Consider the following 70,008-nt stretch of genomic DNA (forward strand, 5'->3'; position numbering starts at 1 on the left):
TCAGGATTTAAAGATTTTACACCAGCTGTTTGAAGATGTTGCTAGCAGGCTTATCCTGCTAATTTACTAACTGTACTTATGTACATCATCTAGTTGAGTTAAATATTAATGTTTGCATGTTAACCTCCTCAAACTGCATTTACAACCAAGCAAAGCTCATACCTAGTCTGTGGGATTTTGATGAGGTCAATGTTTACCATCTTAGTTTAGCATACAACCATTTGCTAAATAGTTATTTCCAAGTTATTTTTTTATTCTTCAACTTCAGCCTTAAGTAGCTGCTTGTGAGAGGTCCCTTTTGATGGATCACTCCATTTCAAAAAATAGCTTCACTTGACCGTAATATATTCTGTGTAATACACTTGAATGTTGTTGCGCTATGACTTTGAGCAGCACAAGAGCTAAAATACACAGTGGGAGCTTCACATACACACACAGTGCTGTTCAGAGTGATCCCATCTCTTATTCTGTGTTGTCTCTGTTACTGTAGATGCCAGCACAGCAGTAGGACGACTGGGCTCCTCGTCTACTTGGCATTCATAATGTAAGGTGAGATGTTCCAGGTGTGAAAGTATCAATATTAAGTGGCAATATGAGAAGGACTTATGATAGATCCTCCAGGGAAATATTCTGACATTTTATCTTATAGTATGGGGTTCTCACTCCATGAGATATCCACATATCTCTCTGATACGTGACTGAGTGAATATGAAAATAAAACAAATTGACATTTACTTGGTGACAGTCATAATACTCGTGATTTACAACTGGTTTTGAGTGGGAGGGAACCTCTGAGCTGAGAAAGGAGCATTGAGTCTCTTTATTCTTGGATGATCAATCAGTTCAAATCTTTTCAAATGAATGCCATCTTCTCTGCCTTTGAGAGCTCTAAAACTACCAACAAGAAATGAATGTGAAACTACTCAGGGAATAAGTCTCGGCTTGTCATGATGACATCAAAGGTCACCTGTAACACACTCTGTGTACTTAATCTGTCAGTCAGTCAATCTTTGTTGTTGATTGGCTCCCTCAGCTGCCTGCTAACCACTGGATTGGATGGTAATCAGCTGGGTTTGGGGAATGTGTGATATGACATTTCAACTTTGTCCCCTGCAGAGACAGACAACACACTGAGTCATTCCTCCTAGACGACAAAGCCACAGAGAGGACTATATTGATCTGGTCTTGTTTTTTTTAAATTCTTGCTGGAGAGTTTCACCATAATTTCATCAGCTGCTTTAATGTTGGAGTTATGACACTGACTACAGACAAGGTGAGACACATTTGTAGTTGAATCACTGGGTCCAATTTGTATGTACGGAATGCTTCAAAACAGGAGATAGTCAAAGTGGAGTGTCTTAATTGAAGAGTGGTTGTGGGATTTAGCAACCTTGGCTCAAAGTATCGGGGTATTGGCCATATTCGTTCATTAAAATAGCACACAGCCTGGAACAACATGCTTTTTCCTCTAAGGAGCCTCTAAGCTTGAAACTTGTCAGTCAGAGCAGCTCTTCATTTCAGGTGCATGCTGGTATGGATCTCACTGACTTGCTCCTCAGAAACATAGATGAAACTGCAAGTTGCCCCAGCAACCATCCTTGGAGTATCACCATTGATAATGTAAGTACAGTGGCCAGTCTTCACAGTTTGCTCCAAAGTGGAGTTACAAATTAATTAAATCTCATGATAAGCATGTCTGCGTGATCTATATTCTTGGTAAGGATCATACCCCGACACCTACGTAGTAGGGGCTCATTTACGGTTTCATTGTATTCCTCTGTGGGGTTCTATCTTTGACTGACAGCCACAAGGTCATGAAATTGAGCTGGAGCAATTGAATAGCTGATGAATTTATGTTTTTGTCCATGCTTGTAAGTGGGAATATGATTATCTGATTGAATTGGTAATTCAAGCTGTAGGAGTGTTGTTGTCAGTATAGTGTATACATAACCTTCCTCCTTCACTTCCTTAGACACTGAGCTCTGAGGTGTCCACTGCAGACGACTTCCTGGATGCCCTGCTGGGTGGTAGCGAGTGTTCCTCAGCTGCAGGGTCCCCCCTGTGGTCACCCTGCACCACAGACAGCGGCATCAACGATGACCCCCCAACAGACCCCATGGAAAGCCTCCAGCCACCCTCCTGTGTGGCTTTTCCAGCCTTTGACACACTGTCCTTCCCTCAGCCTTTACCTCTGGAGAACCAGCCAGCTTCAAATGATACAAAGCCTCATGTTTCCATAGACCTGGGTAAGAAAAAAAAAGAGGATATTTATTATGTCAAAGGTACATCAAAAAAGACTCACTGAGAAAAAGTAGAGGAACAGAGTAGAGGTGTGAATAATTTGATTTTACAAATTCCGAGTAACTGTAAGGATGAAAGGTAATTGTTTGTTCGCCATTCATCATCTGAGTCTTTTTAGGGCAGCTTTTGTTGAATGGTCCCTTTTCACATTGTTGTTGATGATTGACGCCCTGAGTGCTTAAAATACTTTAAAATTGTAAATCTTTACTGTTGCAACAACACAGAGGTAAGTGTGCCATGGTCTCTGAATAGTATTTTGTATGGAATAGAGGGCTCCAGCAAAGAACCGATTGTGAAGACACTGGCAGAAATCTAAACATTTTGAGTGTTTATTTAAATGGAGCATGGAGGCAATTTGCTAATCATTGCCTGCTGTTTCTCTGGTACAATCTGCAGGCTGGGAGACTGATGACCTCCAGGAGCAGTTTGGCATTGCACACTACCTCACGTCGAACCATAGGTCCCCACTGTTGCCTGCTCAAACTCTCACAGTGAAGGACCTGCTGCTGTCCAACCTGGGACAGAACGTAAGAAACATTGTATTCCTATGAAAGACTGAAATTTTGTGAAGCTTTTTCACCCAAGAACTGTATTCAGTAAGGCATTATATATATATATATATATATATATATATATATATATATATATATATATATATATATTCTTGTTAAAACTTTTTTAAATGTACATTGGAAAGACCTAAATATAAATCCAATTGTTTTACATGACATAGATTTTTGTTTTATTTCATATTGAATTTTGAATTCCTTTTTTAATGAACTGATGTTGATAAATTAACACAAGACTCCTCTTCTGTTACATGCTGCCCAGATTTTTAGGCTGTTTTTAGCTGGTTTGGAAGGCATATATTGCCTAAAATGTGAAATCGTCCAATTTAATTTTAAATGTTGAATTCACCTATTAAGCCAAGCAAAGATGTTTCATACTGAAAAAATACTCCTAACATTTCTTTTTTAGATTTTTGAACTTTAAAAAGGGTCAATTTGACCCCCAACACAACAGGAGGGTTAAACAAGAATGTTGTTGAAAACTAATATAACCATTTATGTTAGTAACAGGATACAATAGGATAGGCATAAATGTACTATTATTGCCAATGTGATAGCTTCAAATTAAGTTCCTATACCAGCACAATGTTATTATCAATTTTACTTTCTACCAACATTGCTTCTTATGTAATCAACTGAAAAAAAAGAACATTGAAGATCCTGAAGAGATGGCCATTTTTTAGGTTGTAACAATATTCAATAACTTGTTGTCTTTTCAGACATAAGAGTCTTAGCATTCTGGCACTTACTTGCTTAAGCTAGGTCGAAAGTTAATATCACTCTCAGGCTGTGACATAATGCAGTAAGAGAGGGGAAAATTATTTTTTCCATCAAATGCATAAGCAAGGAATTACTGTTAAACATTTGTCATTACAAAAGTTCACCTGAATTTGATATTCTGTTGGCCGTTAGCTAGGAGCTAAGTGCTGACTCATTTTGGGGATAAGCTATCTGGCAAGACGCCAGAGTTATTTTTAGGAGTGTTACATGATACAATAGGACATGTCTAAGACATGTCTAAACTAGCTTTCTTTAGCAGTACGTTAGCTTGGTATTTAATTCTTCCAAGCATAAGGATATGGTAAAATGCAGATAGCTAACACATTATCAAATATTAAGTTTTACTTTGAACAAAGGCTTGGTGCCATCTTGATTTCACTATGGATTGTTTTTTCAGTTGCCCATTAATTCAAATGGGGTTTGATAATTATTATTTGTCATGAATCCCTCATAATCAATAGTACATAAAACTTGAAACACTGTAGTAAGACATTGTAACAGCTTTTGAACTTTCCATCCTGAGCTGAGGAAAATGACAGCCATGTGAACACTGTGAGAGTGATTCAGCACAGATATCAGCCAAAAGCCGCTAGTATGCTGCCAGGATTACATTTAAAAAACTCTACGAACTGATGACATATTGACAATGTAAATTAACAGTATGTTTACCAACAAAACCAACCAACAATCAGCTGGTTTAGATACAGGCTGATGAAAGGCTAGTGCTCTAGTTTGAACAGACAGCTTCACCAGAAATGCTTTAATGATGTTTAGTTCTCAGGAGTTAACTAACGCTTTGCAGCCAGAGGCAAGTATTCACCCCAACTATTATATGAATGTAAATATTTATCTTTCATTGCTCTGAATAAACTGGATTTGAGAGCTTTTGACAGTGAGACTACTTGAGGAACAGATAGCAACCACTGCAGCAAATAAATATGATCTTATGAACTGCTTCTCAGGCTGAACTGCCCACAAAATCACATCAAGTGAAATATTCTGTCCATCTGGTTCACAGGCGCAGCAGAGCCCCCAGAATTCCCTGCAGGAGCTTGTACTTAATGAAGATGAGAAGATGCTTCTGGCTAAAGAAGGGGTGAATCTACCCAACAAACTGCCCCTGTCCAAGGTACATGGGCAGGACACAGTAACATGTATATAGGGCAGATGTCTTCCCTCACCATGCACATTCAGGGCCCCCCTCCCTCTTTCAAACACACACATGCATCCAAATCTAAATCTAAAACCACAGTTACACATCTACTGCCAGCTCCCCCCACCCCTCCCCAACAATCTCCCGCCAAAAACCCAGTTTCCTCTCACTAACCCCTTTTTTCTTTCTTCTTTCTCTTCCTTTCTTGCCATGTGTTTCATCTCCCTGCAAAGTTTGAAGAGAGGGTTTTGAAGAAGATCCGCCGGAAAATCCGAAACAAGCACTCAGCCCAAGAGAGTCGGAAGAAAAAGAGGGAATATGTAGACAGTCTGGAGGGAAGGTAGGAGCCGGCTGTGCGCAGCATCCTCACTCAGCATGACATCTCTGAACAAAGTTAGAAAATGAAACCTGTAGTCATTTATTGTGTTAGGCAGTACTGTATAATGAGCATTTTGGTCTTAGACTGAATTGTTCTTGACAAAGGATGGATTCAGATCATTGGATTTAAATAATTACTTGTTCTTTTGCTCTTTTAATTCATGGTTTATAGAAAAGACAACAGGGAAACTTTTTAATTAGCAGATACCTGGTGATTTTCACCTGAAAAAGCTCTTCAGGCTCAAAGAAAAAGTGGACAAAAAAAATCCTTTGCAGCACCTCTCATGTCTGACAAACTAAAGAAAAACAGATTTGAACAAAGACTCAAAACTTTTTAAAAGTCTTCTCAGAGGGGGACAAAAAGTGGGCTGATATGAGGAGAATTCAGTGACAAAAACGAAACAGAAGGTCCCTGAAGAGTTTTTGCTCCTCCAGATATGGTTAACATTTTGAAAGAACATTTCTGCTTGACTCAGCTCTGTATAATTACGTTTACAGTGAGCTGTTCACAGAAGATGCTGTATCCTGTGACAGACAGCAGCACAGTCATAGTCTCGTTCCACTCCCTTGCTTCCAGGCTTTGCAGGATGAGAACATCATACTGCCCATCCAGCTTTTGTCATAGAAATCATTAACTGTCAGCCTCCTACATCAGCTTTGTTGCAGCTGGGGCTCAGTGGTAGAGTCAGTCATCTCTCAATCAGCAGATCTTGTTGTCCTGTCCTTGGGCAAGAAAGATTCATATCTGGATTCATTTATAGTGATGGGCTCTTTACATGGCAGCCCATTATATACAGTCTGATGGCAGCCCATATTCATATCATGTCTGAATGTGGTGTGAGGGTGAAAGTGACATGTGATGCAGAGGAGCTTAAAGTGGTAAAAAGACTAGAGAAAGCACTATATAAACACAGTCCATTTAGTATTTACCATTTGTTCTCCTATCACACCTACACAAACCATACAATGGAATAGCTCCTGGATTCATTTATTATTTGTTTACAGATTCCACATAATAGGACAGAAAAATAATTTTTGATAACTCTGCTTAACTTACTTCTTAACCTGACTGATGCTTGGCTCCAGATGAGTCATGTAGCACCAACACTGAAAGCTCTTAAACTTGCCATTGTTGGAAAGGGAAAGTGGAAGTGCCAGGACCAAAGGTTGAATCTGAAATCAGAACGAAAGGGAAGAGCAAAGCAAGAAAAGAATGTTACCTCCTGTAGTGTTCTGTTGTAGGGGAGGAATCAAAAGAGAAAATGTAGCAAACACTAACAAAAGAGTCATTGAACTGTCCAAAACCATAGGTGTCACGAAAAAAAACACATAACCTTGGCTTTATGAGCATTTAGCCGCAGTCTGAGGTGGGGCAACTGAATAATGACAAATGCTGCAAATGAATACCAGCAACAGTGCTTGCAGAACAATAAATAACAATATCATCTGCATAGAGATGTACAGATGCATTTATATTTTGACCAACATTATTGACACTAATAGCAAAGAGTATGGGTCCTAAGACTGCACCTTGTGGCACACCTTTAGAAATGTTAAGAAAACTGGAGGAGAGGCCATTGAGCTGCACACATTGCCTTTGTGTGTTGTGCAAATTTTACTGAAGTGTGTGCTCTGCTGTCGGTTGACAAAGAAAGTTTCCTGTTGGGCTGAGATTATCAGATGAGAATGGAGTCAGCTTGTTTTTTTGGTAATCAAGTATGCTCAATCAGAGGATATCAACAGAACATCATAATTAGTCGTGGATTGGCTCAGTCAGAGGGCGATAAATGGCGGATGTGATGGAAAAACAATGAAAAAACGAGAGCTGGGATGGGGTTACAGAATTGCGTGCAAACTAACACACAGCAGAAATGTATTAGCAGAGAATAAAGGAAGAAATCAAGGGGAAAATTAAGTGCAACATCATTACTTTGTTATTTGAAACATCTCTTTCTTAATTTTATAATAATCCTGCTTGTTTTTTTCCTTTAGGATGTCAGCATGCAACGCTTACAACCTAGAGCTACAAAGGAAGATCCAGAAACTGGAGGATACCAACCAGTGAGTTTACAGTCCACAAAGCTATATTCTTTAGGAGTGTAACGGTACAAAGAAGCTCTGTTTCGTATGATTGTCAGTTTTTAAGTCCTGGTACGGTACATTTTTAGCGCCACTAGAGAAAAAAAACGCAACCCATGAAATGAGTTTCCTTTATTAGGTACTTAAAGAACATTTACAGCATGATCTAAAGTGCATCATTATAAAGCATTACGCCTTTCATGTGCATTTATATTTGTAATTTCAGCTTAATCGTTGATTTGTTGTATGTGGGGCTAGATTACTTCAGTGATTCATGCCCTGTTCTGTATTTTGTTTGTCTTTGTTTCTTTATAGATTTTGTCTTTCAATGTTTTATCGATTCTTTCCTTCATTCATTCCTCCTTCTGTTAATGACAGGGTTAGGAAAACATGCTACTTGTTGAAAATAAAGAGTTAGGGGAATACAAAGAGCACAAAGCCTATTCAATTTTAAAACCTCACACAGGGGCATCTGAATTACCCTCCTCTTCATCCTCTCATCTCATTATTCAGCTTTCTTCCTCACTGTGGTGGGGCAGCTACAGGGAATTGTAGTAACATGTGGAAAGAGGATGCACACATACTTTCTCCGTGTGCCGCTCTAATTCCGTTCATGTAGTTTCCAGTTGTCACACACACATCGTAAAAGGGCGAGCCAGCCGTCTGTGATGTGAAATCTTCCCACAATCTCTTTGACATTTCTGTCTTTATTTGTGTCGCAGCGCTCTGCTGGAGCAGCTTAGCCGGCTTCAGGCTCTCCTTCCCAACAGCTCCAGCAAAACAACACACAGAGGGACCTGCATCCTGGTGAGAAATATAACAAGTTAAAATAATTTATACCACAGAGGATTATCTCAGACTGCATAATGTGCCTCATGTGAATGATGGATATAGGTCAGTGCCAGAGTATGTCATTAAAACCACTGCCTGAGATGACTGCAGCTTCGTTTCCCGCTCAGAAGTTAATGTAGTCAGATGTTTGAATAACATAAGTGCCGATCTTTTGTGGAAAACAGTATGTAGGTTAAGTCTAATAACCTCTCTCTCTTTTTCTTCCACGTGCTTTCTGCCATTTCCTTTCCTGACCTGCCTCTGTCATCTGCCCTTGGTCTGTTATTATCCTACTGTCTGTATTTCTATCCAGGTTCTGCTCCTCTCCTTCTCCCTCATCATTTCAACAAACCTGCAGCCGGAGCCATACAGCCACCGCAGCCGAGGAGAGTACGTGCTGACCCAAGGTTTGGACACAAATACACACTAACACTTTCTTGTTCCAAAAAATAAAAAACCCAAACACATGCTCAAAATCCTCTGTCCTCCTCAGTGCCGTCACGCGCCCTACAGTCAGTGGATGAAGCACAGGATATCCCTCTGCTGCCTTATAAAGAAGCCCTGACCCTTGAGAGGTCCCCCTACAGTAAAGCTCCCATCCTCTCACCTCCAAGATGACAGGAGGTGAGAATCTCTGATCTCATTGGGGACCCTCAGGAGGGAAGATGCAGCAAAAGAGTGCAGGCCTGTTTGCAAACACAGCATTGAAATGAGCACTTTGGTTGGTTTGCAGCAGCTGCATATTAATTCAGAGACTGAGTGAGGTGTGTTTTCCATTAACAGACACACAAACACCTACTTGAATATTTTTCAAGCTGAACTTCACTCAGTTCGATGGACAGACTTGGACTGTGGGTGAAGTATTACTGATGTTTGATTTGTAAAATGACCTGTTAATATTTTCACTGCTGTATGTTTTTGTTAATGTTTAATGACTATGTCTAAAAACTTTATTAACTATGATTTGAGTTACATTCTGTAACAGCTCAGTGCTGGCAGAAAAACAAGAATAAAAGATGAAGGTTTGGAAACATCTGGAGTGTCTCATTTTATTAAATTAATTCTGTGCACACAGAAAGTTAATAGAAACATTCATCCCAATCGTAATGAGTTCATATTGACAGAGGAATTCATATATTTACTGCCTAGAATTTAGGTAAATTATAAGTTGGGAATAACCTGGATGAAGTGTTATCGCACCTAAACAGGGGCGTCAAACTCAGTTCAGGGGCCACATACAGCCCAAGTTGATCTGAAGTGGGCCAGACCAGTAAAATCATAACATTATAACCTATAAATAACGACAACTCTACATTTGTTTTAGCGCAAAAGAAGTACAAGTACATTCTGAAATTGTTCACATTTAATGAACTATATTTCTACAAAAACAGCTGTTGTATTTTTTGCCATGCTGAGTCTCATAGTGGGCCGAATATTTTACCCTTTAAGCCCTGAAACCTGCTGCCAACACACAAAACACACAGGTTACCCATTCACCTGACACAGAGTATAGTGTTTACTGCAAAAGAACAGATAGATTATGATGATGAAGAAGGTAAAGCTGATTATGTTGGACCCCTCAGCTCCAGCATGAACAGCAGCAGGGGTGTAGTGCTAGCGTTAGTAGTTAGTGGATCATCTTATAGTGCTCTAAAAAGTCTTTATGAATCTCAACCGGATTATGCAAACAGCAAGTCATCTGTTTTCTCACTTTGAAAAAAAAGTCCCGGAAAAAAGCGCCGGTCAGGTGCGCTAAGGCAACACTATGATTTTATGCGACCCCCAGAGGACAAATCTGAAATAGTAGTTACTTTTATTTAAAAATTGCAGTTAATGTCATCTCTGTAATTTTTTCACTATGCAAAGTTGTTCCACGGGCTGGACTGGAACCTCTGGCGGGCCGGTTTGACACCCCTGATCTAAAACTTGTCACTTGTAACCTTAAATGCCAGCTGTCACAATAGTAATGTCTGGTTTCTGTTTTTAAAAAATGGGAGGACCTTTATTCAATTTTAGACTATAATCAACTATCTAAAAAATATACACTGATGCCTCAAATAAAAAGACTAACAGAGTAGGTTTTCATTCAGTATCCTAGATACAGACAATACTGTCAAACAAAAGACTTAATAATGATCTCTCAGTATTCACAGGGGAACTGTTGGCCAGACAGAAAACACCAAACCAAATTAAGTTTTAATAGAATCGATTCAAGTAGTGCAGAAACCAGTATCAAGAAGGTAACCTCAGTAGCTTTACAAGACAAGTTTTAGATGTTGCAGGTACAGTCTTCAAAATCAGTAAAGCCAGATTAACCATACAGTTTGTTTGGGTTCTAGCCCACGCAGGGATTTGTGGAAATTAAGTAGCTAACAGATTTGCAAAAGAAGTAACAAAAACAGCAGATGTGGATATGACTATAAATTATAGTCAGGATGAAGTCAAAAGTGAACCTAAATATAAATGTGGAAGAAGTGACAAAAGGAATGACACAGGTAAAGTAAAGGTATGCATTACTTCAGAACAAAAGTAAACAGGAGAAATGAGAAAAACAAGCAGACATAAAAAGAAAGAAGAAATCATTTTGGACCCACAGGACTCAACAGTATCCTGAAGATCATTGGCAAACACACAATGGGCATGTGTGAGCATTGTGGTACACAGGAGATTATTGAATATGACATTATTCATTCTCAACAATCTGCAGTCTGTAACAGTGGCTTGTCTGCTTTGTTTGAGGTAGTACATACTGTTCTGTGCAGAAAATAACATCCACTGTTCTTTTACAGGATGTGCTGTAAGGCTACCACAGAATTTACATGAAAGAAAAAAAGAACAAACCTACAATAGCTAGCCTTATCTCTTCACAAAGTGAAGAGTTATTATTTTTGATGACTACCAGGAAAAAGAAAAGTGGACGTGTGTTTAAACTGCTTATTGTCCATGCTGTCTTTCGTCAACGTTGTCTGACAAGCTACTGTGTGCATTCTGTATGTTAACGTTTCACACGGCACAGTGAGCACACAGAGCTGTAGCTAACAACAAGGAAATGAATGCACTGCATGAGGGAGCAAACATTTTGTGAGCTTTCTTTAGCATTTCAAAAAGATTTGAATTTGACATCAGCATGCTAACATGCTCACAATAATAATGCTAAAACCAAGCGGCAACCTCTGGTCTAAAAATATGAGCCCAATGCAGAAGTGCTAAAAACTGCAGTTCATCGAGGATCCGCTTGAGGCTGGCTCCGGAAGTACCGGAAGTCACATACGCACCAATTTAAAAAAAAAACGATCTTTACAGCAGAAATAAACATGTTTACAGCCTGGTACAAAAGGCGAGTGTTTTTGTCTAACGCGGCAATTTCGAAGATATTGAGATTACGAGTCTTCCAATGAGAGGCACAGCTGACTTGATGGACAGGCGGGAACACTGTAGCTGTTGGCTAGGAGGCTCAAAGCCCGCCTCTTTACGTCACAATCGCTCGACAGCAGCAATATGGCTGTTGCCGGTGAATGGCCTCAAAACAGCACTTCAGAAACAGATGGGTGACGTCCCGGATACTACGTCCATATTTTATACAGTCTATGGCTAAAACGTGGTACTTGGTAAAAAGACTCCAAGACGTGTCACCGCTCCTCCGAAAGGCTAGTTTAGTTCTGAGCCATGACCTGAATGACTGAGAACCTTCACAAACATCATGTTCACCATGCTAATGCTGCATTATCTAAGTCAAGCATTGGAGATTTGTGGGCATGATAAAACATTTGCCAACAAGCACTTTACATAAGTTGCAGTGGAGGCTGATGGGAATCTCATTAGTTTTTCATACTGTATATTTGGTCAAATATCAGTATGAGCCAAATGATGATGGTTATGGATGTGAAATCTACTCCAAAGTAATGTTGTGAATGCAATATGGATTTCTGAAACATCCATTCATGTTAATATATCCAAAAGTTTTCACTAAGTAAGTCGGAAGATCACTGAATTCAGATGTTTTTATTCTCTGGGGAACAGGATTGTATTAATGCCCCTTTTGTTTATATATTAGGTTATCAATCTGGACCAAAACTATGCATAAAATCAGTTATTTTAATAATGTCAGTTTAACACTTTTGTATGAAGAATTCAGCAGAGGCTTGCCAAACATTGCTCTGATAGGTCAGTTAGGGCTTACGTGATCACAGTATTCCTAAAATGATTGATGTAGCTTTGTTAGAGCAGGTGCTAAACTAAGCTGCAGCTTTAACTTCAAAAAACCTGAAACAAAAGTAGCCTATAATGTCCTCACACTGGGGATGAGACATGAAGAAATATTTGGACTGAATTCATAGTGAGCCCTGGTGGTGTGAGAAAAAGTTAGAACTGTAGAAACTTAGAATATTGATCCAAAGCTTGATCCGTAAGGCAACTGGACTGGTAGAAATTCTTGAAGATGTTTCACCTCTCTTCAGTGGGTGAAATGCCTTCAAGACTTTCTACCAGTCCAGTTGCCTTCCGGATCAAGTTTTGGATTACCATGACCTGGATGACTGAGAACCTTCACAGACACTTAGAATATTGATCCTCTCTGAACTGAACAAGAAGAACCAGCTCACCAGGTTGAATTGGATTTTTGGTTTGGCCTGTGTTATTTTTCTGTATATCTGAGCAAAGGAGCAGAAGACAGAAATCTCTGAAACCACTAGTCAAAATGTGTCATCTTCAATGATGACAATCTTTTGGAGGACACCCAAAATTCCTTCTCTCTCCGGTTGTATAAATGTGAGCACAATTTGTCACAGATTTACTGATTGGGAGCTTCATTTAGGGGCCACTTCAGACATTTAATGATTGTTTCTTTAGATTTTGAACTACATTTCATTCCTTATAGTGTTTGTTTCCAGATTACTACTTGTATGAAGAGCTTCATTGCACTGCTTCTCTGTTTTGTTCATTGCAGTGATACAGGGGAGCATTTCATTGTGTGAATTTGAGTCAGTGATTCTGTTAGATCTTCTCATGAGATCGATGTCTGCGTCTTCCCAATCCTTTAGATTTTTAAGGGCCTTGGATAACAAAGCCAGAGTGATGAAAATTAAATTAGACATCTGTAGAGTCTGATAAAGCGTTGAATACTAATGAGTGACATCACAGACAGCTTCACAGTCGCACTCCAAACGTATCAGCATGTTCCTTCCTCTCAATATCAGTAAAACAAAGCAAACAGTGTCAACAAATTAGAGCTGTTTTCAGGTGTAGTTGTTCCAGACAGCATTTGAAGCCTGACAAAGGAGCAGACACTGAAGTTGAATTGCAATGTGTTGACTGGACTTTGAAACAAATCCCCAAACAACTTTAAAATTGTTATCCTCTTTGAAGCAGGTAAAAATTGGTGCACATTGTTCAATATAAACCTCAGGCTGTCCAAGCAAGACTGGTCTAGACTGTTGACCCATGCTTCAGAAAATAACTCTCCTTTTGTATTCAATCTAATACATACACTGCTGGAAATAAAGCTACACACTGAGAATAACAACAGTAACCTGTAATGAATGCAAATCCAAATCAAATCCTAACACACAAACATACACACCTACTCACACACACATCTCTATATCTTTCTTTAGCATGGCTCCCTCAGAAAGACAGGAAGCTGTTTGAAATCTAATGCACTTCTCTGATGTACATAATTTCCCATGCACGCAAGCACATCCTAAGTAAAAAAAATATCCCTTCATGTGTAATTCACCTTGACAGTATGCAGGAGCGTTCGTGGTGACACTTTGACATGACACCCGATTAAATCAGATGAGCCGGCTTCATCAAAGAGGGGGGAACGGAAATAACGGCAACATTTCATGAATGAGTGACGATCATAGACTGTATATAAAATGGACAGCGTTGCTCTGCCTTTTCCCGTTGTACGGTTTTGAAGCCAAAAAAAACCCGTTCCAATGCGCAGCCATTGTGCAAAGTCCCAAATAAACCAACCTGGACTGTGGTGGAGTAGAAAGCATGAGGTAGTGTAGCCACCAGCGACACCATCCATATAGCCAAACTGGCCCATTTGGCTTGAACGTTTGCAATCCTCGGGTCGTCCATCTTCAAAGAGGTCACCAGGGAACGGTACCGGGTCACGCTCATGGCAGTGAGGAAGAAGACCGCTTGAGACTGGCTCCGGAAGTACCGGAAACCACATACACACCAATTCAAAAAGAGGCACAGCTGACTTGATTGACAGGCGGGAACACTGTAGATATTGGCTAGGAGGCTCAAAGCCCGCCTCTTTACATCCCAATAGCTCGACAGCAGCAATATGGCCGCCGCTGTCTTTTGGCCTCAAAACAGCGCTTCAGAAACAGATGGGTGACGTCACGGATACTACTTCCATATTTTATACAGTCTATGGTTCAAACTGAAGTTTTTTTTGTTTTATTTAAAATAGTCTAAAAATGAATTCAACTTAAAGCAAAAACATCTGAAACAGTGCATCTCATCTTACTGCAAATTAAAACGGAGATTCCCATCAATGGCATCCACCTGTTTGTTTTTCATCTGGGAAAAAATAACCCAATTGTTAAATTCATCTGATAGGAATTTTGACATAAAAGGAAGTTGTCGGAATGGATGAGATGTTTAACATTTTTATGAATGGAGCTTTAAGCCTGCCGAGTGTATGGGAGCATGTGCTGTGAGGCAGTACGCCCTCTAGCGTTAGAGAAAAGTCTCCTCGGGTATAAAAGCCTCAGTTTCAGGACCCTGTGCGCATCACTGAAGGTGGAGAGCCGGCTGCATCATTACTGACTCCAGCTTTAACGCGTCAGAGCGTGCTGATGCGACTTTATTATCTGTAATGTTCCCTTTCGTTGGTTAAAACTGCAACATGCGTTTGTTTAAGTCTTTAAATCTCTCGGATGAAATAAGCAACAATGATCTATCGAGACTTTGAAGATTAAAAAGCAGGAAAATGTGGATTTTTGCATACACACCGTGGAAGTTTACCCGAAAGACAGAAGTGGCAAACCGGAGGAAGTTGGTGAAATAAAGAGACAGAAACTCGCCTTTCCCTCTGCAGGATCATGCAGAGTAACAGCAGCATCTCTGGAGCTCTGGCCGCGCTCAGTGTGTGCGGAGGAGAGGACGATGAGCGAGACATCTTCAAACTTGTCAGTCCTTTAGAAGCTGCTTCCAACATCGCAGCTTATAACCTGTCCCTCAACTGCTGGCTGCACATTCTCTCCAAGGAGTCCATAATGGATCTGCACGGAGATAGCGCAAACCTGGCAGTAAGTTTATTTTGTTACAAATACAGGGATGAGATGAAAACAGGGGCGGAACCAGACTTTTTTGACTGGGGTGGTAGTATGCAGGGTGGCACAAAGCATGTGTGCAGCACCAGTGGTGGACAAAGCACAGTTTCATTACTTAAGTCAAAGTGTAGATCCTCCTGGTCAAATATTACTCCAATACAAGAGAAAGTTTCTCTGTCAGATTATTACTTGAGTTAAAGTACTGGAGTACTTGCTTTTAAAAACACTTAAGTATTCAAAGTACTTCTTAAAAAATCTCAAAACGTTGTATTTTCACAATACATAAATGCAGTTAAGAATACATAGAAGTACATTCTGTTACATTATGTTTATTTAGAAACCATTACTTGAAATCTCTAAAAACTATACCATGGAATAAAAACAGAAACTAAGTTACTCCAAGCACAGACAACTTAGTTTGAAATGTTCATCTGGAATGAAACAAATGTTACGTAGCTCAACACGCTTTCTCAGGTTGGACAGTGAATTTTAGTATGTTTGGGCAGAGTGGGAAACAAGGAGAACATTTCAAACGATACGTATCATTCTTCATTTCAAAAACCTCTAACACGTTCTAATGATATATCCATCATTACCACCTCTAAATGAACGGCCTGATCTGAGTGAAATCTGCTCTGTGTTTGCTCCACGTTCAACTGTGGAGGCGCACGATATACAGGTACAACTAAACCACTGAGACAAACAGAACTACACAAACACATTTTACTGTCTTAGGGATCAGATTTCAGAAAAGAGAAGGAAATTCATGAGCTGACCTCAAAGCAAAAGTAGTGAGTAACTAGAGCATTGATTGAAATGTAGTGGAGTAAAAAGTACAATAATAGTATTCTGAATATTGTGGAGTAACAGTAATAAGTTGCCCCCAAAAAATAATACTCAAATACAGTACAGATATTCAAAAAATGTACTTAAGGACTGTACTCAAGTAAATTTGCTCTGTTACTGTCCACCACTACTAATTGATAGCATTCATTTACCCTCAGTCTTCTCCCTGAAGATATCTATTTTGGCTACTAGCATTAAAGTATCATGCAGATGTTACAATCATGTGTATGTTTTTTACTTTAAAAAGTAGCACAAAGTGTGAGTGGTGCTCTGTGTAAAGCTTTTACTGTGTGATACCTAACAGGTGCGAGTTGTCATTGCCCTGGTCTACCTGGTGGTCTGTGTCTTGGGGCTTGTGGGTAACTTCCTGGCCCTCTTCCTGCTCCACTCCCGCCGTAGGGGTCACCACCACTCCTCCATCGACTGCTTTGTCATGAGCCTGGCGCTGACCGACCTCCAGTTTGTCCTCACCCTGCCTTTCTGGGCTGTGGACACGGTGCTAGACTTCCGCTGGCCCTTTGGCAGGGTTATGTGCAAAATCGTGAGCTCAGTCACGACCATGAATATGTACGCTAGCGTCTTCTTCCTCACTGCCATGAGCGTGACCCGGTACCGTTCCCTGGTGACCTCTTTGAAGATGGACGACCCAAGGATTGCCAACGTTCAAGCCAAATGGGCCAGTTTGGGTATATGGATGGTGTCGCTGGTGGCTACACTACCTCATGCTTTCTACTCCACCACAGTCCAGGTTGGTTTATTTGGGACCCGTCTAAAAAAAAGCTACATTTCCTTTTTAAGTTTTCTCCCTCTAAAGCAGATGTGTGTGTGTTTGTGTTCACAGGTGTCCTCAGACGACGAGCTGTGCTTAGTGCGGTTCTCTGACTCTGATTCAAGCCACTGGGATCCTCAGGTCCTGCTTGGACTCTATCAGACACAGAAAGTGCTCCTGGGGTTTGTAATCCCCCTGATCATCATCACAGTTTGCTACCTTCTCCTTCTGAGGTTCATCCTGAGCCGGCGCTTCGTTGGCAGCATCATCAGTGGAAGCATCACAGAGAAGTCGGAGTGTGAGAGAGGGCGCCTCCGTCGACGCTCCAAAGTCACACGCTCCGTCACCATTGTAGTCTTGTCCTTTTTCATCTGCTGGCTTCCCAACCAGGCTCTGACCTTGTGGGGGGTGCTGATCAAATTTGACTTGGTGCCCTTCAGCAAAGCTTTCTACAACGCCCAGGCTTACGCTTTCCCCCTGTCTGTGTGTTTGGCTCACGCTAACAGCTGTCTCAACCCGGTGCTGTACTGTCTGATCCGCAGAGAGCACAGAGCTGGACTGAAGGAACTCTTGCTGAGGGTGTCTCGCTCAGCCCGTGCTGTCATTACTCTAGCTCTGAGAGGGAGAAAGGTGGAGGAAGCACCACCGAGCATAGTTGTGGTTCATGAAGACATCAATATGTGATTCACTCAGAGAGAGGAACATTTTGACGTTGAGGAAATTTCATTCATTGTCTCTCTTGTGAAGAGATAAATTACCTGACCCTGGTGTTTGTATACTAATCATGAAGCTATGACCAGGGGTCCAGCTCGCTCGGCTGCCACAAAAACTGCTCCCCCTAGTGGCTGGCTGCAGTATAGGTCAAAAACTCTGTCTCCCCCATTCATTTGAATGGGACTCGGTCAAACTTTAAAAAATAAATACACGTCGTACGAATGTTTCTCACATCCGTATTCTGTGGTGATATGTAGTTATTATTTGACTTTTTTGTGTTCAAGGCCTCTTTTTTCTGAAAAGTTTTTTTTTTTATTAGTTATTAGAGGTTAAAAAACAGGGTTTTACTTTCGGATTCACTTTGATTGACAGCTGCTGTAGAGAGAAACTCCATAGGATCTCGTGACGATACGCTGTAGGGCGGAGCTCTTTTGGCTGTTTTTGGCTTCAAAACAATATAATGGGAAAAGGAGGAGCAACGCTGTCCATTTTTTTTTTACAGTCTGTGGCTATGACCAACAGCAGGTTCGCTTAGCTTGGGTCAATGTCTGGAAACAGTGGGGACAACTGTCCTGGCTATTCCAAAAGTACTTCAATGTGCCCAACAGTAGCTCTAAGCTGAGAGTAACTTTAAGTAAATGGTCGAGGCTGGAATCGAGGCTGCGACCTCTGCGACGAGGGGCTAAAGCCTCTGTATATGGGGTGCACACTTAGACCGCTAGGCCAACGGAGCCCCCAAAAATGAAATGATTCTAAATCCTGTTTCCACAAAGGGCTTTGTGTGAGATGATAGCCTGTTAACAATAACCCAACATCCTGGAATCTTAGTTGATGGCCAATTATTCTGGTTTTATATGGATTAAAACAATGAGATACAAGGTGTTATTAAACAGGCAAAGCTTCAGAGTAAGCTCCCAGTTTACTGCTCTCCTGTGCTTCGCTAGGTTAGCCTGCTAGCTGTATCTTCATAATTAACTTTTGGTGAAAAAGCCCATAGGAACAAATGTGAATAAATCTTGTTATACTGAAGAGAATACTCTTTAATGAGTCACCTTTATGTGCCATCTTTTTAATCCCATATTTAATCCCAACAAACAATCAGTTTTTTGACTCTTAAAAAGCAGAAAGTTTTAAATGAGGTCATTTTGTGCTTCATTGACTCTCTCAATTACCATAATATAAAGTTTAGAGGAATATATGGACTCACTTGCACTTTTCCTTAATCGCTCACCCATTCTTTTTCCACCTTGATATTTTTTATAAGTACCAAATTTATCTCTCAGCTGTTCAACTAGAGATTGTTGACAGTTTGTTTATCTGATATGTAAACATGTCTTTAAATTTGACTTGAGGAGAATATTTTCAAACGATAAACGCTTACTTTCAAAAGAGTTTACCTTAAAACACAAAGTATGCAAGTATACAGCATCTGCCTCTTTTAATAGTGATGACACTTGCACTGTCTGTGGCTCTTTAAAATGCTCTTTATCTTGCACATGCTCTATAAATAAAGATTATTATTATTATTATTATTATTATTATTATAAATATTGAATACATCTCTCTAATTTATGGAGGAATGTATTACTTATTCTACATAAGCTGCTTCTTATTCATTATGTCCTCTAGCATTTTGATGTTGAATGCTTCAACTTGTAAAGTGATTATTTTTGTTTGAATCTCAAAAACACACACACACAGGAAAACATTGCAGACGGTAAGATTGTTACATTTTTAGTGAAATTAATGTGTTAAATAACTTTTGACTTTGAAATCTCTGCACTCCCCCCTTAATACACAGAAAAACGTAATTCAGTGTAAGCAGCAATGAGACTGTTGACCATCTTCATGTCTGTCTGTATCTGCTGTGACATGTTTTGTGAATACATCTCTGTACTGTGACATTAAATAAAAACAAAAGGACAAAAGAGCTCTTTGACATCAGGAACTGTAATCTTGTCTGCAGCCACAGAAACGGAGGGAAATGAGTCAAAAGCGTTAAAGTTGATCTATGTTTTTGCCCTTTTGTAACCTTTTACATCTGAATGTGGACAAGCATCATCAGCTGAACGCAGATATGGGTTGACATGTAAATACCCCCCCCACACACACACACACACCACAACACAGTCTCCATTGTGTGCCACCTTGGAGGTAATTACTTCCCCAATCAGAGTCCTTGATTCATTCAACTTGTCTGTGAGGCCCTGATGGCGCTATGAAGTCAGCGTGTCACAAATGGAAGCTGTGATTTAAAATCTTTTTTTAAATGTTACTTTTCACTGAAATTTGGTCCAGTTGTCTTGTTCATGTTCTTGCCCAAAACTTTTACAGTTGACTGACTTCTCCAAAAAAAATCCCTCTCTTAAGGACTTCTCTTACTGTTTTCTTCTTTTGTTCTCTGTCTATTCTTTCTGATCTATCCTTTGACAATGTCCTCGAACAATTCAACAGTTTTCTGATCAAGCTCTTAACAATAAGCGAACAGCCTCAAGACTCCTACATAGATGGCCCTTGTCTAGATGATGGAAACCACTTCAAAAAATGAATGTCTGAGTGTCATCCCTATATGTCCAGGTATGGCTGATATGGTTCACTACAGCAATTACAGGCTCATGATGGCTATTTTTTCAAGTGGTTTCAGGTGATGATCATGAATAATACACAGCTAATGAAGGTATAGAAATGGGATTTGTGGAGCTCAAATAGGGGCTAAGAGCCTCAGCATTGATGTGATTTCCAGAAGCAAGACGAGTTTGCATTAAACAAGCTGTAAATGATGTGAAGGTGGGTTCATTAGCTGAGTTTAAATCTATAAAAAACAGATAAAGAAGTGAAAGTGTTTACATATTCTCCTCCCCGGTTATGTTTCAGCCACTTCTTAAAATCCTACCCATAAAAACATCACTGGGTCAAACATAATTTACAACACACTACAGTAAGCTTGCCTTTTTTGCGAGACAGCTTTTCAAATTAATTGTCAGACTCGTCCCAATCCCTATCTCAACTTTCAGATCAGAGTTGATTTGGGCATTTTAGAACGAATCAGGGATCCACAATAGGAGCCGATCATCCCACCCGGATCCTTTAAGTCAGCTGTCATAAACTGAGCACAATTTGCAGCAGAATGCAAGCAAGCCAGTCACTTAGCAATATCAACCCAGTGGCTAAAATGTCAGCAGTGTGAAAATGTTTCAAACTAGAAAGTGAAAACAGACCAATAGCCATTTGCAGTAACCGCAATATGACTGTTTTGTAAGGCGGTGATGGTTACAGACTTCACTAAAGCGACAGAGGTCAAATGTGGGCACAGTTTCAGATGGTGAGGTTAAAATATATTGGAGTAATTTCAAGATGCTCTGAAAGTTCAGCTTGTTCAAAAAAAAGTAATGTGGGAATTAAACGAGAGGGACACGAGACTGGCTCAATTTGTGACATCATTGATTGGAGAATCTCCCTAAAAGAGCACAATAAAAGTAACACCAAACAGAAATGTCTTTCTTGTTGAGTTAGGTTCTCAATAAAGACGCCAGTTGAGCTTTGTATACAGTTCTCTTTTCAAACTTTCTAGGTCAGATTTGAGGTATAAAACATGTGGTCATATTTCAAAATTTGTCATTTCAAATAAAGAAACACAAATTAATTCAAGGTAGGTAAGGACACCAGTCTGAGATAATAAAGAGTTTGTTGAGCTGTAAATTGTGTAAAGCTACCACAGAGGTATCAGAGTGGAAATAAAAGTCTTAAAAAGAGCATAAAACCCTTCCGTTAAATTGTTCATTTCAATGAACTAGGATTTTTGTTTTTATGTCAGAGCCCTCCTCGAACAATAACCCAATATTGAGCAATCTACCTTCTTTGTTTTTAGTATCATGTGAAAGCCATTGCTGCTTTGCACTGTTAAATATTAAAACCTGAGAAAAGATGATTGTACTACAAATCTTAATTTGGAAACAGGAAAATGAAATGTCCTTGTATATAATCATGAACGCTGCTCGTGGACGTGGTCTACGAGCAGTTTGAGGTAAATGTCCTAGTGTTAATGCTGTTTGCACATTGTGTTGTAGTACATGCAGAAATACAGGCTCATGAAAACTAAAACTAAAATAAAAAGCTCCTCCAACAGAATAATTTCAATGAAGAACTGTGGTGATGAATATGGATGCAGTAATTAAAGCCATTTCAGAGCTGGACAGACCCTTGACTCACTCTACTACTGGGGGGAAAGTGTATTTGAGGAATCCAACATTTCCATGGGATCATTTTTAAAATGATTGACACGTCATTAAATGATTCCCATAAGAAGAGAGGAAGGTTAATCCACTGTTAACAGGCTGCTGCCAATCCCAATATATCATCAAAAGGGACACAGAAGAAGCTGGTGGCAGAATCTGCTCCACTTGGCAGCTCCATTTGCTCTTTCCCTTACATTCATGAGTTATTTGTAGGTAGATTTAAGCTAATCTCTTTTTCTGCACACAGCTGTTGTGACAAGAATTTAGGGTTCCACCAAAAGGAGTTCAAGTTTTGCTTAAATCTCATGTAGCTATGCTGAGGTCACATATTTTTTCTTACACTGCCTCCAATTAATTTCAAGTCAAGTAATATTTTGTAAAACGATCTGCTGCCTCTATCTCAAGGAAGGCTCGTCTTTTCTTTTTGGAGAGAGAGAGGGATGAATGAGTGATTCATTTAGGGCGGATGATGTGAAATAGAAACTGCAAGACTTCTTATCTTATATGTAGAGAAAATGTTCACTTAATAACTTTCACACTCAGACCTCCATCATGGCTGAATGATGCTCCAGCCTTATGTGTTTTTCAAATCTGCAATCACAACTGAAATGTAAAGCTCCTGAGAGGAGTTGGAGCTTGTTCAGAAAACAGATTGTGAATCTGCACCACAAACATTTCACACCTTATGTGGAGGATTTGGTCTTCTTGTCTGCAGCTGGTTCACATCACTCAATTTGCAGCTGTTGTGGACCTCCCAGTGAACTTTTGAAAAGTGGGTTATTAATGTGGTGATGGAAAATATAGCAGAACCAAGCAAAAGAGGAAAAAAGTCAAATTGTGTCAAAAGTCAAATTCGAAGCAAAGATGTGCTCTCTAAGCATCAGATCATGGCTTGAAGAGAGGGTCAGTGCACACAAGTTTCTAAGTATTTTCAGAAACTTGATCAGTTGTATCCAAAGCACACCAAAAATGACAACTCTTAAAGCTGATCAATATATCAAGCTTAGTTTCCTGGGAGAGATAGAAAAGCCATTTCATCACAGTAACAGAATTTGTAGAATAAATAACATGGACTTCAATCTGCAAAAGTGCTGCCTGTAGGAGTCTGTCAAAGAGAGGTGAGTTTCTAACTTACTTCAAAGGTGGGGAAACAAGGTGAGACATTGCAGGATGGGCTGTCTTTCAAATCCACACAGAATGATAACATTGCTGTAAAGTCTGGGGCAACTGCAATATACTCAGCACAACCTGAAATAGAGAAGTGTTACTTCTTCTTCTGAGACATGCTGTACCTGCCCGTTTGTATCTTTGAAGAGAGAGCATCACTGCAGCAAGATTCATCTTCAAGTACAGCAAAAGCTTCTTTAGGACTGAAGATGACAAAATGACTACATAGATTGTTTTTTCTCTGTCACCTGACTTCATCCCCACTGAACATTAACAGGGTCTCTTTGGGACTTAGAAGGCAAAGTGTGGTCAGAACAGAGTTGAGGAGTCCATTCAGCTCTGTTTCATGATGTCATTTAAGCAAACAGGGGACATCCAAAATACAAAAAGCACTTTCAAGTTCATTTTAATTTTTCAGATTCAGTTTTTCACTCAGATTGTTTCACTGGTTGTGTAGTTTGTTCAGAAAGAGTAGAATTAAATACAGCAGACAGGTTAGTAGATGTTTGCTTAAACTGAAAAAAATATTATAACAGTTATTAAAAAAACCTCTGCTTCCAAAGTGGCCTCAATGTGAAATGTGATGTGACTGAAAGAATGAGATCACAGATCTAAGTGGCCGAAATGAATTTCCACTGAAGGGTGGCTAGATTGAGCCTTAGAGGTAGAGTCAGGAGCTCAGACATCTGGAGAGAGCTCAGTGTAGAGCTGCTACTCCTTCTCATTGAAAAGAGTTAGTGTAGCTTGTTGGGGAATCTTGCTGAGATGCCTCTTGGAAACCTACTTTGAGAGGTTTTTCGGCTTACAGAGGAGACACCAGGGAAGACCAAGAGCTTGCTTGCTGAAGGGATTATATCTGGAATGCCTCAGGAGGGGCTGAAAAATGTTGCTGGATGGAGGGAGACCGGAAAAGCAGACTTACCCCTATTACTACGTTTCATTTACAAAAAAAGGCCAATACTGATTAATTCACCCTTTACAGAGGTAATGACTGCTGGCATATAAGGTAGACTTAACCCAGGTTTCAAGTAATAAAACCAAAGACTGTATAAAATATGGACGTATTATCGTGATGTCACCTATCTGTTCCTGAGTGCTGTTTTAAAGCCAATCGACGGCGGCAGCCATATTGGATATGCGGAACTCAACCAGGCAGAGTGTGACAGAGGGGTGGAGTCTGAGCCTCCTAGCCAACAGCTATGTGTTCCTGTCCGGCAGTCAAGTCACTCATGTCTTTATTTGGGCAAAAACTGGTAATCTTAATATATTCTGATCCGTCACGTAAGAAAAAATTTCACCCCCTGCACAGTGTGTGCCGATAGAGACATTACCGACTTAGAGCCAAGCCGTTTTTAACCAGGCTGTAAACATGTTTATTAATGCTGCAAAGATCGTCTTTTTTGAATTGGTGTGTATGTGGTTTCCGGTGTTTCCACAGCCAGCCTCAAGCAGATTCTTGATGAATTGCAGTTTAAAAAACACTTCCGCATGGACTTCATCGTTTGAGACCGGAGGTTGCTGCTTGAATAAAACCTGTCACCCCAGTCATCATATTAGCACTCTGTGCTCAGGCAGGTTCAGAGTGAGTCTGACTTATCTTCCATCCTTCACTCTCGGTACAAGCCTTTAATGCAAACTGGACTGTTTTAAAAAAAAATGTCATTTGTGGCTGCTTAAGTCAAAATCTAAATGATTATTCTTATTTTTTTTTAAGTTATATTTTTTGGGACTTTTTGCCTTTATTTGATAGGACAGCTGAAGAGAGACAGGAAATGTGGGGAGTAGAGAGCGGGGGAAGACATGCAGGAAATGGTCGACCGACCGGGAATCAAACCGGCGACGAGGACTGTAGCCTCTGTATGTGGGGCGCTTAGACCGCTAGGCCACCAGCGACCCAAAATCTAACAGATTTTTAATAGGGATGTGCACAGCTGTATGGTATTGTACCACATTGTTGCATGGTATCGTATAAAGAGAGATTGAGAAAGTTCTCATTTATAGAGGGGAAAATATTGTGCTTCAAATTTTGAGGTTTTTGTTAGGGATGGACTATTCAGATAGATTATAGCCTTGTTCTTCTCTTTTCCTCCCAGCCTTGGACAGTAAGTTCCATTCCTAAGACATGCACATGCTCACTTGAGCTATAATGGGAGCATTTGCTAACAACGCAGCAGATTTCTCTCATGAGATACAGTATGTCTTCACACACTGTTTCCCGACTCACTCTGTGAATTCTTTGCATGCTTTGGTGTTAAATCCACTTTGATTTGTATTCTCATCTCAGTTTGCGATGTCTTTGTGTGGTAGGCTGATCTGACTGCTGTAAGCTCCATTCATTATCATTCTTACGAAAGAGTCTTGGGGAATTCTGGTAAGACAGTCTTACACAGCATGATGCTGCCACCCCTGGATTCCCAGCATGCATCGGGTTAAATGCTTAATGAGCTGCTCCTGCTTTCCTCCGACGGTAACACTTTGAATTACAGCTGAGGAGTGTGATTCTGGCTTCATCATGACAAAATCTTTGATGCAGACTTCAGCTCTTTTTTGTACCAACTCCAGGGATGCTGTCACTGACTGGCTCCAGATGGTTGCTCTGACATGTAATTCAGACTTCTGATGTCCTTCCAGAGAGATATGCCTTCACAGCCGTCTGTGAACAAGGTCCTTCTTGATGAGTTTGGGACAATGACCAGCTGCAGGAGGAGTCTGCCTACTTCTATGTAATTTTTATAATTCATAAACTTAAAGCCTTCAAAATTAGTACCTTGAAATGGTTTGATGCTGTTCTTCAGCTGCATCTTACATCATCCCTATTCAGTCTCACAGTGTAACACAGCATCTTAACTGCACTGTCATTCTTTAGACTTTCACTTTCTATTGATTTATCTGATTAGATGGACTTACATTGCGTGTGAGGGGCTGTATGTGAACTCTGTGGCCACTATATGAGGAAAATGTTCTAATACAGCTCTGAAAATGAAGCCTACATTCTCTATGGCATGGATTTCACATGATAAAGGAATCAATATCTGGGTATTTTGGCCCCATTCAGACATTACTGCATCTAACAGCTGCTGCATACTTGTCAGCAAATATGCATTCATGCTGCACGTCAGGTTCCATCGCAACACAAATGTGCTCTTTAGGCATGACCCTTTATGACTGTGCTCATCACATGGACCCCACATAAAAGATGGGTTGTATTTCATTGAACTGAAATAAATTATGTCACACTAAATAATGAAATAAAAGGTTAAAACCTAAAGGTGCATTTCGACCAAGAGTTCTGGGGTCTTTTAGCCCCCAGAACTAAAAGGGGGGGGGGGGGGGGGTTCTTTGCTGTTAGTCTTTACTGTATTATATTTATATATCTATGTTCTTAAAAAAACAATAAATAGACATTCAGAAAAAAAGTAAACCTTGTCTGAGCCTCTTGCCAACCATGCCTATGCATAATGTGATGACCAGTCTATAGACCCGGAGAAACATGGACCAAAATCTTCTCACTTTCATAGTTGTTTTCAAGTTAAAGGTCCGTCTCTTTTACCCAGTCTATAAAATATTTACATATATTTATAGAAGTTACTTTTCTGGGCATTTTTGCATTTGTTAGATAGGACAGCTGAAAAGAGACAGAAAAAGTGGGGAGTAGGGGTGGAAGGCATGCAGTGAAGGGAACCTGCAAATACTGTGATGAGGACTGTGGCCTAACGACTAAGCCAAAGTAGTAGCCTACCCCCAAGAAATATGTCTTTCCCCCATTATTCTTGCCTAGGGTTGCAAAATTCCGGGAATTTTCAAAGTTGGAAACTTTCCATGGGAATTAACGGGAATAAATCAGGAATTTACGAAATTGAAGGTTGGCTCTTAATAGGGAACTTAAATATAGTTGGGGAAAATATATTTTATCATAACCCTGACAAAAACAACCAGATTTCATGCAAGTGCATTTGAATAGCTATGCTATTCCTCAATCACATGCACATAGCACACTGCTTACTGCAGGGCTATAGAGACCACACCCCTTACATGCACTGTGCATTCCTCCATCACATGCACAGATGATTTCTAGAATCCTGGACCACACTTTAGAGCCCAGAGCACAAGACTATTGAAGCCACACATTTGAGCCTGTGGACTACACAAAGTGAAGTAAGTTTTGGTAATATTATGTGGTAATATATTTAACAAATTTGATGTATGGTAAAAAACTAATATTTATGCTTGGATATGATACCTTTCCATTAAATGAATTCCCAATTTATTCCCATAAATTCCCATGGGAAGTTTCCAATTTGGAATATTTCCCAAATTCCCCAGCTTAACTTCCCATGGATATTTACCAGAAACTTATTGGAAGTTTACCCAAAATTTTCCACCCCTTTCCTGCCCCTCATGAAGAAAGGCTTGTGATGAAGTCAGCCTTGCATAGTCCATTAGCCTGGAGCAAGCAGGCCTTTGAACACTAGGAGACTGTGGCTAAAACAGGAGGGGAATCAGAGGCTTACCATATAACACAATATACCACGATATCACATGACCTTTGAATAACACACAGCACTTAAATATGAGGGCGGCATACATTCACAGGTAAAAGTGAGAGCATTAAAGCCAATAGTAATAGGGAAGACATAATTACAAACATTATAATGTATGCACAGAGATGTCCGAGGGGTTACAAGGGTTGTGTAATGACTCATTCAGAGGGCAGCAGGAAAATTGCATGTGTGCAGGTTGTGGCTGTTCCGTTTGCTTCTCAATCTATAAGTGTTGCTCGTGTATTTAAAGGGACAAAGTGCCATAATTAACTGAAGCTTATTCAACATCACACACAAACACATTCACTGCATAATTCATAAACATCTGTGGCTCACTGTTCAGCTGTACCACTGGATGTGAATGTTCTTTGTATAGAAAAATAAGAACATATTGGTTTCTGGGTGAAAACAACAAGGCTCTATGGTCCTCTCGTCATTTTCATGGCGTTGCTGGAGAAACTAGGTCTGTTTATAATGTGTACTTGCAATGTTGTGAGGTACAATGACAAGGTAAAACTACAAAAGTGTATTGATGTATTTTTTTCACACAAGAGGTGTTAATGAGGCTCTATGGCAAACGCTAAGGAGAAGGCAAAAGGTGCTTGATGGCTCTCACCATACAGCGCAAACACAGAGAGGGCTGTAAGAACAACACACGGTATTTATTGTAAAACAGATGTTTATAAAAAAAAACAAAAAACATAAAGTGACCGTTTTTCACTCAGTACAATGTGTTTTTTTTCCTGAGATAAAATCAATTTTCTGAGAAATGTACAGTGTGCCTATGGTCCTTTTATAGTCACTCAGCAGCAAATGCTCCATTGAAGCACAGCAGGCAGGAATATACTGCACATCTCGCTGAAGGAGGAGAAACATTGGGGTCAAAGACTTTGGTGCTTGAAGAAAATATGTTGCAACTGATGGAAAGAAAAGAAAACCCTTTGACGCTCACGATGCAACACAACGACTCAAAAGAAGCTTTATCTTTAGGTATCAAGAACCTCTTGTGACCTGAAATCAGACTCAGAGACGCTCTCTCAAGAAATTGAGCTAATCTGTCTTAAAAGCCTGGACGTGGCTAAGTTGTGGTGCACACCAATTGTAAATCAATGTTTCAAAGAGGGGAGAAATCTGCTCCTTTTTAAAGTTATCTATTTATAACCGTGTACTTCAGAGGGGTGTTCTACAGAGGAGGTTAATGGGAAAACCCAACTCTTTGACGCTAAAGCCAATGTTTTCAGATTAAGGGATAGCCTGGAGTGACTGCTAAGCTAACTTACACTGCATATTTAAAGCTGCTGTTGGTAGGAATGGTGTAAAAACGTTATTTCTGCTGGGTTTGGAGATAAGGTCATAATACCAATCAGTACTCATCGGTAAGTGAAGTAATTTGAGACTATTGCGAAATCTCGGTGTTTTCCAATGCCTTTGTATCAAGCAATGTTATTATTCCCCTCGTTCCCATTATGACGGACCAATCAGAGCTAATCTCTAATCCTCTGTCCTGATTGGTTAAGGGGTGGCCCTTACTACAACCTTGGATTGGACACGAGTCCGGCACTATAATGACTGCACACGTCGATCTGTGTTGGGGGGCTAAGAGGAAATCTGGTTGGGAGGGATAGCGTTGCCTTTCGAAGTCCCTCTCTCTGAACAGATGTTTACTCTGCTTACTACCAACAGCAGCTTTAAGGAGGAGGTCAAGTTCAGAATTTAATTTTCAATTCAGCTCTAGTGTTGCCACTTTGGAGCTGCATGATATTGGAAAAACTGACACTGGAATATGCTTTACTGTTTGGCGTTATGTATTGAAATATGTAAATATATAAGTGTAAATACAAGATAAACGCAGTGTGTTTTGTGGACCCATGAATAATAAGAAAGTTCAATAAAACAACAAACCACTTTTCTTTTTTGGAACTTTGCGTCTACTTTCTAATCAAATCCCACTCCTACTTTTTCCACACTGTGTCTTGCTCTCTGACAGTGGCACTGACACCTGCATCAACAGCAGGAAGAGAGAGACTACAGGAGGAAAGAGTACAGGTCCCTTCATAAACTTTATCAATGACCGCAATTGACTTACCTGGATGTCATCAACAATTTCTGAAGATGTTCAGTTAGATTTCCTCTGAGTCAGCGGCCTCTTGATAGTAACTTTTAATTGCAACGTGCTCTACAGGTAAAAGGTCAACAACACTCCATGGTCCTGTTAGCAGTCCATGTGTGACCACGAGCACTGGGGCGAGCTGGAACACACTCTCTTGACATTGGTCTCCCTTAATTGAGCACATCTGTGATGGCAGCAGTTTTTGCATGCATGTTTACATCGTACAGTTATGTGACCTGACTGCATGCACAATGGTCTCTATGTGTTCAAAGTAAAGATAGACTCCTCTTGTAGATTCATCATGGAAAATAAGCAACTGATGTTGGTATGATTGGTTTCTGGTCACATGACTGCCATTGTAATGTTGTGACAATAAAAAAAACAAAACAGTATAACAGAGAAAGCTGAGAAACACTTTCATGATACGGTTTTGCTTGTTGGGTTAGCTAATGGAAAGAGAGTGTGGGTATGTTGGACCCGCTGCATAGCACACCCCTCTGATCTCATCTCATGGACTAAGCAAGTCAGCTGATTTAGTGTCCTAACTTTTGAGCCCTTTGCTAAGAAGTCAGATAAACATCACCGTTCATTATGTACGTGATCTACAATCAACAAACCTTTTACAGTACTAGAAGAGTCTCTGCTCTTGAGGGCGCCGGATGAGAAGACCCCTTGTCCTCATATCGACCAACTGAACCCCCTCAGGTATAAAGTCTGCGTGTGGATGGGTTTGTGGAGTGTTGAAAGATACCTGAGGCTATTTTTCTTCTTTTAACTCTGCAGGAGAGTCTACTTTTTCCCTCTTTACGGGAATGTTCTCGTCCTTAACACTCCCATCGTCTGTTGGAGACACCGCCTCTCTCTTTCTATCCTCCTTGATCAGCTCCGATTTCACCTTTCCCTTTGCCTTAACAACACGAGGTGGTTTGACATCCAGGGTGGTCTCAGAGGTGGCTTTGGAGCTCTCGCAGACAGTTGGACCCTCCCACTTTGGAATCACCAATCCCAGCAGCTCCATCACCTGTTTCATGACCTCGTCCACGTAACTATTTATACGCAGGAACGCATGCTTGTCCTGTATGAAGGAAAATTACAGCCGTGAAAAAAAAGATAAATGTGAAAGTGCCAGATGATGAACAAAAGCAGCAATTCTGCCTTTGAACTGTGCGGTCATCAAAGTGTGCGTGTCAGAGACTCACGTGTTTGGTGGGCTGCAGGTTGACAATTGCAATTTTCCCTCCTTTGCGCTTGGTGAGGAGTGGAAGGTCTCCACTGGGTTTGATCTGCATGGAGGTGCCTAGTGTCAGTGCCAAGTCAGCTCGTCTGAGTGGAGATATTGGAGAAATATGTCACATGTAAAGGTCACACGTGTTGCTGGTAAATGTCTCCCACGTTAACATTTGAGTCACTGTGCTAAGCATCCGTTTCTCTGAAGCCTTATTATGGTAAGTGAAAATCTTTGAAAAAACAAGAAGTCTGTTTGACATCACCTGCTGTGGTTTGGAATATTTTCCCAGAGCCCACAGACGCTGATAACAGTCATGTGGTGAGATGGATATTCACTTTACTTGTTTCTTTTAGAATTGATTTTAAATAGGTACTTGCAAGCCAGAGACTATTATAATAAACAATTACAAATCAGAGAGGAGAAGGAATACAATATCATTTCTATATTTCATGATGCATACCAAAAAAAACACAATAAAAAGTTGGTCTCAAGAATATATGAAAGTATACAAGCCACTAAAAATCACTCTAGAACATACATTAAACAAAAATGGGAGAGGGAGTCAGAAATACGAATATCAGAAGAGATCTAGATGGAAATATGTGAGACACAAGCAACCACTGCAAATTCAAGGTCGTTGAGAGAGTTCGGCTGGAAGAATGTGGTGAGATTTTTTATAACCCCGAAAATAACAGCTCTGCAAACAGGCACACAAAGCCGAGGCTTCTGTTGGAGACAATGTGATACATCTATGGCTAATCACTTTCATGTTTTTTGGGCCTGCCCCTGAAAATCCAGCCTTACTGGATAGAGGTGGCTACCGAGATAAATAAAATAATAGGGGTGGATTTAGATTTTTCTTTTGTTACTTTATAATTCGGTAGCATACCAGAAACAGTCCTACAGAAAGATAAATACCTATTGAAGATACTTTTGGCAAGTAGCAGGAAAGCAATAACCAGAAAATGGTTGCAACTAGGCCCCCTAACACTGGACTAGTGGTGCAGGATCGTTAAAGAAATGTACTGTATGGAGAGACTTACTTTTGTTTTAAGACTTCAGTTGGAGAAATGTATTGAACGCCAGAAAAAATGGATTTTGTATGCACCTTGAATAGTATGACATATCATGAATTAAGTGTAAAAGAATATTTTGTTCTTGACTGTAACACCCATGATGATCTCATGTTCTTTGTTCATGCAAATAAATGAAATAAAAAATAAAAAGTTAAAAAAATTTAAAAAATGATTTGAAAGTTATTTTTCTTGTTTTAAAGCTCTACACAGCCTTTGTCATCATACAAATTGCAGATCTTTCATTTTATATTCCAGTTTTACAGACACTGCAGTTTTCAAAAACTCTAGGAGTGGTAGGATGATGGGGACACAATGCCTCTAACAAATGTATTCAACTTTTAGAGAAGAGTAAGGAGACACCATGTCATATCAGCAGCCACCTTTGTGGAGATTAAGAAGCAGCTCAACATGAGATACGGGTTAAAAGTTTTCCCAGCTTTCCACTGTATTTAAAAATTAGTTTGAAACCTCTAAGACTTTTTGTCCATTCCTCTAAAACAGGGGTTCTCAAACTTTCTGAAAGCGTTTAAGATCAATTACTTGAAAAGTATAAATGCTGTCATGTTGAGTCCACAAGGAATGAAATGTCCCTCTGTTTTAAAGTATACAAGTGGTATTTACTTGATTCAAATTGAAGTGTTATCTGTTTATCACTATGGTACAGGTCTGAAGTATTTACATTGATATGTTTTACAATACGAATAGTTCCAAGGGCAACTAAGAGTGCAAATGGTAGTAAGCATGTGCTTTAGTGATGGGAAGTTCGGCTCTTTTAACTCGGCTCCCAAAGACGAGCCGACTCTTTCGACTCCCAAACGGCTCTTAATTTAGGATCTTTTGTAGCCGTATATTTTACCTTAACTTAAAAATAATGGTTTGTGTGTTGAAAACACTTTTACGTACAGTGTTTTTATGAGAAGCCTTATAATTGACCAATTTTGTGAATTTATTCTGTTACAAAACCAATCATCACCAATCACCAATCATCATGACACATCACTAATGTGCTTAATCTGTGTTACATGTTATGAGGGGGTCCTGGACAATTTTCTCACCTGTCTCCATAAAGTTTGAGAACCCCTGCTCTAAACGACACGGACTGCTAGCCCCGTGATTGGTCTGCTGGACGGCATCGTATTTCCGGCATTTAAAGCACTTCTGAAATTGCTGTACATCGGCCATGCATTTCATCTCCTCTGATGTCTCCTCTCCTTTTCATTGCTGTATGATAAACGGCAACATGTATCAGATCTAAATTAACATAACACACTTGGAATGGCTGTGAAAAAGCAAGCAGAAAACGTAGCGGGACCAGAAACGCAACCTGGCTTAACGAATATACAGCCATATTGTTATCTAAAGACCTGCTAGGCTGCTGGGTTACTATTTTTTTTAGCATTGTCACTCAATGGTTATACCAAAGAGGCACAAACGTGTATCTGCTACTTTTCAGCAACACACATTAAAAAACGCATTTCTTCTTTTTGTTCTCACTGCAATCTGTCAGAGTGAATAAGAGGAAATGTTACCACACTGAATGACTGATTGACCGGACAGGAGTCTCCTATTCAGTAATGAGATGAGGTAAACAGTTAAACAATTAGAACTCCAGTTCTACAAGTGGATAAATAACCTAAAATCTCTCCAAACCCCAGAAGAAGAGAGAATGAAAGAAAGAATAGCAGTGCCAATCATGATCACTGCTGAAGAGGAGTGAAATCCACACTTGTTCACATCACAGCTTTGATAAACTACTCGGAAGTCACATCTCTTGCTTGTCTCATCACAGCATGCAAAGACGTAGTTTATATCTATACATACAGTTGTGCTCATAAGTTTACATACCCTGGCAGAATTTAATTTCACTTGTGGTTAGTGGTTAGGTGAAGCCATGTATTGTCAAACAACTGTGTTTACTCTTTTTATATCATAATCACAACAGAAACTACCCAATAAATCATAAATTCTGCCAGGGTATGTAAACTTATAAGCACAACTTTAACATTACCCATGTTGGCAATGGGTCTCGGTTGCTTCTGTTTTAGTGCAGCTGAGCAAGAGTCCCATCTCCTGCTCGAATCATGCACAGTGAGGTTATATCTATATGTACCCAAGGTCATGTCTATTCTAAAACAGAATAAAAATGTTCGACGAGCAGATATAAAGCTGATGGTTGGTCTGTTTTTCAAACTGTCACTGGATAAACGCCTCCTCCCCCTTTTCTTTGGAGTTGGCATGGGCAAGCAGTGCAGATAGCATTGTTTCAGCTCCACTCTGGCCTCCTCACCTCTCTGATCGTGTTCATTTTGATCCACATTGAGAGTGACTTCCTCATTATAAACAACAACGACGGCCCACAAAAGTATTTTTAAAGTGTTCTCAAAATGTAGAAATATGTAAACTTGTTCTCTTCCAATGGAAAAAGACGGAGCCACCAACTTTTAAGGCATGGTTAATGGCACTGACTGATACATTGCATCTTGAGAGGATTCGTTATTCTCTTAGTGACAGGTTGGGGGACTTCAAAAGGATGTGGAAACCAATTATTCCCTTCTTGAAACAGGATGTATGACAATAAGTAGCACTGGGTGGGCGGGTTGGGGTGGGACGGGGAAGGACTTATTCATTTACTTCATTTTACTTTATTTATTATTTTTGGATTTTTATATTTTCTCTCCCATTTATTGTCTTTTAATTTATTTACTCATTTGTTGTCGTATTAATGTTCCAAAACATTGAAGCATTGTATAAACTAAAGATGGATGTATTTTTGATGCACTGTTTGCTTCACAATAAAAATATTTGAATATATAAAATGTAGAAATATGTTGTGTTTGTGTTGTAGGATATATATATGAAAGATAACAATGTTTATCCATCATCATTTCTTATTATGCAGGGTTCTTTTAAAGACTAGTTAAGAGCACTTACTATGTTTACTCTGTTGTGATGACAGAGGCCAAATCAAAAGTATATCAGTCCCTGCTGTAATGGAAAAGGGAAACACATGCAGCATTAAGCTGCTGTGATTTATTCCATCTCACCTGCTGGCATCATCTGCTTTATCCAGGTCTCTGTCAGGAAGAGCATCCTCCCAGTCCAATATGGTGCTAATCAGCTTCCCTCTGTAACATGGTTAAAAGCAAAAACATGAAACACGCTGAATTTATGAATCATTACACACTGTGGTGAAAGTATGAGTTACCTGCAGGCCCTGAGTCCTCGGGATCGTACCACATCACAGTAACGCCCTGTCGGTTTCAGCCCCATCACACCGATCACCTTTTCTCTCACATACTGCCTGAAATAAGCAAACACATCACACTCTCTCAAAACAAATCAAGCACCATACTGAAGTCCTGCTATGAACACGAACTGAGACTCAAAAAAACCCATTGACATTTACTCAATGACCACTTCAAAATTAATAAACAAGACAACACCCTTTGTCTCCAGGCAGCCTGGTTTCTTTAAGATGCCACCTTAACTTGAGTTTGGAGGTGCTCTTCAGGATGGCTCAATACATGGAATAAATCACAGCAGCTTAATGCTGCATGTGTTTCCCTTTTCCATTACAGCAGGGACTGATATACTGATTTGGCCTCTGTCATCACAACAGAGTAAACACAGTAAGTGCTCTTAACTAGTCTTTAAAAAAAATAAAAAAAATCACCTGCCTGCAGTTCCAAGTGATTAGCTTCTGCCCCTTTAATTCAGAAATACTGTAACCTTACTCAGTCCTCACAGGACTCCAGGCACCTAAAATTACATTGCCTCCATGTTTGTTTTGTTTGTTTGTTTTTGTTATTATTTATTATTTTTAATTTCTTCAATATCCAATATTTTTTCTATTACAGGGGTCTTACTAGGGGTCTCTATCTTAATGGAAATTGCACATTTCACATTGTTACTGATTGATTCCAACCCTCAAAATGTCTCTTTTTTGTGATTTAATTTATCTGTTTGTTTTGTATCCGTCTATGAGAAAATTCTAATAAAAAAGTTAAAAAAAAGAAAAGGTTTTGGTTTCATGAGTGCAGAGACCACGCTTCATGCACAGTTACAAAATGTGCTTGTACCGTTGATGGGGTAAGCATTATATTATTCTATCAAGGTTTGAAATTTGCCTCACGCTCTCCTGATACATAATGTGGGCAAAAAAAAAATCACATAATCACAATCAAGCTGAACAGAAAAAGTACACATTAAAAACAGTTCCTGTTATGTCGGGGAATAGATCTCAGTGTGTGTTTATGTGTGTATGTGTGTGTGCTGATACACACCTGCCACACTTCTCGCACTCCTCCACAAACATGTTCCCATGAAGTTCTGATAACAAGTCCCTGATGGAGCAAGAGGGAATAATGTCAACAAAGACAAAACAATGACAAAGATAACATTCGCTTAGATTAGTCTGTTATTCATGTCAGGACTCCATCTTTCCCCATCTTTATTTTCAGCTCTATATTCTAGTGCTGTAGTACTTGAGACCGGTCTTGGTCTCGAGGCTGCTTATTTCAGGTCTCGGTCTCATCTCAGAATCTAAAGCATTTTTTCTCGGTCTTGTCTCGGTCTCGGACTGGGCGGACATCGTATTTTATATCAAGACCGGTGGAGACCACCACTGATGCACTGATGCATAAGAGAAAAAAATAAACTTAAGGAGTCAAAAGAAAGGCAACAAAGATAAAAACAAACCTTGTTTGTTGCTGTCAATAGTATTCAAAGCAAACTTGAATAAAATAAACAGAAGTCTTTTATTTTGTTAACTCTCATGATGATTTTTCATTGATATATATGGTCTTGGTCTTGTCTCTGTCTTGCCCTGCCTTGGTCTTTGTCTTGACTCGGTCTTGATCCCTAAATGTCTTGGTCTTGTCTTGGTCTTGGTGCACTCTGGTCTCGGACATGTCTTGGTCTCGGTTAATGTGGTCTTGACTACAACACTACTATATTCCTCCTGTCACCTGTGTAGATCATCAACAACCAGTTAACTTTACCCATCGTGGTGATTTCCTCAGACTTCTGACACTTTGTGGTTTCCTGTGAAGCTAAAATTGTGTATCTTGTGAGTCTAATATGATTAAATCGCCCAGAGTCACAACAAAGGTCACTCAAGCCCAATTTAAGGAGCTACTCATTTCCCTCATTTTGATTAAAGATGATATTACAAGAAATAATCTGTAGGTCTAAAGCAAATGAGTCACAATCTTACTTAAAGTTTAGAGTATAAAAGAAAGATGTTTCCATCTATTTCTATTATTCTCTTTAAGAAGGAATTGAAGGTATTTTCTGCTCAAACTAACCTTTCCTATGAATGAAAACTTCTATCTAACTCATTACCTCCTCTACACTCCTCTCATGCTGCTTCAAGCACAGAGTGTCCACAAAATGACACATCTTTGAAGCTGCACCAGTGCATCTTGAAGCAAATTGTTCTGGTTTCGCGGCTGCAAGGTGCCTGTTTTTCGATTCCACAGTTAAAACTGTCTTTCAAGCAGACAGTGGCTTTGAACGTAGATATCTACTCAACCGAACACACGTCAGGTGTTCAGCAGCAAACAACCAGAACACTGTGACTAGTTGGTAAACACAGCATTTAGTGCTTGGCAGCAAAAGGGACAGAGATTTCCCCGGGGAGTTGTTGTAGGCCAGAATCAAAGCTAAAGCAGAATGTGAAGGTGGACATGTGATGACACTAGCTTGTATACGAACAGAGTGATGAGCAAATGAGTTGTTTGTTGGATGTCTGTAGGGTAGATTCTTATGGACCTTCTGTGACTTATCAGTAATGTTAATAATGATACATTTTATTTATAGGTGTCTTTCAAAACACCCAAGGTCACCTTACGAGGCAGACTTTAAAAGAACAACATTGTAAAAGTTGGATCGATTGGACAGATGCAGAGTGAAATATATTCACAGTGATACGTGTTTCTCTATGCCTACCAACCACAATGACTCATTATGCACGCACTGTCTATCACGCTATGGGACCTGACGCAGCACTGAGTTACCTTGGGAAGCCAGATCGTACATGCAGGCCGTCCACGTTCTGGCTGATGAGATATTTCAGGTACCCGGCCCTCTGCAGTCCAAGGAGAGCCAAGTGAGTCAGGCTGGGTTTGGCATCCTCAAATGTAGTGTCGAAGCGAGGTGACTCACCCTTTTGTTCCATTGTCCAAACGCCCTTCGGACCCCTGATTGAGAACAGAGTGAGAGATGAGACTGGTGGTGTTTATAACAAGGACTGGACAGGTTGAGATGTTGAGGGTTGATTGGAGGTGTTAAATGTCTGAAACCTGATGTGTGGATTTGTTTTCAGGGTGAAGTATTTATCTACTCTTGGGGGGGTTGGATTTCTGCACAGGATTTCTGCAAAATTGATTACATGCTATGAAATGCTGCTATAGAGAGCTTGCTAAAAAACATGAAAGACCAATGAAGTAAACAAATTATATAAAATAAATAATTCCCCATGAGTGCTTCATAAAAAAACATAAGACAGCCTAATAAGAAATGTATTTTCAAACCAAAATGCATTAAATCAGAAATGCCAATCTGGGATGCTCTTTTCAGTTATCTTTAATCAACCAGCTGTCTAACACCCTGTCAGCGCAGTGACTTCAAGAACACACAACTTATCTTTATTCATCACATGAGGGAACCCATCTTGTGAATCAAACACAGGCTCAGCAGTGTCCTCTATTGCCTTCAGTTCAAACTTAAACATCCCCCTACCTCACTATCAGTAGGAATCCCATCCACAAGGACAAGACAAGTTCAGAGGCGTACAGCCATCAGTGACGAGGCTTGTGCAACAATTTTTGCACACTTAATCACCATGAGAAAGATGCTGCAGGGCATTAAAGCGACAGAGGAACTGTGGAGCTGAGTAATTCGCATGCTGTGGTGTCGTCGTGGGTGTGTGCGTGTGTGTTTGCCTGGAAGCATTGATAAGATATACTTTATTGACAGCGGGATAAAATGTATGTTAGTAGGTCTAATGTGTATATAGAACCTTGGCTTTAATGATATTTACATCCAAGGTTGACTCAAGATGATCGACAGGCAGACCAATCAAATATTAACTAGTCGGGTCTCTGTAGCTCACATCTTCAGGCTTGTAGCGTGTATTTGTATAGACATATGCCATTCACACAGAATCATGATCAATTTATAATCACCACATGGCCAATGATGGTGGAGTTGACTCTAGGGTTAGACGTAACATGGACACTAGATATAAGCATCACTTTGGAGACACTGACTTCAAATCTGTTTGAAGATTTCATTGAAATAATCAACGTTCTTTACATGACTTGGAACGGCTGAGCTGTTAGGAATTAAAATGTGTGTGAATACTTTACAAAGATGAGGATGCGAGGACTTATAAGCAAGTACCACCCCCATCTGCTCATTTAGTGGTACTGTATGAACAACCAGGATGCTAAGCTTAGAGGTCCATATCATGTGATACAATAACAGAAAATATGAAGTTTATCAATACGATAATTTCTGGACACAATATTTATAGTGGTTATGAAGAAGTTTAATCCTTGAAGTAATAGTGTTGAGATTAAATTGGAGCTCTGACAGCAAACTTCTGATGGAGTAAAGGGAATGATGTCAACAACTGTAGATAGTTAATGTCAGGGCAAGCCAACTTTTCTTTTTTCTTTTTTTAAAGTTATATTTTGGGGCTTTTTCGCCTTTATTGGATAGGACAGCTGAAGAGAGACAGGGAACGCGGAGAGTAGTGAGTGGGGGAAGACATGCAGCAAATGGTCAACTGGCCGGGAGTCAAACCGGCAACCTCTGCGACAAGGACTATAGCCTCTATACGTGGGACGCTTAGACCGCTAGGCCAACAGCACCCCTGTAAGAGAACTTTTCTGGGTCCATCTTTTGCAAAGTTTATTTTCAGTTCTGCATTCCTCACTTGTGCAGATTATCAACCAGCTGACTTTACCTGTCCATCTGATTTCCTCAGACAATGCTTCAATTCAACTCTCTAAAACATAATTCATACCTGACCTCTAGAGGCAATTGTTATGAAGCAGCTGGTACATAAAACGAACCATATAAATTAAACACAGTGAAAAACATGTGAAACTTGTATTTTGGGATATTGAAAAAAGCAATCGGAAAAATACAAAATAAATTTGATATGCATGAACATAATGTTCAAGACTGGCTTGCTTTCATAATAAAATAAAGAAGATATATCTTCATCAAAAAAGACTTAATTGAGCTTGGTAACATTAGGGTGGCAAAATTCCGGGAATTTTCAAAGTTGGAAACTTTCCATGGGAATTGACGGGAATTTATGGGAATAAATCAGGAAGTTACTAAATTGAAGGTTGGCTCTTAATAAGGAACTTAAATATAGCTGGGCAAAATATATTTTAGCATAATCCTGACTAAAACAACCAGATTTCATGTAAGTACAGTTGAATATATATGCTATTCCTCAATCACATGCACATAGCACACTGCTTACTGCAGGGCTATTGAGACAAAGCCCCCTATTTCTAGAATCCTGGACCACACTTTAGAGCCCAGAGCACAAGACTTTTGAAGTAACACATTTGAGCCTGTGGACTACACAAAGTGAAGTAAGTTTTGATGATATTATGTGGTAATATATTTAACAAATTTGATATATGGTACAAAACAAATATTTATGCTTGGATATGATACCTTTCCATTAAATGAATTCCCTGTTAATTCCCATAAATTCCCATTAATTCCCATAAATTCCCATTAATTCCCATAAATTCCCATTAATTCCCCAGCTTAACTTCCCATGGAATTTTACCGGATATTTTTCACCCCTTTGCAACCCTAGGTAACACGCGCATTATAAAAATACTTCTGTAACAAGAAGACTTTGTCAGTTTCATTCCACAACTTGCAGATAGTCTGCAAATTACATCAGACGAAATAAATGTTATCCTGCAAAAAAATTGCATACTGTCCTGTATTTGCCCATGAGCTTGGCTTTCAAGCTGTGTCAACGTGGTGGCTGCTATATGTTCTCCAGAAGGACAGCTGTTCATGCTCAGTAATATTATTTTGTTTCTTCATTGTCAGACTTCGGATGCCCCTGCTGGAATTTGCCCAAAAAATTCTTAACACCGAGTTCCATAACACATTTCAGTTAGTTATGATGGACTGGCTTTGTTGAACACATTGTATAGTCTTGTCTCCATTGTCCATTCAGAGGATGTTTACGTGCACAAAACTATGTGTTTGTGACAAATTATGCTTAATGGATGTGTGACAACCACTATAGTGTCTTTTGTTTGTGTCTCACCTGAAGTCAGGGATGCCTGCTGAGGTGCTGATTCCTGCCCCGGAGTGGACAACCAAGTACTCAGATTCTTTAATCAGCTGAGCGAGGGTCTCTGCCTTAGCTTTCAGCTCCTCAGGACTGTCAAATGTCTGGCAAAAAAACAAAGAAAACACAACATTCAGAAAAATGTCTGTATAGAATATTCACGCAATTTCAATAGGTGACATACAACTTGATATTTAATCATTTTTTGCACACTATTTACATGAAAAGTGTTACAATGAATACTTAACAAACAGTACCAGAAAAAGTTCAATCACTCCTGGAGATTGCATGAAAACTTATCCATAACATCCCTTATAAACGGTACAAAAATAACAACAATCTGTGTGTAGCAATTTCTCATAAACCCCCAATAAACCCAGCTTCTCTGCTAAAGAGACTTTACTAAACTCCATCAAGCATCTTGTGTTTCTTTAAAGTTGGATCTTATAAGGCATATGTACTGTGCCTAGGGTTGCCAACTGTCCCGTATTAGCCCGGACATCCTGTATATGGGGCTAAATTTGTGTGTTTCATACGGGACCTTAATTGTCCGTATATTGACTATTAATTCTTGTAAATACAGCAGACTGCACTCTACAGGTCCAAGATCAGATAAAACCACAGTGGATCATGTGCCAATCACACCTGCAAAAAAGTATGAGGAGGATTTTCTCTCTGATGGCCATTAATTGGTCAGACTCAAGAAACAGATGCAGCACAGAGCTGATCAAAAATGAACTTCAAATATCTGTAAACTGTGACTTGTCATGTAAGGACTTCTCTCTTGCTGTGCAAAAGGACAAAAAACTGCTTGAGTCAGTCAAGAGCAGCAAAAAGTATCCATGGAAAAAGTACATTTGTTGAGTCGAACTCCTCTTTTGCATTTCATTTTTCTTTTGCCTGATTTTTGATGCAAAGAGCCAAATTGTGGTTTCTTTGAGGTTTATTTATTAAGGTTACATAATGATACAGTAAGGTTTAAAGGGAATATACACATTTTTTGCATTTCCAGTTGAATCAGAATCAGAATATGCTGAATTCACACATCATGCTCACACCACCATGGCACCTGTCCCTTATTTAAGAGTGAGAAAGTTGGCAACCCCAACTGTGCTTTACACTTTCTTCTCTCCCTCTGTCAATCACACAGCTTTAGACCAGCAATACATAAAGCACATTTTAACAGAGATTCATTATGTGGTGATTCCTTATCCTCCTGCTATTCTTCATTTCACAGTAAAATATTGTACCTATACTCCTTACTTCTCTCTTTGAATGGATAGCTGTAGTTTCCATTATCAAATCAAATATAACAAGGACTGTATTGAATAGTCGGGTAGGGTTTGGAGTATCTTCAACATCCACGAAAAACCTGCTCATACATTTCTGATGATGGAAACTCCGAGTAGAGCTTTCACAAACAAAGACTTTTTACGTTGATACTCTTGCAACGAATTCATACTACTTCCTACTATAAGTAAACCTTTAACCGACACTCTTTTAGTAACATGACGATAATAAACTTGTCATGTAATGTTGAAATATTTACATCTACCTGTAGCCCTTCCAAAATAAACGTGTTCCCACCATTAAATCTGCTAACCTGCTAGTAGTGGTTGAGAAGCTAACAATCAAACAGCATCTAATGTTTACCTCTGGAAGCCCGCAGACTCCTTTATCGGCATACGGTGAAAGCCCAGCAGCATAATTCACAGACATGTTTGCAGGTGGTGTGTCTTCTTCTTTGTTTTTCGGTAATAAAGATACTCCTGTGTCAGAGAACCAGAGGACTGACTCTGCTCACTGGCGGATTCAAAACTGTTTTGGGTGACGTCATCTCTATGCGACAACCTACGTTTGTTTTTGTTTTTTTCCCCCTTCCTGTATTCAATGAGGGGGGAAGTCTCTTCAAGCAAAACATCTCTACAGTCTATGATCTCTACCAAAGTTCTTCATTTAGTTCTTCATTTTCAGGACTAAATTTATAGTTCAACAAAGCCGTGGACATACAAATGAGAAGTAAAGTTTGAATAGGGTATCTTCTTTACTTGAGGAAACAAACATTTGCTAACAGGTGATTATTATTATTATTATTATTATTATTATTATTATTATTATTATTATTATTATTATTATTATTATTATTATTATATTTTAGGTGAAGGTTTTACGAGCATACCGCATCAAGTGAGGACATTGAGATATGCTGTATGGGTGACACCATTGTTTTTAATGCGTATAAAATATGTAATATATATAATATGTAATGAATATATATGTAATGTATATATGTGTATGAATCTTATGTGCTTTGGCAACAACATGTCTTTGTTCATGCCAATAAAGCAAATTGAATTGAAATTGAAATTGATTATGTAATGTAATATATACATATGTAATGTATATATATGTAATGTATATATGTGTATGAATCTTATGTGCTTTGGCAACAACATGTCTTTGTTCATGCCAATAAAGCAAATTGAATTGAAATTGAAATTGATTATGTAATGTAATATATACATATGTAATGTATATATATGTAATGTATATATGTGTATGAATCTTTTGTGCTTTGGCAACAACATGTCTTTGTTCATGCCAATAAAGCAAATTGAATTGAATTGAATTGAATTGAACTGAATTGATTAAAGTTCCTGGGAGTTGTTTTTAATTTGTTGTAAATTAGACCTAAGCTTACACTAAGGTTGCTGACTTTCTCACTCTTAAATAAGGGACAGGTGCACGGTGCCATGGCGGTGTGAGCATGATGTATGAATTCAGCGTATATTCATATTCTGATTCAACTGGAAATGCAGAAAGTGTGTATATTCCCTTTAATCCTTACTGTATCATTATGTAACCTCATATGAATAAACCTCAAAGAAACTACAAATTGTCTCTTTACATCAAAAAACAGGCCAAAGAAAAATGAAATGCAAAAGAGGAGTATGACTCAACAAATTTACTTTTTCCATGGATACTTTTTGCTGCTCTTGACTGACTCAAGCAGTCTTTTGTCCTTTTGCACAGCCAGAGAGAAGTCCTTACATGACAAGTCACAGTTTACAGATATTTGAAGTTCATTTTTGATCAGCTCTGTGCTGCATCTGTTTCTTGAGTCTGACCATCTAATGGCCATCAGAGAGAAAATCCTCCCCACACTTTTTTGCAGGTGTGATTGGCACATGATCTGCCACTTCCGTTTTATCTGATCTTGGACCTGTAGAGTGTAGTCTGCTTTATTTAAAAGAGTAAATAGAAATTAAAAAAAAAGAGTAAATAGTCAATACATGAGAAAATTGAGGCCCCATATGAAACAAACAAATTTAGCCCAATATACAGGATGTCCCGGCTGATACGGGACAGATGGCAACCCTAGCTCACACAGCTGTCTGTAAACGACCCAATAAGTCAAAAGAGGGATAATTAGTGAGATTCATTTTTATATATAGATATTATTGAAAGCCTGTAAACACTGCAACCAGTTAGTTTGATAACACCACACTTCCGAAGCAGCCTTTGTTTACATTTTCAGAGCAAAAACTAACAGGAATATGTTTGACTGTAAAATACATCAGGGTAAGATTTATTCATTTTTTGCAAGAAAACACTGCTTACACCTGTACAGGACAAGATCATCAATGAGATAGGACACCACTTTGTCCATAGAGGGCACCAAAACCAACACAAACCAACAGTTGCTCTCAGCAGTGTCTGGCAACAAAAGAATATGAGATAATGCCCTGAGGAGTTGTTGTAGGCCGGAATCAGAACTACAGCTGAATGACTGGCTTAAGTGTTCCACATGAGCACTATTTTGGTGGACTTCACAGATTTTAAAAGTGGTGCAAAGTTTAATACAGAAAATAAACTACAATAGATAATTGAAGCTATTACTTTTGAAGATCATTAAAAAGATCTGTTAGATAAGTTACATGCCTCAGCCCTCGTAACATAGAGCTCCTTAAATTATGTGCTTCTGATGAATACTACTTAACCTCTTGATGAACTCTGTTTAAGTTTTTGAATCTTAAAAGCTGGAAGAGGCCATTTAGATTGTAAGAAACAACATTAATCTATTAAAAAACACAGCCATTGGTTCATACTGGCTTTTAATTCAGTCAGAAGGCTTTTTCCTAAGACAGTACCTGATATCTCCGTGTAATGCATTACAATCTCCAACATTGATTCCTCTCCGTTGTTGTCACTGGATTCCCAATGCCAATTATTTACTCACTGAAGAAGATCAAACATATCAATGGAAGGATGGAGTAGAAAGCTGGAGAGTTTTTCCCAATAAATCTTTATTTTTCCTTTTTTAAATAGCCAGAAATTAAAAAATAAAAAGACAGGTGAAGAGAACAACACGGTGATCATCCATACAGCTACATGTGCATATCAGTTATGGTTCCTGTTAAAGCTAAAAGAGGAAAATAGCTGTTTGTCTTAATTGTTGACATATGTAATTCATTATCCTGAGAAATTCAGTATGAAGTCCCAATTTCTGTAAAGTAAACAATCAATATTGCTGATGCATACAGAAAAGAGGACACACATGCACTCTAAAAATCACGTTGAAACCCTTCCAACCCTGCTGACAAAGATGTTGACAATCCATTACCTCTGACACACTTGTTTTCTACAGAAGCTTTGGGCGACTCAAACCTAATAATCTCATCACATAAATCATTCTCAAGCAAGAACGCAGGCATAATGTCAAACCAAAGAAAGAGACTAAAATAACAAAGCTGCAAGAGAGCAAACAAAGACAAGGTTACAACAAAAAATCATAAAATGTTTTGGGCTTTCTTTTACGTAACCTCTGGTCTTTTGCTCCTCAGGCCTCTCTGAGAGAAAACCTGAGGAGAACGTGATCCATAATTAGTTTTGCCTTCACACCCACCCTCATGAAAAACTTGGTCACCCTACATGACTCTTAAATCTGAGCTACTTCAAACAACACAACCCCACACTCAAAAATACAGAGAAACACATCCAACAGTAACCAGAAAAAACACAGCAAAGATCAATTTCATGTTACCGAAAAAATGTTCACACGACTCCAGGCGTCAGAGGATCCTCCAGATAAAAAGTTCTCTGGAATCGATGATCACAGAAGTGTCTCTTAACCAGATCATGAAGAAGGTATAGAGTCCGCCAGTAAGAGAGACGAAAAGCTTCCAATGATGTTCTGGCATGCACAAGAACTTTGAAAACATTGTCCTGTGAAAACATGTCCAAATGAAGCAACACAGGATGTGTCTGGTTCAACCTATTTGCATTTCAACACAAACAGGCCGGAAAGAGTCCTCAAGCTTTTGCTAGTCACAAAGACCGACGTCTTGTGAGCAACACACAGTTACAATTAAGGGGGAAAAAAAGGTTATGAGTGAGACACTGAGCTAAGGTTGGAAGTGTTTACACCAGTGCAAATGTTGCAATTGTTAACAGTGGTCTTAACCTCACAACACCAGGGTATACAGGGGACTGAAAAACTGAAAGTTGAAGTTACATTTCTAAAGCAAGATTTAAGGTGATGATGAAAGGTGTTTGGAGAATTGAAGAAACTAGAGACTTTGTGCTGGTGCAAATGTTACCAGATCTGTCTCGTCTGCAACGGTGCATCGATTTCTGAATCGGAACAAAAGCCTTTGAAGACTTTGAAGAAAAAAAAAAAAAAACTCTTTTCATGAGCTTAGAATTGGGAAAGCCTCAAATCGTTCTCTGTTGTCAACCTTGCATTTCTGGACACCCAGAAGGAAAAGGGGGGTAGCTTTACGTCAGTTAGATAAGGGGATGCCGTCAAACCATGTCACGATTCCTCATTGCCAGAGTCGTCCTCATCGTAGCAGCAGTCCCCGTCCCCATCCTCCACATCATCGTCGTCATAGTAATAGTCATAGAAGAGGTCGGAGCCTTCATCAGGGGCAGGGGCACGTGTGCGGACGCAGTACTCTGCCAATGTAGTGGGCACCTTTACCCCGTCACGCTCAGCTTCAGCCTTAGTGGCCAATACCTGTTTCCTGGTTTTGAAGAGTAAAAAATGATGACTAAAGACCCTCACTTCATCAAAGAGGCTCCTTATATCTCCTTATAATGCTCAGATACTAGAGGAAAGGAAGGTGTGGCTATTTACCTGATGATCTCTACATATTCCCGGTCCTTGCCCTTGCTGTCCCTCCATTTGCGGTACATGACAGAGGCGTCCACGTTGGCAGGGGAGAAGGTGTTGGGTTCATTCAGCAGGGAGATGACACTGAGCAAAATGGTCCTGTAAGAACACAAAGGTGAGTTCAAATGACAAGATCAGTGCCACAGCCATTTGTGCCACATCATTTAGCTACACAGGTTTCTGTAAAGTTGTCTGCTCTTATTTCACTCTGTCTGAGCTCATTCCAATCTTCCTACCTATGCACACACATGCCACCAGGAATAAAAACCTAATTACTGGGAAAAAAACGATGGTTAAAATGTACCAGCTTTAGCATTGTATGCAGAGGGCCACAGATAATGGAATGAGCTCGACAATGGGTTAAAAATGTCACATTCCATCTCCATCTTCAAGAAAAAGTTAAAATCGCAACTTCTGGCAATGCATGATTATTGTGCTGATCATATCAATGCACCCACTAATTTATGTATGTTACCACAATATTGGGATTGTCTGTTGTGTGTTTGTCATAGACTGTAAATAAAAATGGACAGCGTTGCTCCGCCTCTTCCTGTTGTACGGTTCTGAAGCCAAAAAATCCCGCTCCTAGGCGCTGCCATTGTGCAGCCAGAGCCTGGGAAGCCTTTGTAATAAGCTCTACCCTACAGCGTAACGTCACAAGTTTTGAAGTTTCGTTCTACGGCGGCTGTGAATCAAAGGAAACCCGGAAGTAAAACCCCATTTTTTAAACTCTAATAACTAACGAAAAATAAACTTTTCAGAAAAAAGAGGCCTTGAACACAAAACACTCAAATACTAACTACATATCACCACAGCATACGGATGTGAGAAACATTCGTACGACGTGTATTTATTTCTTAAAGTTTGACTGCTCCCCCATTCAAATGAATGGGGGAGACGGAATTTTTTACCTATACTGCAGCCAGCCACCAGGGGGCAGTCACACTGCTGAAAGCTTCCCCACCAGCCACCGGAACCTCTCCCTTGGTGTTTGTTATTTGTCTGTTAGTATGTTGTTGTTGTATCTCGTCTGTTGACACTTTATTCGTGGGAAATTGGGCCCCCTATTAAAAGCTTTAAATAGCTTCCTTGGGGTCACCTCTTTCCACACATCCAACCACTGTGATAATGTGTACTGAATATATATAGATGTATATTTGTGATGATGTATGTGAATAAACTAAACTGAACTAAAGCACTTTGTGCTACTTGCTTCACATAGACTATAAAAAATACAATTTATATATATTTTTTTAAAGTTATATTTTTGGCCTTTTTGCCTTTATTTTATAGGACAGGTGGAGAGAGACAGGAAATGTGGGGAGTAGAGAGTGGGGGAAGACATGCAGGAAATGGTCGACCGGCCGGGAATCGAACCGGCGACCCCTGCGACGAGGACTGTAGCCTCTATATGTGGGGCACTTAGACCGCTAGGCCACCAGCGCCCCTATATTAAAGCTATAATTAAATGATCACAATGATTTAAGATATGTTCTTTTGAAGTGGGTTTGTAGAAGGTATCACTTGTAGTTAATTACCCAAAGGGGATACCAAAACAACATTTACTAATCCATCATTCAAAAGCTACACATGAAATAATTTACTAACATTATTCAAAAACAGGTAACTGTTTTATACAGACAAATAAGACTAGTTTCAATGCAAAAAGGTACGTCTGCAAAAACGCACCATTACAGAAGAATTAGAAGCAGGAAGATTTTTTTTTTAAAGTTATATTTTTGGGCTTTTTGCCTGTATGATAGGACAGCTGAAGAGAGACAGGAAATGTGGGGAGTAGAGAGCGGGGGAAGACATGCAGTACATGGTAGCAGTCGGTAGTCGAACCAGCAACCTCTGCGACGAGGACTAATAGCCTCTGTATGTGGGGCGCTTAGACCGCTAGACCACCAGTGCCCCAGGGTCGGAAGATTGAATACTAACTGGTGTTCCAGAGCTTAGATGCATGTACATCAAACAACACCCTCTGTTTTTAAACTGGACTCAGGCACAGCCAGTAGGCATAGCCTGGCAGATCTATAAGGCCTTTTTTGGACAATAAGGGCTTAAAAGTCCATTAAGGTGACCTGGTGACGGGTCTATAAAGCCTCATAAGTCAAGATTCAAATTTTAGAACAGGACTGTAAAAATGACCAGTAACCACAGAAGAAAGGCTAAACATGGAGTTACAATAACCAAAGCACGAGGGGGGAAAAGCATGAAAGAGTTTTTGTAAATCACTCTGTAATGATAGTATTTCTATGAAAGAATGATTACTGCTATTTGTCCTATTCTATTTTTAATGAGATTGGTCTCATTTTGTTTGTAATTAAGTGGGATAATTATATTTATTTTTTTGGGCTGGAATGTGGAATATCTTGATACAATGCTTTTGGTCATTTAGACAAAATGGTTTTCTAGAAATGCTCTCCATGAGACATATTTATTTTAAAAAGACTTTCAATATTGCACTCTGTACACTGAGTTGGTATACCTACACACTGTGTTGGTGTACAAATATTGCACAACAAACCAACATACAAAACAGACATCTTATAAAAATACGGGTCAAACACAGATCACGTAACACACACACAGTAATACACCCAGTTATAAATATAATGTTGTGGGACTTCTTTGTAGACTCCACTGTAGACTCCACTGAAGAAGACCATGACATGTGGTGAGGGTCAGAGTCCCATTGGTTGACTAAACGGTTGAGAAACCTCAAAGATGGGGGTCACTCAGTAAGAGGAGAGGAATGAGAAAAGGTGCTCACCGGACGTTCTGCGTGGGATTCCATCTCTCTGAAGGAAGCTCTCCACTCTGTGGGTCATCCACTGGAGGGTGCAGTATAGAGATACAAACATCTCCATTCTAATAACAGAGAACAGGACACAACTCCTTATAACATAAAACAAACAAAGCACCTACATATTTAATCAAATGCAGTGATAAGAGCTTCAAAAGGTGTTATATTCATGTTGTGTTCAAACTGAGACAAGGTGTGGGACTTCACCTCGTAGATGTTTGGGTGCCACATCTTGGTGAGGAACCGGAAGGCAGGTGGGGAGTACGGGTAGTCTATAGGGAACTTGATCCGAGCCTGGGACATAAAACACATCTTTTTATCACTGTACGACATATTGTAAGTGACAGATGAGAGTAGTATCAATCTATTATGTTGTGGTCTTGCAGTCATGTTTGAGTTTTGCTGACTTGATGATATTTTTACTTGTTGCTGATACCAAAATGTCCACATTATTAGAATCAAAGTGAACAGAATCTATGGCCACACCTCTTATTGTATTATTAGGCTACTGGGCCAGATTGTATTATAATGACTCACATACAGAGTACTGCATCTTTAGAATTACACATACTCACCTACAATAATGAAAAAAGGCCCATTCCACTAAAGTTACACATAAGAGATGGTATGTTTTTTTGAGGGTGCATACTGCCGTCTACCATAACCGAGGTAGCATTAAATCCCTCAAACAGACAGTTTTAAAATCAAAATCATTAAACACTCATTCTGATGGCAGAAATGTCTATAATGCACTGATGTGGTTGATGATGAGTCTGCAGGTTCCAATATCTTTGTGCATCCCAAATATGGTCATTAAACAGACAGTGTAGTAAGTTGATTGTTGAAAACCAACCAATAGTTAAATGTTTGTATCATGTAAACGAAAGTGGTAGCTTTTAAGTGACGACACCTTACGGAACATGGTCTGTCCTATAAGGTCCCCGTGTGGTAACAACCAGAACGCTGCACTCATTAGCAGGCTGACAGCAAGTGTTTGTCAATGCTGTCATCACACTAATATGTGAACCAATAGAACCAGTTAAGAAACAAAGAAGATAGCTCTGTGTTACAGTGCATCCTGTACATCAGGGGTTCCCAAACTTTTCAGCCCACGACCCCCAAAATGTAGGTGCCAAAGACTCGTGACCCCGACTGTCCCTCAAAGTGATTTAAAGTGGCTGGTCTTCAGAAAATTAGCCTACCTATATGAGCATGTGGCTGTGTTTCCTGTGACGTTATGAATTAACCTACTGCTACTGATGCTTTTGATAATTCACTGTTCACTAACCCTAAACTTAGGAGTCATCTGGCAAAAAGAAAGGCAGAAAACTCATTACATTTTCCATTTTCAAGGTTTTATTTCAAGTTTAGCTACTATTTTTGTAGATATTTTTTACTATAATGGGTAAAATGTCCTATTATTAGATAACTTAAAAAAAAAACCTTCTGGAAGACATCTCCTCCCATTTGTGTCCCACACTTCGGGAACCCCTGCTGTACATCACAGATTCACCAGGTTTGAAAGTGTGAACTCAGAGCTACACAATAGATTAATAATGACATTTATCACATGAGCCATGGGCTAACTTAACATTGTATTCTTATATTTCAAAGTGCTTTCTTGAATTTGTGTTTCCAAATGGTGATATAAAGCTGTTGGGGCTGTTACACAGCATTGGTGTGTCCAGAACTTTTTGTACCGGGGTGGCCCAACTGAGGCTCTCACAGTGCATTTACAAATAAATAACATTTACTCTTTCTGTCTTCACAACCTACTTTCATTAAAGTATTAAACAGTTGTTATATTCATTTTGACTTAAAAAAAAAAACATGACAAAGTGGCATAAATATCCTAAGCTAATAAAGAAATCTACTGTCAGCCTTTTAGCTCATCCCAAATTGTAGATGTTAACAGAAGACAAATAGCCAATCTTAGTTAGGATTTTGGGGTGGCCAATTAGATTTCCAGCGGTGCCAGTGACACCCTTGGCCACCCCTTTGGACCCAACCCGTGTGTATTTTTGTTAACTGTGAAGACAAAGAACATTTTCCAACAGTGTGAACAGTACAGTCATGTTTTACTCTATTCTCCTCTTACCTTAAAATAGCCCCCCTCATAGTGAGTGTTTGGGGGTCCGAAAATGGCCACTTCCCAGTTGTACATGTCAGCCTCGTCCACTAGTGTTATTTTGAATCCCTCGACAGGCTGCTCCTGAAGGCTCTTCATTTCCAACATGAGTGCTTTCTGTGAACTGGCGACATGAGAAGAGTCGTGTTGCGCCATCCTGAACCTCGAAGCCTTCGAGATTAAATGGGGTCGAGAGCGGACGGGTTTTTGTTTACCTGAACTCTGCTAAATCAACCTCACTAACTAACCTAGCCGAGCAGCCTCCTGAAAAACAACTTGAGTGTTTCCGACGTTCAGAGACAATGAAAACAGGCCAAACCAGCCGGGCTGCGCACAAGCCAAACAAAAGGTTGTGTTGATTTGTCCCGAAATCAGAAGGATTATTTACCAATGTCAAAACTTAGAAATCTATGAATTGGCAAAAACATTGTGGCTGACGAGCGCCTCGGGCATTCGTTGATCTACCTGGCAGGACAAGAACGGATATAAGCCGTAAATCTATTGGTAGCTGCTGGCTACTGTAAACTAGCTAACAAGCTCTACCTTAACCGACCAGCTAAAGCCGAGCTTACCGCGGTGCGAAGAGTTACTAACCCAGCGAGGTTCAGATAAGAACAGAAAACACAACTATCTGTCTAATAAACCAGCAAATATAAACTCTAATGATGCCACTCAGGAGTATAGTTGCTACTGTTTGACAGAGGACTGGATAAAGAAGAATGTTGCTGAAAGCAGCCCCCTCTTCCCTCAGTGTCGACTTGAGTCGTCTGGCAGTTGTAGTCCATTTCCATCTGTAAACACTTCACTTAACCTTAGAAGCAGGAAACATGTAACACAATGACACGGGGATTTATTGTTTCATGTCAATAAAACCCAACTACAAGATATTTTTTAAATATTGGGTCATTTTGATTGAGTAGCGTGTTAAAATGGATTTTTAGAGAACTACATTAGGCCTGGGAGGTACGTGACGTCATGAACACACGAATGTTGTTTGTGTTCCTGAGAATCAGCCCTGACCTATTTTCACTCCGTATTTATTGAAACACGACAACACGTCGATACGGTGTTGGTTTAATTTATGTTCTTGTATGGTCACACAATAACGCTTATAAAGAATGTATATTTATTTTTGCTTTATTCGTTAAATCTACATATGTGACGTCAGTGTATGCGCCGGTGTGAAGAAAGGCCCTAAAAGAGGACCTTCTGTTGCCTGAATGGTTGAGTCTGAAAAAACGACAACAAAATACATTTATTTGATAATACCAGTCATTTAAGGGTTTGAAATGAATTTTTATTGATTGAATCCGAGGTTGTTGTTTTTAAAAGATTGAAGATTAGTACTCGGTAAACAGAGCAAACCGATTCTTAGTGACCTCTTATTTACGCGACAACAGACACTCCGGACCCCGACTTGGCAGAAAGTTCGTAATGAGTTCGAAATCACGACGTCGGTCCCGTTCCAGGTCCAGAAATCGGAGCCGCGATCGTCGGAACAAATCCAAAAAGAGCAGGTCTAGATCTCCAGAAGACAGGAGACCCCGCAGCCGGTCTGCAGACCCCAAAAGAACCGTCCGTAGACCGGAACGGTCTGGCAGCAGGGACTCCAGCGATGTCTCGCCTGGCCGACGTCGGCCGGGGCCCAGGGGCCGTTCAGGTTCTCGCAGCGGGTCGGAGAGCGACAGAAGGCGAGGACCAAACCGGACCAGGAGCCAGTCCAGGGGTCGATCATCAAGGTAATTGTGTAAGGTGTCCACTGCTAGCTGTCTGGTTTATCTAGTTTCTCGGCCCAGTTCGACGTGTAAAGATGGCAGTGATAGCCGAATTACGTGCATGTGTTCATTTATTGAGCTAAATGCTGTACTTATTTTTTTCTTATTTTGGGTTATATTTTTTATTTCCGTAGTCTACATGACCAATAAAACATACGTGATCTTTAACGTCATCCTGCTGTATTACTGTTGAAGTCAAGTCAGGCTTTATTTATAAAGCACATTTGAAAACAACCTCTATTGAGTTTATTAGTGCTCTACAGTTATTAAGATACAATATAATCATACATGTTAAATAAAACCAATAAAAGAATAGTAAGAGCTCAATTTAGGAAATAAAAAGAGTAAAAAGTAGAAAGCCAAGGATTCTTGCTTAGCTAGGACTGAACGCCAAGGAGAAAAGATGGGATGGACTGTGCAGCTCTAAACTGGAAAGATAGGCTGTTCCACAGCTTTGGGGCCGCCACTGAGAAGGCTCTGTCCCCACGAGTAGAGAGTCTGGACCAAGGTACTGCCAGGAGCAGCTGGTTCGATGACCTAAGTGCTCTGGAAGTACTGTGAGGCTGTACAAGATCTGATAAATAAGACAGTGCCGGACAATTTAAACACTTAAAAACAATTAATAAAACCTTGAACTGGATCCTAAAGTTAACAGGCAACCAGTGCATAGATGCAAGGACAGGACTGATGTGATCACACCGTTTCTTACCAGTCAGCAGGCGGTCGGCTGTATTTTGGACTACCTGTAGACGGTGCAATGCTGACTGGTCGAGACCAACAAACAAAGAGTTACAATAGTCTAAGCGTGATGTAATAAAGGTGTGAATAACTCTCTCTCGAAATCGTTTCTAGGAAGATAAGCCACAGAGATAAGTAATGTTGTAGTCCAGCTGTTCGATACCGTGAACCATAATCATACCTTGGTAGTACCATCATGCAATTTAACTAAAGTTGCTGCATTTAATTTCACTAGGATTATCACTAGAGGTACATAGGCACTGTTGATCTTACCACGACTACTTGTCTTGTGCATTTGGATACAGTTATTAGATGGTAATTTATTCTAGTCTCCACTACATGGTTGGTTATTCAGAAGCAAAAGTGTGCTAAGACTTGTCATTTCTGTCTCTCAGCTCTGATTCAGATGATCACAACATGAGGAGAAAGAGACAAGAAATGGAAAACCGCAGAGGGATCTCTCGAGAGAGGAGAAAGGGAAGATCTGATTCCAGTGACAGAAGCAGTGACAGAGAAAGGAAGAGACGAGAGAGTCCAGTCAGAGACAGACAGAAAGGGAACGAAGACAAAGGAAGGCGGAGGAGCAACAGCAGGGACAGAGACAGGGAAAGGAGAGGAGAAAGAGAAAAAAGTCGAGAGCAAAGGAAGAGGAGTGAAGACAGGGAACGAGGGAGGAGTGTGAGAAGCAGAGAGATGACAGACAAAGACAGAGGGAGGCGGCCCTCCAGCTCACCTGATTCATCTGATAGCTCAGGGTCTGATTGCGAGGACCGTGCAGCTAAAGAAAAGGAAGGGAAGAAAAATCAGAGGGAGATGATGAAAGCTCTGGAGACACCAGAAGAGAAGAGGGCTAGGAGGCTGGCAAAGAAGGAAGCAAAGGAAAAGAAAAGGAGAGAGAAGATGGGCTGGAGTGAGGAGTACATGGGATATACCAACGCAGACAATCCCTTTGGTGACAACAACTTATTGGGCACATTTAAATGGCAAAAGGTGAGTGTGAGGTCTGTTTTATGACATTTTCAATGGTTTGTTAAATGGTTTTTAAAAAATTAACTAATCAAAGTTTCTTGTATTTTTGTGTATTTTCAGGCGCTGGATAAGAAAGGTATCGGCCATCTTGGTGAAAAAGAGCTTAAAGAACGGAACAAATGTATTCAGGAGGAGAACCGCAGAGAGCTGCAGAAGGTATGAGCCATACAGTTTTATATTTTTGGGAAGTAAAGGTATAAATAACAGCTCTTTTCTATTAATAAGAACTATCTTTGTGTGTAAAGGTGAAACAGCTGCGTCTGGAGAGGGAGAGAGAAAAGGCCATGAGAGAGACGGAGCTGGAGATGCTGCAGAGGGAGAAGGAGGCAGAGCATTTCAAAACATGGGCGGAGCAGGAGGACAACTTCCATCTGCAACAGGCCAAATTACGGTAAGCGTGCATTAACAATTACTGCATTTCTCCAAAAGTCACTTTGTTAATTAATGCAGTGAAGACCCAGGCTTCTATTTGTAACCCTTGACAATGTTGTGTATGTTTTGTGTGCAGGTCTAAGATCAGAATCCGGGATGGTCGTGCCAAACCTATTGACCTTTTGGCAAAGTACATCAGTGCAGAGGATGATGATCTTGCTGTGGAGATGCATGAGCCGTACACCTTTCTCAACGGGCTCACAGTCACTGACATGGATGATCTGCTGGAGGACATTAAGGTATGTGGTCACATTCTGCTCGAGCGTAAAGCATAATGCATCACTAGTAGGGCTGAACAATTAATCGAATTCAAACCAACAGTGCAATGTAATAGAACGCAATTCTGAAATCGCAAAGGCTGCGACTAAAAAAAAAGTTTCATGCACATAGACACAACCTTACGTGACATGCATGCAGTAGGTGGCGGTGCCAGCGGCCAAAGATCTCAGAAGAAGCTAAGTTTTTTCAAAAATAATGTAAAATGTGTTTTTTCCCTAAATCAAATTTTCCTTCACCACACAGTGTGTATAACTGATAATATTAAACGGATCATACTGAAGAGTACAAAATAATCAACACACTGAATATCAACATGTGGAGCAGGCTCATAAATAATCTCTGCAGACGCAGAATCAGTGAAGACCCAGACAACATGTGGATTTACTGCAACAGGACAACTGAACAGATTCACATTTAAGACTCACAGTGTCCAGTTTTCTGTCTTCTGGTTCTTATTGAGAAAAATAAGCATGTTTACGTGGTCAGGTGTCAGTCAGGAGCGCCAGCAGGTCATAATCAGTCCGGTGGCGGAGAAAAAAAGAGACCTGTCACTCAGCCGCAGCCCCCAGCTGAGCGTCTCCGCTGTGCGCAACACCTTCAGTCAGCTGATTCACATCAAAACATTCTTTAAACTTAAAACACTTGTTTGGCAGAATTTTGTTAAGTAGTTGTGGTGAACGCTTACAAGACTGCAAGTCAAAGTATTTAGTAAGTTAACAACTGTAATTCAAGTAGATAAATAAACCGTCTTTCATATTAATTCATGCTTCATTTGCATTTATCTTAACATAAGCCCTATGAGAAAGAACAGTTTGTGTATAATAAATCTGATATTGTTTATTATAATACAGATTCATTTATTGCTTGTGTTTGTTGAAAAATACATGAGAAGAGGACCTTGAAAAAGTAATCGCATATTAAATCGCAATATTAAGGAAAATAATTGCAGTTACATTCCAAAATCGTTCACCCCTAATCACCAGCTTTAAGTAACTTAAATCAGTGTTAGATCTGTCTTCTGTTGTCATTCTATTACCTGCCACTGAGGAGCAGGAAATCTTATTAATCATCCTATTTTTTTCATTTGCATTCAAAATACTGATTTAAACATGAAATCTGGAATAAAATATATGCCACTACTATTCAGGTACATCCAAGTTTGAAATGAACTCTAAGTGTTTAATGTTATGAAGATTTCAACTAAATATGACAGAGGCCATGTTTTAACAGCTGCACATTTGTTATTAGAATGAACCCTGCTTTTGGTTTACTGTATTTGTGTTGTGCTGCTGGTAGGTGTACATGGAGTTGGAGCAAGGCAAGAACGTGGACTTCTGGAGAGACATGACCACCATCACAGAGGACGAGATTAGCAAACTGAGAAAACTGGAGGCCTCTGGGAAAGGACCAGGTACGACCCCTTTTCTTTCCAATCCCTACCTGTTTGCATCAGTGAGCACACTCAAACTCATTTGTTGTCTTTATTTTCAATTCAACCTTTAAATTCTCAGGCGATCGTCGGGAGGGCATTAACACAGCTGTGAGCACAGATGTACAGATAGTGTTCAAAGGAAAGACATACAGCCAGCTGCAAGCGCTGCACCTGAACATTGAGACCAAGATTGTGGCTGGAGGATCTAATCTGGATATCGGTTACTGGGAGAGTCTGCTGCAGCAAGTCAGAGTCTACATGGCCAGAGCAAGGTATGCATACATGAACCCTTATTGTGCTTTTCTTTTGGAACATTTGAAACCACATCTGCGAGTGCATTCTGGAAAGTGAGTGGGACTGCATGTGAGAAATACTTTTTTTTAAATGTTGCAGGTTGAGAGAGCGACACCAGGATGTGCTGCGCCAGAAGCTGTTCAAGCTGAAACAAGAACAAGGAGTAGAGAGTGAACCTTTGTTCCCCATCATCAAAGAGGAGCAGAGGAGTGATGAGGAAGAGTAAGTTACCAAAGAGCTTCACATACAACACATACACCCTACAGGCGTTTTTCGACCGCAGGAACTTTACCCCTGAACTACGTGCGTTTAAACCAGAGGAACCAGGGACTAAATTTAGTTCAGGGGTTGTTAATCTCCCCCTGAAAAGCCCCTTCTTTGGTGGAAGTACTTTTCAAAGGTCCTGGGACTTTCTGTTGAACGTAACAGTGTTTGTGGAGTTCACGCAGTTGTTGAAACACAGAGGAAGTTCCTGGAAATACATACTAGTTTAGTTTTTTATTAAAATTTCAAAATATTATTGAATATAATTTTTTTTCTCCATACGTCACTGGCCTGATTTGCACAATCTACCTGGGACTTCAGCTCACGGTCGAAATGCAGACAGGAACCTTTTAGTTCCGGGGAAAGTAGTTCTGGGGTTCATGTTTCACTTCAAATTTTGTCGATTCTCACTTCTGTTTTACTTAAAGAATCTCTGTTGCGACTCAAAAGCATGTCAAATACTTGTGATGCATCTTCTCCGCACCTGTTGAAAACTATAAAGCCTATCTATTTGTTACTGCAGTGAGAGAGAAGAGCAAACAAGGGCAACTGAACACACCGGCCAGTCTTCATCCCCCTTCACCAGACACAGGAACAGAGGAACTGAAGAGGATGACGAAGAGGCGGGTCCATCAACATCCACAGCAGAAAACCAAGATGGGGACGAGGGTGAAAAGGATGACAAGAAGGATGAGGAGAAAGGGGAGGTGGTGGAGGCCGTGCTGACAGAGGAGGACCTAATCCAGCAAAGCCAGGCGGAGTACGACTCCGGTCGCTACAGTCCCTCGCTGCTCATGCAGTCCGAGCTGCCGCTGGACACGCACACCATCACACCGGAAGAGGACACACACAGACTGCAGTTAGCGCGCAGACAGATGCAGGTCACAGGTATGAGCACACGTATTAAAAACTTAAATGGCAGTGTTGAAACCTTGGTGAATTCACTTGATCAGAAAACTTAATTAGAAAAAGATGCCACAGAATAAAGGTATACTGAAAACAGAAACATCAGCCCTTGTCCTTGCATATAAAATGTGCTGATCCAGTTTCTTCTTCTGTTCCAGGTGATGCCAGCGAGAGCGCTGAAGACGCCTTTGTACGACGTGCCAGAGAAGGCATGGGCAACGACGAGGCCCAGTTCAGCGTTGAGTTCCCTGTCACGGGTAAAATGTACCTGTGGGCTGACAAATACCGTCCCAGGAAGCCCCGCTTCTTTAACAGGGTCCATACTGGCTTTGAGTGGAACAAATACAACCAGACACATTATGACTTCGACAATCCACCACCCAAGATTGTCCAGGGTTACAAGTTCAACATCTTTTACCCAGACCTGATCGACAAGCGTTCCACCCCGCAGTACTTCCTCGAGCCCAGTCCAGACAACAAGGACTTTGGGATTTTGAGGTTTCATGCAGGTCCTCCTTATGAAGATATTGCTTTTAAGATAGTAAACAGGGAGTGGGAGTACTCGCATAGACACGGCTTCCGCTGTCAGTTTGCCAATGGTATCTTCCAGCTCTGGTTCCACTTCAAGAGATACCGCTACAGGAGGTAGAGGTCACATACTGAACGGCTCAAGAGCCCAGTCACTGGCTTTGAACCAGAAACGTTGTATTATACAGACTGTACAGTCACTGTGCTTTGTTTTTTTAGTTTTAGCTACCCTCGCACCATAAAGCAGTTTCTTAAAGCTAGAAATCCCTCTGTACTGTTGTCTGGAAAAGTCGACTGTAATGTTGTCTGAAAATTACCAATAAACTATCTTTTTTTAACTCAGCAAGCTGTCACTTCTTGATTATTTTCTGTTGTAAATTCCCATTTGAAATAATTATTTATTATTTCAGTCTTGAAAAGGGGAAAACGTCCCAAACTACACAGCCTATGGGGCATTTACACCAAACACGAATACTATAATTCACGTGAATTAATTAAATGTAAAGACGCAAGTTATGGTCTGGTTGTGCGAATTGTGTGAAAGACTTATTTGACGGGTGTTCGGCCAGCGATGAGCTGTCTTTGCCACACTGCTAAGCTGACGTCATGTACCGGAGTCTATTTATAATATCAGTACAAAGACCTTTTGATGGGAGCCATGTTTTTGCATGTTTACAAGGCGTAGCTATGTAGCTACAGGCGTTTTTCGACCGCAGGAACTCTACCCTGGACCTAGGGACTTCACCCCTGAACTACATGTGTTTAAACCAGAGGAACAATGGTCTAAATTTAGTTCAATGGTATTTAATCTCCCCCCTGAAAAGCCCCTGCTTGGGGGGGGTAGTACTTTTCATAGGTCCTGGGACTTTCGGCTGAACGTAACGGTGTTGGTGGAGTTTTGTTGTGGATTACTCTTCTCAGTGTGTGTGTGTGAGTGTGGTGCAGTACCTTCTTCCGACCTCACAAGTTGGTTTGGCTTGTCAGCTGGAGTCCATCCCTCTCTGACAACCCTCACCCATTTTCAATCCAACTTGTCCACTGGGGTTGATGATGTATTTCTGTGACAATCACGTCTCCAGTGTCCATGTTGGCCACAGAGGAAACATACATTCAATTTCCTGTGTCGGCCACGTCCTTTCTTTCTATGTTCATGACCTGATTGTCTCTGTTCCTGGACTGTGTTGTACATGGTTATTGCTGTCATGTGAAGCTCTTTCTTTGTTGTATCTTGTTTTTCCTTTTTCTTCAAGAGTATTTGGTCATGGACATGGCGTGTCTCTTGAGTATTGCTTAACTCATCAGGTAGTTGAAGGCCACTGTAGGTGTTGAATACCTCCATCAGGCGAATGGTGTAGACTTCAGAAATTTGCTGCTTCGGAAGTTGTTGTTTCTTTTTTTTTTTGGCATGGTGGAGTCTGTTTTTCTTCTCTCGTTGGGTGTTGTAGAGTTGTATGATGATGGAACTGAGGGATGAAAAGATGGGTTGCCGTCGAGGTCTGGATCCAGCTTCAAAACCGCCAACTGTGAAAATAAAGAATAGGAGATCTGCAAGTCTGGTGTTCTTTGCATGTGTGAATATTGTTCCTCATTGGTTTCAACTTTTTTGCATGAAAAGGATAGTTGTTTCTGCATTGTTTCCCTATTTTGCATCTCTACTTCTCCTATCCACATCTGTAAACATTCTTTTTGACCTTCCATAAATTCTAATTTTTTAACAGAAACTTTCTTTTTTCTTCTCATTTCTAGTTAACTTTCCCTTCAGTTTTTCTTCTAAAGTTGCTATGTTTCTTAAACTGAGGGATCCCCCTATTGGGAATCCAAGCTCAGCTGTCCAGACATTTAAATATTGTAGACTTTTATTCCCATATTTCTTTCTCATGACATCCATTTGTCCCTCCGGAGATCCAAACTCAACGGAATTCTTCCTCCCCATTCCAAACGAGGAGTTCGTGCACAACGATTACAATACAGACGTCTCTGTAAGGATTACTTCGTTTACGCTACAAGCAATTAAAAGCACATTTCGTTTACACAGTTGTTGAAACACAGAGGGAGTTCCTGGGAATGCAAACTAGTTTAGTTTTTTATTAAGATTTCAAAATATTAATTAATATATATTTTTTTCTCCATACGTCACTGGACTGATTTGCACAGTCTACCCGGGACTTCAGCCCACGGTCAAAACGCAGACAATAATGGGGGCAGAGGAATCTTTTAGTTCAGGGTAAATTTGTTCTGGGGGCTAAAATACCCCGGAACTCTTGGTCGAAATGCACCTTATGATGTCACCGAGGTCCGCACTTCGTTTATTATTTCCTAATTAAAAACGGCGATATATTGCTACATAATGTTATTGTTTTCTAATTCCGTACATTGTAGTCAGAGTACATGGTTGGAAGCAACAGAGCGGCACTCTCTCCTCTTTTTGCATGAAGGCTTGTGAAGACAACATACTATGGTAACCGTACTCACTGTATATGTGAAACTTAGTTGTTATAGAAATAACTACATATCTATAGTTTTGTGAAAAGCTACAGAGAGGCTGAAATGCAAAGCTCTGTTGAAATGGTGCCTGGGAAGCTCAGGCAATTTGTAGGTGAAGGAGGTGAATTAATTAGGTTTGTACCAATACCCTAGATGTGAACTGGTGCCAGATTCAAGAAACACCAAGAGGGCAAAAGAGTAAATAAACATCTAAGGTTTCCCTGCTTTTTTGGCCTCTGCTAGTCACTTCCCTGATTTCTGACTGCAGGCGTCTCTCACATTCTTGACAAGTTCAGTCATGCTGAAAAGTAGTAAACCCTGTTTCTTCTATCTGAATAATGCAAAACAACACAGCAGCCAAGTAGAAAAATCTTTAATAAAATCACACTTCCTCAGCTAGTCATTCAAAAATGAAATGGCTCAATGTCATTTACCGTACATTTTCAATGAAATTAATACAAAAACTATTTACAGGATATTTCAATTTAAAAAAGGATATACAAAACTAAGCAGGGATCTTAAAAAATAAAACAGGAAGTACAGCGTAAGTTCCAGTGTGTCTCATTTACAAAAAATATCATAGAATCTCGTATATTCTATAAAACAAAGTTTCAAAAGCTTGGAGTGTTTTGATAATCAAACTTATTGTAAAAGTCTCATAAATTGTGATTATCCAGCTTGGACACAAATGGTTTAGGGCTTTCTTTTTTTTTTCAAGCTTTGTCTCTAAATGAGAAACTTAAAATATAAACTAGAGCGCTATTTTCAAATTTCTGACTCATCATCAATATATTTCAAAGTTGGAAGATTAACTATTGGATCATCGTGCTCTTCTGCTGCACTACTTGCTGCCTCCCTGGTGTGGTTATTATTACTGCGGCCATTGTCTGTTCCCACCACAAGAGGCTTGTCCTCCGCCAGTGCAGGCCTTGGTGCATTTTGGTAAAGACCCCCCTGCTCATTGGTCACCTGGGATTGCTGTCTGTTCTTCCTCACGCAGGGCAACGGGATGTGGCCTTTGTAAAAGTTCCAGGCCAACAGTGCAAGAAGAGAAACCACAAGAAGCGCAACTACGACGTGTAGCCCAGCCACAGAGGGGCTGTCCACCTGAGCCCTGGGAAAAATCACAGTCCCACCTCCTGTGCCTGCTTGACCCATGCTGACCTGGTACTCAGCCACAGCAGTTGAATACTCGTCAGCTTTGGAGCGCTCAGTAGAAAGGCAGCGGTACCAACCAGCATCCGAATCTGAGGCGTTCAGGATTAACAGACCATCTGGTAGAAACTGAAGTCGAGTCGCTGGTGTCAGAGGGCTGCCATCCCGCTCCCATGTGGTTTTTGCCAGGTTGGAAGGTGCAGTGCAGCGAAGCTTCAGGTTCCCCCCTGGCCAGATAGACTGATTCATAGGCTTAACAGGATCTGAAGACAAAACAGAGCTCCTTTAGATATGCATTATTTTGTCTCTGAAAATTAGATGCTTATATACTGCTTTATTAACTCACCGGCATCTTGGCAAAGAGATGCGTCGCCATCTTTTACACTTTGGACTAGTTCTCTAAAAAAAGAGGAGGAAATCAAATTTAGTTAGGGTACAATATTTACCAATACTGTTTGCTCTACATGTTGGGACAGCTGCCTACCTCTGTGAGTTTGAAAGGAAAACACATCTCCTCTCAACTTTGTCCCAGCCACAGTACGGGTCTCTGGTTAACACACAGTCCATACAGGATGAGGATCTCTCACAGGTGGCCAGTGGTACTTGCGCAACTCCGTAGTCTGAGCCTGCATAGATCTGACCCTGTACCCAGATGGATCCATCACACACAAACACAGAACAATGACACCAATGTGTGTGCTTCACAATGAAAATACCCTTGAATTAAGAGAGTAGTGAGCCTTTTATGGGGCACATATTTGAGTTTAAAATTACCGTGCTTTTGGAGAATTTGAGGATCTTGATTGGTTCTGGGGACTGAAAGAGTTGTACTTCTTCTATGATGAACATTTCCTCATCGTAGTTCACAGCTTTCACTAGTGTGCCTTCCTCTGTCACATTAAACATAGACACAAGTTCAATTTACATGCAAACCCGTTTAGCTCAATGCTCAACACTACAACTGTTAAGTTGTCAAGAACAGAGAAGCGAAACATATACAGGAAATGTCAGGGTGCTGCATTCATTCAACACTGTACTCACACACCTGTGCCAACAAACATCACATGGTACTTATTGCCATCTGCTGCCTGCACTTCGTTGACTATGATGCGTGTGAATGCAGCTCCCCTTCGCACCAACAGAGGCTTCTCTCCGATTGGCTGGATAGCTTGGTCCATGAGAGGTTTATCTTTGATAAATTGAAGGGTCCGGTCTGGGAGGTCCAGAGTTTGAGTTATTCCCTCTTTACGGGCAGCATTGTCTATACACTGGCAAGGGGAGAAGAGGGGAAGGAAAGAGGAGAGAACAACAGAGTTACAAAACAAAAGAAATCAGCTGCCTGCTGGGCTACTGGTCATTAAAAAAAGAGTTGCCTTTTAAGCCCAGCCTTTGTTTCTATTACACACACACACACACACATTGAATAGATGGCAGACTCACAGCCCCGGGACGAGGGAAGGGGACATCTCCGCTATACATCACCCACTTAACAAAAGAGGTTTCTACGGGGACCGGGGCCTTGTACTTCCCCTCTGCAAACACTCTGCTAATGTCGGACACGCTGTACGCACACACTGCAGAAAGATCTGATGTGTCCCTGGAACACAGACACACACAGGACATGTGAGCAAAGCAGTGTGCCAAACGCAGTTATAGAGAAAGGAACCCTCCCAAAAACGTTTTTTAATTTAAACGTACGATTGTGGTGTGAAGACGGCGAAGAATAAACAGTCTTTCCAGGGTTGCTGGGGGTCACACCAGCGGTACGTGTCCTGGATAATGTACGGCAGCTGAGACTCAAGCACCGGACAGTCCAGTCTAGCTTTCAGGAAGGATGTCCATTTCTTCTGCAATGTCCTCTGACCTCCAAGATCCCCCTGTGAGCACAGAGACAACCGCAATGCCAGATTTACAAGAGGAAAAACATGTTGGCAGATAGGATGCACAATCAACAGCGGAAAGGGTGGAATGAGAACAGCTGGGGAAGTTGTATTTATATATCCCTCTCTTTGTGGGAAATGGAGCTAGAACAATTCAGATCGTGCAGGTCAAGACCCTTCACCTTACAGACACGGGCCACACGGGAGACCACCAGTTTGTTGTAGCAGTCGCACTCCACAGCAGTCTCACTGAAGAACACGTACACCTTGTCATCGTCTCCATCCTCACTCATCTCGCTCTCTAGCATCTGAGTCATGGAGACAAAATTGGGCTCTGAAATAAAAAGGATGAAACATCAGTTTCCACAAAGCAGAAGGCAACTTAACTTCTGTGTTGTTCAGTTCAGACACTATTTGTACAGTCTATGCTCAGACAGTGTAATGTTTGCATGAATGAAACTATCTCACAAAAAGCACAAACTAATCACATCTCACCGTTTAGCCAGGAGCTCTTGAAGTAAGTGCGTATGGAGGCAGGAGAACTGCGCATCAGGACAGGTTCAGAGCCAAGGAAGTTCATGGAAGTGGCTGAGTACAGGCTGTTGTCTGACAAGACACAGGGACACAAATTTAATGCTTTTTCGCAGCTTTGACCCCTTCTATTTTTTTTCTTCTACTGTTGTTTAATCACTACTCACCGAACATGATGGACGCGTATCTTTGGAAAGGATCAAACGGACATTTTCCTTTGCCATCCTCTCCCTTCTTTTCAAGAGTCAGTTTCCCGTCTGCATAGGACTGCAGGAAAACACAAAAAGACTCTGTAGCTCATTGCTCATCTTGAAATCCTTCAACTATATTAACATCAGGTTTACAATACATGAGCACTGTGGTTCTGAATTTCTCACCATGTAATCACACTCAGGATCGAAGGCATTAGTTCCACACACATACATCCTGCCATCCTCTGTCTTGTGCAGGATCCTGATGTAGTTCTTGCATTCCGTCTGTAAATGCATTTGAAAATACAATGATCACACCTGCTCTATTATCAGTAAGTTTAAACAGAAAACACAAAAAAGCACCCACCTCAGGATCTTTTCCTTTGTTTTCACACTCATCTTCCTGTTGTTGTGTCACTTCCCATTTAACCTTGAAGAGTCAAACAGAATGAAGACATAGTCCTTAACATTTCATTGTAGCACTGGCTTTTTAGTTCCCCTTTTAGGAAGCCTAAAGTGATATCCAGTGTTTGTAATACTAACCCTAAGTTTTCATTAGGGGTGAGTATTGCCAAGAACCTCACGATACGAAACGCATCACGATACTTGGGTCATGATACAATAGTATCACCATATATCACGATATCACAATATTGTGATATATTGTGATATTCTACACAGTAAACTATGAAAAAATAGGGATGGTGTATATGTAAATCACACAATATTACTCAAAATTTAAAGGACAAATTAAGTCAAAACTATTTGATTGAAAACAACTTTTCCACTTTATTGTTTTTGAAATACTGAAGTTGTATTTTAGTTCTGTGTGATTTTTTATTATTACAAAAATATCAATATTAAGAGTTGAATTATCGATATTATATTGAAGGTCAGAGTATTGCTGCATCGATATTTTTTCACACCTCTCGTTTTCATGGCACCTAACACAAAGCTTCTTACTTTTTATAGCCTTGGCAAATCAACCAAGGCAGTTGGGATTAAGATAGAAGTGAAGCTTTTACTTCTAGCAAAGCTGTTAAGTTTTAATACATGCATGTGAATTTGTACTTGAGAGTTTTATGAGCATTAAATAAATGTACATGCCGGTACTTTAAAAATTGTTCCATAACACTGTGCATTTAAAAGTAATGAAGCTTTGACAGTATTGTGACTAACACAGATATGGTATAAGCAACATTCACATTGGTCCAAATAAAACAACATACGGTCTATCTCAAAGATTTCTGCCATTAGAGACTGGCACATGTTAGATTGTCCCCAACATTACTGACTCTTAAATCCCATCTAAAAACATATTTTTACTCCTTGGCTTTTAACCCAGCGTGAGAGTTGTGTGGTTTCTGTCTCTGTCTGTTGTTCAATTGGATTTTTATTTGCTCTTACTTTGTTTTTATTCTATTTATTTATTTATTTAAAGTGTTTTATTTGTTTTATCATGATTCTTTTACTTTACTTTTTTAGACAGCGTTTTATGTTCTGTGTGTTTTAACTTATTTTACTTCACTGTGCAGCACTTTGCTAAACTTGATTGTTTTTTTAAATGTGCTATATAAATAAAGTGGATTGGATTGGACTGCAGTGGTGATAAATGAAAAACAGTTTGATGGCCTAACATATCTGTAACAATAGTTAAAGTGTGAACAACAGAAAATGGACTCATGTCATACACAGGTTGATGTTACTGACAGCTATGAGTACAGGGTCTTGCCTACACAGAAGCAGGGCTCTCAGGCAGCTCTTAATGCACAACACTGAGTTTGTAACAAGTTCAAGAGCTTGGCATGATTCACAAGTTTGCTCTTAAAAATATTTAGCCTCAAGCTATAAGACATGTATAAATTATCAGGCACTGCTCCAACGTGACATTTGCCTTTACTGCATCATAACTATGGTGCTCTTACCAAAGCATGTTTCTTGGAGATGTCTTTGAGATCAAGAGCAAACACTGCCTCCCTGGCACCTAGCATCAGCAGGTCCAGATCTTCTCTCAACAGCATGGTAGAGTAGTTGAACACTCCCTCCTCTCGGAACAGGTGTGCATTGTCCCCTACAGACAGAACAAGACTTTAGTACTCAGCAGCAACCACAATTGCTTGATCCCCTTTTCCCAAATTACCAATCCACACTTAAGTTACATGAGTCGACATGTAATTGTGATGACAGAATGTAGGCAAAGTTACACAACACTCACTATGATATGGCACAGATCTGCGGGGGACACAGTCGAGTGGTGAGTCTTCTTCCAGCGTCGAGGCCAGGGGCAGCAGCCAAAGGACGCAGAGGGAAAGCAGTGGATGCATGGCTCTTTTGTTCAAGTTAACAGGAGTTTAAGCTTTATTGTTTCCCCAGCAGTCAGTCATACAAGGGTAAAGACAGCAAGCGGCATCTATGACGTGATGAGGTCTGTGCTGACTGAAGGTTGATTGCCCCTTTACTGGCCCCGCTCAGCAGGCTGTCCATGGTGAGATGGATGGCACAGACTGAAGAAACAAAGCCAAGGAGGCCTGAAAGAGTCAAGGTTGTATGGATATCAAAGTCAATTCACTAGACATGAAACCTGACAGAAAATAAATGTTTTGAGTCTGTATTGCAGCAACCAAAAACGGAAGAGAGAAAAAAGTGCAATGTGATGTGAAAGCTACTTTTAAAACAAAGTCAGACAAAGCAAAAAACCAAGCAGAGAAATGGCTCCAAAGGGCAGAGTGAGCTAAAGTCAGCGCGGTAGTAAATCTGTCAGTGCCATAGTGATGTTAATGCAGGGCCATGAAAGACATTCAGCAGGGTGCAAGGATGGCAACCTTCACTATCCTGCAGCACCGAACACAAAAAACAATGAGAGATTCACATAGTGTGCCAGAGGCCGGTGCAGATGAGACATGCTCTTGCAAAAAACTTTGTTGCAAGAGATCTTTCATCAACAGGAAATACTGTGGTGGACCAAATTGCCCCATGTAGTCTACCAACAAACTACCAAATAACCTGTGATAGCAGCTTCTATTTTAATCCTAGTTATGTTACAAAAAGAACTGTTTCAAGAAGAAATCTTTCTGTGATTTCAGTGAGAACAGTGTAACAACAACCTGCAGGGTGGGTGTGTACCAGGTGCCTCTTTCCCAACCGAGGTGTGCTGTAGTGTTTTGCTGATGAGCTGTGGCATGTCAGAGAATGCAGCCCTGATAAGATGTTTCACATATTTCGCCCTGGGGCTAAAGCTAGCTTTACTCAACACCTATTAGTACACACATACTAAGCACACACAGTTGAATCTTGGCGTTCACATTAATGTGCCAACAAAGCAAAACAATAAAGTGTTAAGCTAGCCTATCATTAAGACACTGCAACTTAGTAAAGCTTAAACAGTAAGGTGGCGATTTGTATACATAAACTACCAGTCAAAAGTTTGGAAACACCTTCTCATTCAAGGGTTTGTATTTATTTAAATGATTTGAAACACTGTATATTAATACCAAAGGCATCAAAACTATGAAAGAACATCTGTGGAATTATTTAATTATTTAAAAAGTGTTAAACAAACCAGA

At 40.2% G+C, this 70,008-nt stretch overlaps 6 protein-coding genes across 9 annotated transcripts in view; 3 read left to right on the forward strand and 3 right to left on the reverse strand.

The window, feature by feature from the left end:
- The first annotated feature begins 493 nt into the window (after positions 1–493).
- Positions 494–9,124, forward strand: LOC117826906 (cyclic AMP-responsive element-binding protein 3-like protein 3-A). 2 transcript variants are annotated; one of them, XM_034703328.1, is made up of 11 exons: positions 494–549; positions 1,117–1,273; positions 1,522–1,620; positions 1,973–2,246; positions 2,698–2,828; positions 4,669–4,779; positions 5,037–5,143; positions 7,174–7,242; positions 7,983–8,067; positions 8,405–8,498; positions 8,585–9,124. In XM_034703328.1, the coding sequence occupies exons 2-11, from the start codon at positions 1,253–1,255 to the stop codon at positions 8,707–8,709; spliced, it is 1,116 nt and encodes a 371-aa protein (XP_034559219.1). In that variant the 5' UTR covers positions 494–549; positions 1,117–1,252; the 3' UTR covers positions 8,710–9,124. The 2 variants fall into 2 exon arrangements, with proteins under 2 accessions (XP_034559219.1, XP_034559218.1); XM_034703327.1 differs by lacking the exon at positions 494–549 and having other exon boundaries at positions 961–1,273.
- Positions 9,125–14,896: 5,772 nt separating this feature from the next.
- Positions 14,897–17,899, forward strand: LOC117826905 (relaxin-3 receptor 1-like). Its single transcript, XM_034703326.1, has 3 exons — positions 14,897–15,362; positions 16,537–16,980; positions 17,074–17,899. Exons 1-3 carry the CDS (start codon positions 15,156–15,158, stop codon positions 17,683–17,685), a joined length of 1,263 nt encoding a protein of 420 aa, XP_034559217.1. The 5' UTR covers positions 14,897–15,155; the 3' UTR covers positions 17,686–17,899.
- A 10,400-nt stretch (positions 17,900–28,299) lies between these two features.
- Positions 28,300–43,242, reverse strand: sirt6 (sirtuin 6). The gene is made up of 8 exons (XM_034703329.1): positions 43,069–43,242; positions 41,392–41,519; positions 38,090–38,272; positions 36,356–36,415; positions 35,278–35,373; positions 35,117–35,197; positions 30,968–31,091; positions 28,300–30,843 (listed from the first exon to the last, which is right to left on the reverse strand). The coding sequence occupies exons 1-8, from the start codon at positions 43,132–43,134 to the stop codon at positions 30,526–30,528; spliced, it is 1,056 nt and encodes a 351-aa protein (XP_034559220.1). The 5' UTR covers positions 43,135–43,242; the 3' UTR covers positions 28,300–30,525.
- A 2,460-nt stretch (positions 43,243–45,702) lies between these two features.
- Positions 45,703–53,720, reverse strand: LOC117827373 (ubiquitin-conjugating enzyme E2 R1-like). Its single transcript, XM_034703954.1, has 5 exons — positions 52,498–53,720; positions 50,607–50,693; positions 50,367–50,464; positions 47,555–47,689; positions 45,703–47,441 (listed from the first exon to the last, which is right to left on the reverse strand). Exons 1-5 carry the CDS (start codon positions 52,681–52,683, stop codon positions 47,231–47,233), a joined length of 717 nt encoding a protein of 238 aa, XP_034559845.1. The 5' UTR covers positions 52,684–53,720; the 3' UTR covers positions 45,703–47,230.
- A 58-nt stretch (positions 53,721–53,778) lies between these two features.
- cactin lies at positions 53,779–60,546 on the forward strand. Its single transcript, XM_034703953.1, has 10 exons — positions 53,779–54,266; positions 55,436–56,030; positions 56,130–56,225; positions 56,315–56,460; positions 56,578–56,740; positions 58,077–58,191; positions 58,292–58,484; positions 58,606–58,728; positions 59,294–59,658; positions 59,835–60,546. The coding sequence occupies exons 1-10, from the start codon at positions 53,962–53,964 to the stop codon at positions 60,323–60,325; spliced, it is 2,592 nt and encodes an 863-aa protein (XP_034559844.1). The 5' UTR covers positions 53,779–53,961; the 3' UTR covers positions 60,326–60,546.
- Positions 60,547–63,378: 2,832 nt separating this feature from the next.
- The window catches only part of sema4e (semaphorin 4e), a 7,661-nt gene continuing 1,031 nt past the window's right edge, over positions 63,379–70,008 (reverse strand). For 2 of the 3 annotated variants that reach the window (XM_034703811.1, XM_034703812.1), the window contains exons 2-15: positions 68,661–68,973; positions 68,371–68,516; positions 66,813–66,875; positions 66,632–66,730; positions 66,422–66,521; positions 66,219–66,329; positions 65,906–66,057; positions 65,542–65,720; positions 65,284–65,440; positions 64,889–65,111; positions 64,618–64,733; positions 64,328–64,485; positions 64,190–64,242; positions 63,379–64,106 (exon numbers count right to left, since the gene is read on the reverse strand). In XM_034703811.1, the coding sequence (XP_034559702.1) occupies positions 63,454–64,106; positions 64,190–64,242; positions 64,328–64,485; positions 64,618–64,733; positions 64,889–65,111; positions 65,284–65,440; positions 65,542–65,720; positions 65,906–66,057; positions 66,219–66,329; positions 66,422–66,521; positions 66,632–66,730; positions 66,813–66,875; positions 68,371–68,516; positions 68,661–68,769 (2,319 nt within the window). In that variant the 5' untranslated portion in view covers positions 68,770–68,973 and the 3' untranslated portion in view covers positions 63,379–63,453. The remainder of the gene's footprint in view (positions 64,107–64,189; positions 64,243–64,327; positions 64,486–64,617; positions 64,734–64,888; positions 65,112–65,283; positions 65,441–65,541; positions 65,721–65,905; positions 66,058–66,218; positions 66,330–66,421; positions 66,522–66,631; positions 66,731–66,812; positions 66,876–68,370; positions 68,517–68,660; positions 68,974–70,008) is intronic. The other variant, XM_034703813.1, reaches the window with a different exon arrangement.

Source organism: Notolabrus celidotus, chromosome 15, assembly GCF_009762535.1.
Source record: "Notolabrus celidotus isolate fNotCel1 chromosome 15, fNotCel1.pri, whole genome shotgun sequence".
Classification (NCBI taxonomy): Eukaryota; Metazoa; Chordata; class Actinopteri; order Labriformes; family Labridae; genus Notolabrus; species Notolabrus celidotus.

Coding starts and splice junctions, on each gene's coding strand:
- LOC117826906 (XM_034703328.1), top strand. CDS start 1,253: ATGACACTGACTACAGACAAG. Junction 1,274..1,521: donor TGACACTGACTACAGACAAG/GTGAGACACATT, acceptor TCTTCATTTCAG/GTGCATGCTGGTATGGATCT. Junction 1,621..1,972: donor GGAGTATCACCATTGATAAT/GTAAGTACAGTG, acceptor TCACTTCCTTAG/ACACTGAGCTCTGAGGTGTC.
- LOC117826905 (XM_034703326.1), top strand. CDS start 15,156: ATGCAGAGTAACAGCAGCATCTCTGGAGCTCTGGCCGCGCTCAGTGTG. Junction 15,363..16,536: donor GAGATAGCGCAAACCTGGCA/GTAAGTTTATTT, acceptor GATACCTAACAG/GTGCGAGTTGTCATTGCCCT. Junction 16,981..17,073: donor TCTACTCCACCACAGTCCAG/GTTGGTTTATTT, acceptor TTGTGTTCACAG/GTGTCCTCAGACGACGAGCT.
- sirt6 (XM_034703329.1), bottom strand. CDS start 43,134: ATGTCTGTGAATTATGCTGCTGGGCTTTCACCGTATGCCGATAAAGGA. Junction 36,416..38,089: donor GTACGATCTGGCTTCCCAAG/GTAACTCAGTGC, acceptor TTGCTCCATCAG/GGACTTGTTATCAGAACTTC. Junction 35,198..35,277: donor CGAGGACTCAGGGCCTGCAG/GTAACTCATACT, acceptor ACCATGTTACAG/AGGGAAGCTGATTAGCACCA.
- LOC117827373 (XM_034703954.1), bottom strand. CDS start 52,683: ATGGCGCAACACGACTCTTCTCATGTCGCCAGTTCACAGAAAGCACTC. Junction 50,465..50,606: donor GGCACCCAAACATCTACGAG/GTGAAGTCCCAC, acceptor CTCTGTTATTAG/AATGGAGATGTTTGTATCTC. Junction 47,690..50,366: donor AATCCCACGCAGAACGTCCG/GTGAGCACCTTT, acceptor GTGTTCTTACAG/GACCATTTTGCTCAGTGTCA.
- cactin (XM_034703953.1), top strand. CDS start 53,962: ATGAGTTCGAAATCACGACGTCGGTCCCGTTCCAGGTCCAGAAATCGG. Junction 56,226..56,314: donor ACCGCAGAGAGCTGCAGAAG/GTATGAGCCATA, acceptor TTGTGTGTAAAG/GTGAAACAGCTGCGTCTGGA. Junction 58,192..58,291: donor GGCCTCTGGGAAAGGACCAG/GTACGACCCCTT, acceptor TTAAATTCTCAG/GCGATCGTCGGGAGGGCATT.